The 72,089-nt window shown below is 37.7% G+C and overlaps 1 protein-coding gene and 1 pseudogene across 1 annotated transcript; both read left to right on the top strand.

The window, feature by feature from the left end:
• The first annotated feature begins 22,503 nt into the window (after nt 1–22,503).
• On the top strand, nt 22,504–53,777 carry LOC136069571 (cyclic nucleotide-gated ion channel 1-like; annotated as a pseudogene).
• A 15,386-nt stretch (nt 53,778–69,163) lies between these two features.
• On the top strand, nt 69,164–69,920 carry LOC111995961 (glutaredoxin-C1). Its single transcript, XM_024027907.2, has one exon. It carries the CDS (start codon nt 69,263–69,265, stop codon nt 69,635–69,637), a length of 375 nt encoding a protein of 124 aa, XP_023883675.1. The 5' UTR covers nt 69,164–69,262; the 3' UTR covers nt 69,638–69,920.
• The last annotated feature ends 2,169 nt before the right edge of the window (nt 69,921–72,089 follow it).

Genomic DNA, 72,089 nt, shown 5'->3' with positions numbered 1-72,089 from the left:
AAGATGTGGGTCGAAGGCCCAACGAACCCAGAACAATGAATTTGTAGAGAGTGGATCGAAGGTTTAGGCGCTCGCCGGCCTTAACGGAGCATAAACTACTTTCTTTTTATTGGAAGATACTAAGACTGATTTACAACTTAGGGATGCTCCTCGGCCATGGGCCAAGGAGGTTTTCCCTTCCCAAACTCGCATTCTCGAACCCCTCAAAAACCAAACCCCCCCCCCCCACTAACACTTAGCTCACATTTCTTATATATCCCACTCTTCCTCCTCCTGTTGATCATCTATTGGCCTCTCTTCTGACCGTCCGTCCCATCATAGGTCATATCCGTGCTCAAGTGGCTCACCCTGATCGATGTTGCCCTGTCAGGGGGTTACATCCCCATTAATGCGGCCAGGAGGGTTAGGTGAGCGTATTCAATGCCGAGGTGACAGTTTGCCCAGGGCTTGCCCCTTCTGCATACTTCCGTTGCCAACGTGTGGCATTGGGCCCTCTCCTCCTCGGACAGCAAAAGGAATCTCTTTTGATGGGGTGGCCCTTGTGTCCTCCCAAGTTCTCGGATGCCTGAGGGAGGGCACTCCTCGGATAAGTTCCTCTGGGGTCAGCTCTCGTGCTTCCATCCTCGGACCCTTCACATGTCCTCGGCGCGGGCCCTTGGGCCTGGTTCGGAGTGGGCCGGGGCTATTTGATTTTCTGGCCCCACAATATATATTGGAAATATTTAATTAAAAAAAGAAAGATGAAAACCTTGTTTTATCTTCTAAAATAAATAAAAATTCAAAATAAAATCAGAAAAACAATACTTTAAGGGTGTTTGTTTCTGATTGTTTTTGGTATAAATGTTACTTTGTTTTAGGACTAAAAATAGCACCGAGCCCTAAAACACTGAAAGGACCTCTCCCCCTATAAATAGGGGAATCATGAAAAAGGGATCCAGTTTTGGTGATCTATCGTTAAGTTATTGAGGTTGTTTGGATTTCAAGTTTTTCATCACTCATCACTCATAACTTTATTTTTCTCACTCTTCACTCAAAAATAGTGAGTCCTAGGGAGGCAATTGCTGTTTGGCTTTGTTCTCATTTTTTTTGTTTCTATCACTCACTCGTATCTTACATTTTTGAGTTATGAGCGATGAAATTTAGAAATAACTTTTTGTTGTTTTTGTGTTATAAAAACTGAGCTACGATGGCATAATTGTAAGTTTCGTCACACTATGGATCCCACGGTTAGTGTGTTGTCTCATCACCCAATTGCATCCCCAACGACTTTATTCACACTCTCTCAGACCATTACACTTCACTTTCTTTTATCATTTCATTCCCAATCCTTTACCCATCAACTATTTCTTCCATCATGCGGGTAGCTTAACTGTGAGCGGACACAGTGCTCAGTCAATGGGTCTCACATAAAAGTGTGTATTTTAAGTTTTGAGAATGAAAACTCTAAAACCCTTACTACCACTACAACCCACAAATTTTCATCATCCCACCTATATTTTCATAGCATAAAAATTTGTTAAATAACACACAAATCACTTAGAAATCCCTAAAATCCACCACACTTTGAGAGTTATTTTCTAAATAAAACAATCGGTATATATTGTCATATTCCATGGATGAAACCATTCGACCAAAATCACGTCTACTCTGCCAATTTCATAAGTTGTGTTTGTGAATTTGAAGAGAATAAGGAGCTTGATGACTGAAGGAGTCCAAAGGAAGAAGAAGGGATGGTGATTAAATTTGTGGTCAAGAGATTAGTAATGAATAATTTTGAGGATTCAGCGCTCACTTATGTATCGGACAGTGCATGCACAGGTAAAACGTTGTCCTTATTAGTTAATTAGAGTTAATCTTATTTGAATATGATTTCATTTATGTAGTTCTCAAGTATGGATATTCATAATATCTAAAAGGATATAAAAAAATAAAAATAAAATTATTTAGGTAGGAATTTCTTTTGATGATTATAACATGTCATTTGATTGATTGTCACTTTGTTTTAGAATGTTAATAGATTTGGTTTTCCATGTTATTTGAGTCATCATCATGTATTCACATACTCCTGCATTACATCAAAACAGTATTTCAAGTATTTGGATAGTAGATCTAGTAATTTTGATTTTCATGAACACATCTTGCATATTCATAGATTAGTGATAAAAGTGAAGAACTGCCTTAATTAAGTTTTTCACATAAAATAACATCTTAAGGCATCATTTACAAAAATTTCAACATGTTTTTTCATTATCTGTTTTCTCATGTGCTTATGCATTTCTCTAATCATGCTCATGCATCTTTCATCTTCGGTATATATTGCATTGCATTTTGGTTCACTTTTTGTTTAATGTACGTTTAATTAATAGGTTGACTAATTTAGTCAATATTTGAAGTAGCCCACCAGAAATAGGCCTAGTCTGATCTGGGTTACATTGGAGTTGGACTTGAATCTAAAATGGGCTTGGGTTTGTATTCATAGATGGGCATTGAATTGGACTTAACACTTAAGAGACGTTTAGGTTTATTGGACTAACTGGTTTTGGGCCTTAGGTTAGGCAATGGCAACAGGGGTTGAGGGCAGGTTTCGGTTAAGGTTCCTTAGCTCTGATTTTTGAGTGGCCCCAATCACGGATGGTCTGTGTTGGAAATCATGTTGATGGACATGCTTGATTAATTTGGGTGTGATCTAATTGGGCTAGTTTTGTGCATTGATATGTATGTGTAAGCGTGCGAATGTATATTGAAGTGTATGCTTTTGTGGGTATAGATTAAGGTTGTGTGAGCTTTTGTGTTTATGTGCGTGAAATCAATGTTGTTAGTTGTGTATGTGGTTGTGCGCTTTTTGTGTGCATCTGTGTATATATGCAGTGATGGAGATGATATGAAGAAAGGCTTTAAGGGGTTAGAGCAACTGATTGCAAAAATTTGCAAAATACAAAAAGTGCTCAATTTTGTACATTTTAATTCAAAAAAACACCCACATTAGTATTTGTAAAAATGTGCAAATATACAAAACTGCTTTGCAAATGAACAGTAACCGTGCATATATGCACGATTACTATTCATGCATGTGCAAATGATTTTTTTATTCTTTTTTTCTCTCTCCCTGTCATGTTGCTCTCTCGTCTGTCTTCTTCTCACAACAAAGAAACAAAAAGGTGGGTGGGGCCATGTGGGCAGTGGTTTGTTTGATATAATAAAAAATTAAAGAAATATTATTATTTAAATAAAATAGATTATATAATAGATAAACTGATGTGGGTATTTTGTAAAAGTGAGTGTGTAAAATAGAAAAAAGTATGTTTTTTCTTGTAAAATAGATAAGAATTTTGCATGGACTGATATGGTTGCTCTTACTTGTGGTTGTAGGGTCTGTTATTGTTGTAGTTGCGACGTTGATGCTATAGTCGATCATTGTAATTGCTGGGTGGTGGCTATTTCTTAAAGTGATTTTTCTATTATGTGGTAAAGATGATGGTGATTAATTATGAGGAGAACTAGGGTTTTAGGAGGATATGAATGTTAGGATCAAAGTCTTTTTTTTGGTAGGATTTTTCCTTCAGATTTGTACTCTTGAGGTTTTCTTTTGGGCAATGCTATGTACACAATATATATATATATATATATTTACAATTTCACAGTTGTTAAAATGTTATTGAATTTTATGTGGCTCACCACTTGTTATTGTTTTCATTTATAAGAGAAACAATCGATTTGTTAGGTCATTTGGATGATGTCACTTAGGTGATGTTAGAAATTGAAAAAAAAAAAAAAAAACCTTTAGAATATAAACATGTGGTAAAGTCTGTTAATGCCAAGTGAAAAAAAATTTGGGTTGACATGTGGCTTTGATGGGATCCTATAAGCTCCCACATGGGGAAAGCAATTAAGACATGAACTACAACATGGAACTGCTTTTTTTTGGTTGAAATCTACCCCAAGACTTGGGGGCACACCATAAGGCTTTAATAGCAATTGATTCTATCCACAAATAAAAGATGGTCACATCTCTTGTTTAGTTGATCAAGACTTAATGAAATTCCTTAAGAAAATCACGTGCATATTCCAAAATAAATTGGTGTCGCCATTTAATAATATTTAGAAAATTTTGTGGTTTAGTGTGGTAGGAAGCACTTGTAAGCTTGAGCTTGTAAGTTTGAATAATAGCAAGCTTTACTAAGTGGTGTCATGCCGTGTCAAGATCTAAGTAAGCTGGGATAATAACCATAGCCGCAACCTTATTTTTGTTATTTTAATGGGATTTATATTTTATAATCCCACAAAAAATAATATCATGCTGTCTTGATAAAAAAAAAAATTAAAAAAAAAAAAAGACAATCACTCTCTAAAGAGAAATACATCCAAGAAAACAATAAACAATAAAGAAACTAAACAACGTCTATATATAGAGACCAAGGTCTCATAATACATGCCAGCAAAATCATAAAGCAATAACATAAAAAGGTCCACAAACGGACCATCAAATAACAAAAGTTCTTGGTTTGAACCGGCTCCCATCCTTGTCAAAGCATTTGTACATTTGTTGGCTTTACAATGGCAGTGCTTCATCCTCACTTGAGGAATTTGGTTAATGAGAGTTTTGCAATCCATAATAAGGGAGGCATGATGTAAATTACTACTATCATTACTAGAGACCCAACCAAGCATAACGATAGCATCAAATTCAAACTCAAGAGCCAATAAATTTAAATTAACGCATAACATAAGTCCATCTCTCAAAGCCTAGAGCTCGGCAAAGTGATTTTATCTTCAAAACATATGAATTTATTTTTCCAAGAATGTACAACACATTTTCCAGTCAGAGACTATTTGTCATATACTGTGGGAATGCTCTTTTGCTAGAAACGTTTGGGTCCTGGTTCAAGCAAGAGTACAAAAATGTTCAAATGCGGCGCCATAATTTTTCTTATTGTTTCAGCTTATGATGAAAAAGCTGAATTTGCAGGAACTTGAGATTTGGGGCACGGAACAAATTCTATTTTTACATAGTTCAATTACACCCAAAGGCAATTTTGGCTGGAGCCACTGAGCTATTGGCAGTATACCAGAGTCTAACAGCAACACAAACAAACTCCGAAGTTTTGCTTGTTATGCAGTATTTTTCTTGTCTTGCCTTTCATGAGCTCTGCTGTTCTTTGAGCACTGTGGTGTGGTATTCTTGTCCGGACGTGCTGTGTTCAGACTTACAATTGTATACTTTAATACAATTTCTATCATTTAGCTCATAATAAAAAAGATAGCTTCTAAAATTTTAAATAATCAAATAATAGGAAATTTTGTCCTCTTTTATAAGGAATCATATTTTCTGCGATCTCACTTTTTTGGTTAGATATCCGCCAAATTAACTTGGTTAACCTCTTTCTCAAAAACAAAAAAAAACTTGGTTAACCTTGTTTAATATGGTAAAAAATGATGGGTCAAGAAACAGGTTTCATAATATACAAACTTGTGAAATTTATTCTGATATCTGATAATGAATATACAAAAACTCAGTAAAACTTCGATCAAACCTTAGTCTTTGGAACTTTTGGTAAAAATAATACCTTTTAAGTCGTCTGTATTGCATGAAATGTTTGAAAATTTTACGATAGTCTAAATTGGGTAGCAAGACCTCCTCCCCCAGAACGAACAAGAAGAAATGCTAAAAAAATAAGGACTTATCCGCGTTGCGACTCGCGATTTGTGAGGAAGGTTCTTGAGACTCATGTCATGCCCTTGTTACGGACACAGTTGGAGTTTATGTAATCGTTATATAATATTTCACGTGAAACATTCATGGTTTACCAAATTATTATAAGATAGTGTTAAAACTAGTGATTCCGTTTACTTATCAGTCACTCTTTGTTATTTCTAAAACTGCTAGTTGCTGCCACACCTCGCGGACAAACAAAATTAATCAATTTGCAAGTTGCAAAATATACCTATTATTTCTAGCTAGTAATAAAATGATCGTGCAAGGCAGTTGAACTTGGATTTGTCACATGCAATCTCAATATCATAAAGTCTTTAAAGTCAACTAGGAACCTTGAGGTTTTATTTTGTTAAGGACATATTTTATATAGTTGGCTAATCCTTTGACAAAACGCACTTTATTTGTATTTGGATAAATTTAAGATGTGTTTAATACTTCAAGAAACATGTTGTTCAAGTCTAGTATTAAAGCCATGAAGATTGGACCAAGAAACAAGTGAAGAAAAAGGTATTCAATAAAGCTGGACAGATAACTCGACACCTGTGGACAGGTAACTCGACACCTGTGGACAGATAGCTCGACAGCTTCTCGACACCTCTCGACAGTTAGCTATCTATCGAGCTTCTTAAGATTTTTCCTTATCGCAATCTCGACACCTCCTGGACACCTGGTGGATCGATCGAGAAAGTTTCTGTCTCCTCGACACCTTCTCGACACCTCCTCGATAGTTGTATCTGTCGAGCCTCATTAAACCTCGACACCTGCTATCTATCGAGGTTACAGAAATCAGAATTTTCAGATCTGATTTTTGGGTCAGGCTTTTGTACTTGTGTAGGGTTTCTTTTCTCACAACCCTAGACCTATATAAGGCATATTTTAGAGGCCGTCACATAAGAGAATACAAAGAGAACATAAGCAAAAGGTGACTGATGCCTTATTCTCTCTGAAAGAAGCTACTGCGTCTTTGCGCCTTAGAGTTTTGTAACCAAGTGCTTCTTGATCTTCATTGTTGATGAAGTGAAGAACTTTGCAGCCAACATTCTTCTTCCTCAAGTTGGTGAGTGAGTCACGTACTAGGATTCGTGCAAAGGAGTTAGTCACATATTGGGATCCGTGCAACATCAAAGGGTGGCGTTCATTTATTAAAGAGTTCAGAGGTTCTGAAGTGGTAGAAGGTTTCTACTGTGAGTTCATCTACGGGGATTGTAGAGTTTAGGGACAAAGGTTTTGTACTAGATCTGAAACTTCTTTTTACTATAGTGAATTGCTTTTCGGGAAGGTTTCCCCCCAGGTTTTTTACTGTAAAACTGGTTGGTTTCATTGTTTTTCTTGGGTCATTATATCTTATCTTATTTATTTTTCGCTGCATGATTTTGACATGATATTAATGTTTGTTTGTTTTAACAAATTTTATTCATAATAAATCTAATTGACAACTTGGATTTAAAACTTGATAATTCTATCAACTAGGGTCTAAATTTCCCAACAAGTGGTATCAGAGCGGGTTCACTCTTATTGGATTAATTTCCTGAGTGTGATCCATTGACCCCTGTTGTCATGGATAGAGGACAATCTTTATTTATACCTCATTTATTTGATGGAACTAATTATGTGTACTGGAAAGTTCGTATGAAAGTTTTTTGCAGGCTCTAGGTGAACAGGTATGGCAAGCTGTTGAAGTTGACTGGATTAAGTCAAAGGAAGCGCCAGTGGATTTGGATGATGCAACAATCATAGTGGCAAATTTCAACAGTAGGGCCTTAAATGCTTTATTTTGTGGGGTGACCAATGAGGAATTCAAGAAAATATCATCCACAAAAGTTGCCAAGGAAGCATGAACCATTCTTGAGACCACCTATGAAGGTACCAAGACAGTAAAGATTGTGAAGTTTCAATAACTCACTAGTAGTTTTAAAGAAATAAGGATGGATAAGGATGAGACCTTTGATGAGTTCTATACCAAACTCAAGGATATTGTGAATTCTGCCTTCAACCTTGGAGAATGTATTGTAGAATTTAAAATTGTTAGAAAAATCCTTAGATCTTTACCTGAAAGATTCCATGCAAGATCACTGCCATTGAAGAAGTCAAAAACATTGATCAAATTCCTTTGACTGAGTTTGTAGGGAACCTTCATACCTATGAGATGGGATTAGGCTCAATGGGAAAAGGTAGAAAGAGCAAAAACTTGGCTCTCAAGGGTATAGAGGAAGAGATTGAGGACTCTGAAGATGAAGATGAAAGTGAAGATGAGAATGAGGATCTAACTTTCATAACTGATGAGATTATCAAGCTTCTCCAGTTTAGAAAAAAGGATAAGGACAAACCTTCTAGAAAATCTAAATTCTTAAGGAATGGCAAGAATGAGAAACCCTTCATCAAATGCCATGAGTGCAAAGGTTTTGGTCATATGAGGATAGAGTGTCCAAACTATCTCATGAAGGAAAAGACCAATGAGTCAAAAGATAAAGGGTTGGTTGCTACTTGGAGTGATACTGAGGATGACTCTTCTAATGAGTTTGTGAATGAATGTCGTCAAGTTATGGACTTTGTTGTCTTAACCGATAAGGTGATTGTGGAGAGTGATAGTGATAGTGAGGATTCTTCTGATGATGAAGTACCCAAAAAGTTGACTCTTCAATAAGCCTATGATAAGCTATGCACTGAATTCATAAAATCTGAAAAGACTTCTCATCTTTGTAGAAAAGAGCTTAATGAGGTAAAAACTGAAAACGTTGATCTGTTAATCAAACTGGATGAGACTACAAGTTTAGTTGAGACTTTTATAGTGGAGAACACCTTATTAGAAAAGAAGGTCAAGAATCTTAAAGTTGAGCTTAGTCAAGCCAGAATAGAGAAGATGTCTAGTTCAAAGCTTGATGAGGTCTTGAGTGCTTAAAAGCCTAGTTCTGATAAAACTGGCTTAGGATATGCTGTTTCCTCCAGTCCCTCCTCTTCCACGACTTCTGGATCAAGGACTGTCTTTGTGCCACAATCTAAGAAAGGTAATAAAGGTATGAAATCCAAAACTGATTTGGCTAATTCTAAATCCTTTGTTAAACCTAATGTTTGTCATCATTGTGATGTTGCTGGACACATTCGTCCTAATTGCTTTAAGTTGTATCATCATAAGCAATTGTCCAAACGGTCACAGGTTTCCTCTCAAGGTCCTACACATTTGTTTGGAGAGCTATTAAAAGTTTTGAGCTTTTTAACTCAATTTCAGGAGAATTCTAATTCTTCTATGTCCTTTAGTAGACATACTAGGATACGTGCCTTTTCATCTTCACAGCCAAAGACTCGTACTGTGTGGGTGAGAAAGGAGCCTAAGACTTAATTGTCTTTTTTATTTTTCCTCTGCTTTAATCCTTTCTATCTAAAGTAGGACTCTCTTTGCTTGATTTCATTTTTGTTTTTGGAATCACACTTTCATGCATCTGCACTCTTCTATCATGTTTTCATGCATATGCATCTTTCTTTCATGCTTTCATGTTGTTTGTCTGTTTTTGTTTGGTTGTTTAGTTTTTTATTTTGTTTTATTTTCAAAATAAAAAATAAAAAGGAAAAATCAGAAAAATACAAAAACAATGTGTGTTTTGTGTACTTTGGTACTTGTGTACCTTGGATGGCCATTGAAACAAAGTTTTCTATACTTTGTATCTTTTGTAATTTAGATGAGTATCTCTATGCACAACTAAGCAAGTAAGTTTTGTGGCTCTTATTTGTGATGAGTATAAAAAATAAAAAGGAAAAAAAAAATACAAAAACAGTGTGTGTTTTGTGTACTTTGGTACTTGTGTACTTTAGATGGCCATTGAAACAAAGTTTTCTAAACTTTGTATCTTTTATAGTTTAGATGAGCATCTCTATGCACAACTAAGCAAGTGAGCTTTATGGCTCTTGTTTGTGATGAGTAAGATTAAGTTATCTCTTAAACTTAACACTCGTATCACTCTTTTTGACGGGTAAGACTAGAAAATTCTAAGAGAAAGACATAAATAACTATCTCATCACTATTACCCACCAATCATAATATGACACATGTATGCTTCGGCATAGCAAAAATGCAGTGTCAAAGACACTCGTATTCTTCGGCATAGCAAAGGTGCAGTGTTAAATGCTTAACATCTTGGGTATTTCTTTTCTCTCTCTTATATGCCTATGCATGATATGTTAAAATAAAAGAAAATATGCAAAGAAAAAATTAAAAAGCAAAAAGATAAAAAATGCTTTAAATATGGTTGCAAGCGTGTATTCTAAGAGATGTGAGAGTTATAGGATGTACCTCGAAGGTGATAGTTCCCATCAAACAGTTATGATTGTGTGTGAGTTAAAGTAATTTTCTCATATCTCAAATCGTCATAACTAGTTGACACTTATGCAATCTTGCAATATTTTTCACACACAACACGCAATATTCTTTGCTACTCTTGATACATGTGCAGGTACAATGTGATTTGGCCATCACAAGTGTTTACATGCGCTAATGTATGCTCACTAAACTGTCTTTACTCATTTTTGAAATATAAAATTGGTTAGACTTGTTTAGTGTGTGTGTTTTGAGATTTATGTGCTTAACATTTTTCTTGTTGAGAGATTTGTTTTTCACATGTTTTGCATTCATAGCATCTTATTTCATTACATTCATGCATTTTTATGGATTCTTTGTGCCTCTTTGATCATCTTTATGTTTCTCGAGTGAAACTGTCTAACTTCTTGTACCCTTTGTCAATCATGACAAAAAGGGGGAGAAATTGTGTGAGAATATGTGGTTTCTTTTTGAAGATTTGATATGTTAGGAGAAGAAATACATTCCTTTGTAAGGGGGAGATGTGTTTCATCTTGTTAGGGGGAGTGCTTACTTCCTTCTTCTTGTACATTGGGTCTTGTGACCATTGTTTACTTACATTATGCTTATCTTTTTTATATGTTGATGTATGTTTCCTTCACCTACCTTTACATGTGTTGTTTCTTTTCTATCTTCATACATATGTTTCTTATACTTGTATACAATCTATTATTTCTGTTTCATACTAAGATGCCTTAATGAATTTTGTTTAAAGTGTTTCAGAAATACAGGTTGTCAAAGTCTACTTGCCATAAACTCTCTTTTTACAAATTTTTTCAAGAGTTTGTGTTAGGATAAATTTTATTGTATTCAACAAGTGAGTATGAGTTGAGTGATTTATAACTTCTCTCACATGTTCATTTGTTTGTTCTGGTTTTGTCACGGATTGCCAAATGGGGAGATTGTTAATGACATATTTTATGTAGTTGGCTAATCTTTTAACAAAACGCACTTTACTTGTATTTGGGTAGATCTAAGATGTGTTTAATACTTCAAGAAACATGTTGTTCAAGTCCAGTATTAAAGCCATGAAGATTGGACCAAGAAACAAGTGAAGAAAAAGGTGTTCAATAAAGCTGGACAGATAGCTCGACACCTGTGGACAGATAGCTTGACAGCTTCTCGACACCTTTCGACAGCTAGCTATCTATCAAGCTTCTTAAGCTTTTTCCTTATCGCAATCTCGACATCTCCTGGACACCTGGTGGATCGATCGAGAAAGTTTCTGTCTCCTCGACACCTCCTCGGTAGCTGTATCTGTCGGGCCTCATTAAATCTCGACACCTGCTCAACACTTGCTATCTATCGAGGTTACGGAAATCAGAATTTTCAGATCTGATTTTTGGGCCAAGCTTTTGTATTTGTGTAGAGTTTCTTTTCTCACAACCTTAGACCTATATAAGGCTTATTTTAGAGGCCGTCACATAAGAGAATACAAGAAGAACATAAGCAAAAGGTGACCGATACCCTTATTCTCTCTGAAAGAAGTTACTGCATCTTTGCGCCTTATGGTTTTGTAACTAAGTGCTTTTTGATCTTCATTGTTGATGAAGTAAAGAACTTTGCAGCCAACATTCTTCTTCCTCAAGTTGGTGAGTGAGTCACGTACTAGGATTCGTACAAAAGAGTTAGTCACGTATTGGGATCCGTGCAACATCAAAGGGTGGCGTTCATATATTGAAGAGTTCAGAGGTTCTGAAGCGGTAGAAGGTTTTTGCTGTGGGTTCATTTACGGGGATTGTAGAGTCTAGGGACAAATGTTTTGTACTAGATCTGAAATTTCTCTTTACTATAGTGAATTGCTTTTCAGGAAGGTATCCCCCCAAATTTTTTACTGTGAAACTGGTTGGTTTTATTGGTTTTCCTGGGTCATCATATCTTGTCTTATTTATTTTCCGCTGCATGATTTTGACATGATATTGATGTTTGTTTGTTTTAACAAGTTTTATTCATAATAAATCTAATTAACAATTTAGATTTAAAATTTGGTAATTCTATCAACCGGGGTCTAAATTTCCCAACATATTTTATTATCTTTCATTTTTTCGTTTTCTTGAGTACCCACTTGCAATTGCGAGGTGGAGGTTGTAGTCAATTAGCAAATTGAAGAACGTGAATTTATATGACAGAAAATCGAACCTGATAAACTATAGTAGCAGGCTTATTTCAAGTCTGACTGAGCAAATTAAAGAGACTAAGCTCGATTTGGAATTTAGTAGAAAGCAAAATGTGGAGGAAATTTATAAACAAGGGCAACCCTTACTGTTCTCACTTCTCATAAATAGTTTCTAGTATTTATGGAACCACTTGCACTAACAATAGTCTATCCTATAGTCTTTCTTTAATAGTATTGTTTCGCTTACCAACCATCGAATTTATATATTGTTTGGTTTCATTACACATTTCCAGAACAACCCGACAGTTCTCTTTTTATTTTATTTATTTATATCATAACTAATAGATTATTATTATTATTTTTATTTCAAACTTATATTAAAAAGAAAATCTTTCTTATATTTTCAATGTCTTTTAAGGTTTACAACTTACAAAAGGAAAATAGTGGTTGATAAAAAAAAAAAAAAGGGGGTTTTAATCGAAAAGAGAAAAAAAGAAAAAGAAAAATATTATTACATTTCAAAATTAATTAAAAAAATATAAACAAAACTCAAAGTTTTTTAAATACTTTATTTTTTTCATTAATATATAATTTATTCTAATTTTTAATATTGGTTTTACATTAAAATTTGAGGTTTTAGTGTTTATATATAAATGATTTTTTTTAATAAAATAAAAAAGTTATTGTATTATTTTTGTATAGATTTTCTTGTAATAAAATTTCACCTAATATTTGTAATAGTTATATCTATTATTAGATTAGTCTAAGTACTTGTTTGCACTTGCCTTTATGTGCATATCACTTACAATTTTTTTGAAGTCAAATCCTAACTCCATCACTGTTTTTCAATATGCACACTCAAGAGAGGTTTCTTTTTACAGTACTTGAAAAATAGAATTTTTCTAATCTGTTTCTCACTTTTTAGTGATCAAAATTCTTACTTTGTGTTAATTAGGTGCGTGTTTATTCATAATTCAGACGTCGATTATTTTATTTTGGAAATTGCCTCATTAAGAAGCTTTAGGTATGATTTCTCACCTTGGTTAATTCTCAACTTACAATCAAATATATGCATAAGTTTTGTTATTCCATTATAACACGTTTTATTCCTTACAGTAAAGATTGTCACTCCTGTACCAATCTTTTTTTGGAAGTTAAGTTAATAGTAGTTTAGTTACTTCTAAATCGATTATCACTATAAACATGTTTTGCATTTTGTATGGTTTAGTATATGTTTGGATCCAGATAAAAAGCAGCGCGTTTTGCATTTGTGTTTTTTTTTTTTTTTTTTTGAACCATGATTTTTGACTTTTCTGTCAGTGCACTGTTCACACGAGCAAAATAAGCAGTGGACAATGCACACCAGTGGGTCCCACAACACTATTCACTTATTTAAAAATTATTTTACTACAGTGTTTTTAATTTTCAACAAAATAAGCTGTATCCAAACGGAACCTTTTATTATTATTATTATTATTATTTATTTTTTAAAGGATAACTGATGATTTTATTCATAAAAAGTAGAATACAGTCAGAATAGGTGTAAATAGTTGCACAAAATAGCCAACATTGAGCAAGCAACAACTCCTAGACCACGCTAGAAATTCAATGTCCGCTATTTTTTATTTCTCAGGATTCATGATGTTGAGAGGCAAGACGAGAGGAATGAAGCTGAAGATGGAGGTCCTCTAGTGCTAGGATCGAGCAGCTCAATGAAAATTCATGAGCCGCCTAAGTGGTTCTTCCGATCTTGGAGGATAATATTTGGAGTGTTGTGTGTGATTGCAGTAGCATTGGATCCTTTGTTCTTTTACGTTACTGTGATCAATGAAGATAAGAAGTGCATTGGGATAGACAAAAAGTTGAGAGCCATATCTCTTATTTTGCGCTCTATTACCGATATCAGGATCTAGATCCTCTCCATTTCCCTTTGAAATGGAGAGAGTCCAGTACACGGACAAGATTTCTTTGAAAATTATCAAGGGCCAAATTATCAGAGTGATAACAGAGATAATCACAAGGAAGCAAGAGCAAAGCATGATACAGTGGAGCATAATCACAGTAAAGAGCAAACTACTGCATAAATGACATCCATTTGTATTTGAATGTAGAAACGGCATGTAGCTTAGTGGCTTCGTTTCTGTTTTGAGTTGTATAAGTGTTCACATGTGGGAGAGTTAGTTTCTGTACGTGTGGGAGTTAGTTATTCTTCTGTTAAGCTTCAGTTATTCAGTTAGAGTTAGTTTTCATGCTTAGATCGATCTATAAATAGTTTTGTACTCTCATTTCTCATTTTAATGAAATACACAGAAATTTATTCATTTTCTGATATGGTATCAGAGCGAATTCCCAAATCTTTTTAGGGTTTTGTTTTCTTTCTTTTCTTCTTCAGTTTTCTTGAGAAAGGCACTCTGTTTCTGAGAAAATTTCTCTTTCTTCTTTCTTTAAAGAAAATCTTCTTTTCTTTATCATCAATGGCTTCCGCTGCCACAACCACAACTACCACTGGTTCTACAAATGGTTCTATACCTGGAAATCCATCTTCCTCTTCTTCTCAGGAGTCACCAATGGACGATCCCCTGTTCTTGCATCATGCTGAGAACCCAAGCTTAGTACTAGTTACACAGCCTTTAATTGGTGGAGAAAACTATTCTGCTTGGGCTCGAGCTGTGAGGAAGGCCTTGCTCACCAAGAATAAGCTGGGATTTATTGATGGGACCCTTACTCTCTCATCACCATTGATTTCTACTCCTTCGAATGTGCAAGCATGGATTAGATGTGACAACATGGTTGGAACTTGGCTGACCAATTCAGTCTCTTCAAAGCTTCAAGCAAGCATTATATATGAAGATACTGCTCTAGAAATATGGAATGATTTGAAGAACCGTTTTGCCCAAACTAATGGACCAAGAGTGTTCAACCTTTAAAAGGAAATTGCAGAGCTACACCAAGGTGAGATGAGCATCACTGATTTCTTTACCCAGTTAAAGGTCTTTTGGGATCAATTACAAAATCTTAGTCCGTTTCCCATTTGCACCTGTGGAAAGTGTATGTGCAATATCAACAAAAGGCTTAATGATCTACAAGGTCGAGAGTCTGTGATGAAATTCTTAATGGGAGTGAATGAGTCTTTTTCCCAGGTTAGGTCTCAGGTGTTGCTCATGGATCCTATTCCATCCCTTAGCAAGGTTTACTCTTTGATGATTCAAGAAGAAACCCAAAGATCAATCCCAAATGCACCTGTTGTTAAAGTAGACTCTACTACTTTGGTTGTTAAGGTATCCACTGATCAAGTAAATCATGTTACTAATCTTGTTAATTCTGGTGGGAAGGGCAAGGATAGGCCAGTTTGTACACACTGTGATAAGACTGGTCATACTATGGATAAATGCTATAAACTACATGGGTTTCCTCCTGGTTTTAAGTGCAAGAACAAACCTGCTATGGCACATCAAGTTTCCTCAGGATCAAGTTCAGAGTTTGTTTCTCCAATGCATCAATTTTCTTCTGCCTTCACCCCTGAGCAGTGTCAACAGCTTTTAGCTTTGTTTGGTGCATCCAGCTCTTCCCTTGCAACATCACCTCAAGCATTAGATACCCCAATGGTCAATGCAACATCCTCTTCTAATTCTGCCAATGTGGCAGCAGCAGGTATGGACTTTTCCCATAGTGTTTTTGCTGCACAAATGGTGAATAGGAGGGCTTATGGTGGTAAAACCTGGGTATTGGACACTGGTGCAACTGATCATTTTGTATGTTCAGTAGATTTGCTAACTTCAATCACAGCTATTAGGCAGTCTTTGGTTCACTTACCTAGTGGGGAATCAACTCAAGTAACCCACATTGGAACTGTTACTCTTTCCCCTTCCCTAACACTTAAGAATGTTCTTTGTGTTCCATCTTTTTCTTTTAATCTTTTGTCTATTAGTTCTTTAACTCATTCACAGCCATTTTGTTGCATTTTTCTGTCTGCTTATTGCTTTATTCAGGACCTTATTTTCTGGAAAACGATTGGGGTAGGCAAGGCACATGATGGATTGTACCTGTTGCAGTCAACCAGCCTTCAAGAACCATCTTGCTCTTCCTTTGCTACCTTCTTGTCTGCTCACAACCTTACTGATGCTTTTGGTCATTTCACTGCTGCCACTTCCATATCTGCCCCTTCTCAATCTTCATCCATCTGGCATGACAGGTTGGGGCACCCATCTGATGTCAAACTCAATAGCCTATGTCATGTAATTCCTTCTTTAAAAATTTCTTGTAATAAAAGATGTCAAATTTGTCCTATGGCAAAACTTAAGAGATTGCATTTTCCCTTTCATAATAATATCAGTTCTCATGCTTTTGATTTGATTCATATGGATGTGTGGGGTCCCTACTCAACTCCTACTTTAGATGGCTTCAAATACTTTCTAACTATTGTAGATGATGCTACAAGAGCAACATGGTTATTTTTAATGAAGTCTAAATCTGAAGTTAGGCAGCTTTTCTATTCTTTCTACATTATGGTTCATACTCAATTTGGTCTTAAAATCAAAGTAGTTAGAACTGATAATGCCAACGAATTTAACATGTCTGAGTTCTTCAATTCTCATGGAATTGTACATCAAACCAGCTGTGTTTACACTCCACAACAAAATTTTGTTGTGGAGAGGAAACATCAGCACCTCCTTTGCATAGCTAGAGCCCTACAAATTCAATCACAACTCCCTCTTCAGTTTTGGGGTGATTGTGTTTTACATGCTGCCTACCTCATCAATCGACTTCCATCTCCTTTGTTACATAATAAAACCCCTTTTGAGCTCCTTTTTCACAAAGTTCCAGACTATTCTAATCTCAAAGTTTTTGGTTGCCTATGTTTTGCATCCACCATTCCTCAACACAGATCTAAATTTTCCCCAAGAGCAAGGAAGTGTATCTTTCTTGGTTTTCCTTTCAATGTTAAAGGTTTTAAAGTTTTTGATCTTGAATCTCACATGTTTTTTGTTTCTAGAGATGTCACATTCCATGAAAGTGTGTTTCCTTTTGTTTCAAATTCAATTAAGTCTGTCCAGCAACCAGTTTCTATCCCTGTGTCTTCTATTCCTGCTGTTGATCCTCTTCTTAATCCTTTCATTCATCTTATATCTACTGCTGCTATACCTCATGATTCAATTACTCATATTCACCATTCTATTGATGATGACTTGCTTGATGAGGTTCCAGTTGAGCCCCCTGATCCTATTGTTAATCCTATACCCCTTATAAAATTATCCAGACCTGTCAAACAACCCTCCTATTTACTAGCTTACCACTGCAATCAGGTCTCATCCATCACTCCTGCCTCTCCTTCCCAATCAGGTACTTCTCATCCACTCTCTTCTTATCTTTCTTATCAACACCTCTCTCCTTCTTACAAATCCTTCTGCTGTTCCATTTCTTCCCTTGTTGAGCCTACCCATGATTATCAAGCTGCTTCTGACCCCCAATGGCAAGAAGCCATGTCTGCTGAAATAGCTGCCCTTGAAGCAAATCAAACTTGGACTTTAACCCCCCTGCCTGCTGGTAAGAAGCCTATAGGGTGTAAATGGGTGTATAAGATCAAGTATAAGGCCAATGGTTCAGTTGAAAGGTACAAGGCAAGGCTTGTTGTTAAGGGATTTACACAAAAAGAGGGTGTGGACTATTTTGAGACTTTTTCTCCTGTGGCCAAAATGGTTTCTGTCAAGGTACTCCTTGCTGTAGCTGCCATTAAGGGCTGGTACCTTAGTCAATTGGATGTAAACAATGCTTTTTTGCATGGTGATTTAGATGAAGAAGTCTACATGGCTCTTCCACAAGGGTTTCATAGCCAGGGGGAGATAGTTTGTAAACTAAATAAGTCTTTGTATGGGCTTAAACAAGCATCCAGGCAATGGTTTGCCAAATTTTCTGGCACTTTGCTTCAGCTTGGTTTTACTCAGTCCAAAGCTGACTACTCATTGTTTACTAGGAGGCAAGGTGATGTTTTCATGATGCTTTTGGTGTATGTGGATGATGTCTTGGTAGCTTGCAATGATAAGACTGAAATAGACAGATTCAAGGTTTTGTTAGATGACAGGTTCAAGCTTAAAGATTTAGGTGACTTGAAATACTTCCTTGGATTGGAAGTTGCCAGATCAGCCAAGGGAATTGCACTTTGTCAAAGAAAATACACTCTTGAAGTACTTAATGATGCTGGTATGTTGGGGTGTAAACCAGCTAGAACTCCTATGGAACAAAGTCTGAAACTAAGTCAGTTGGAAGGTGAAGAACTTAAAGACCCTAGCATCTATAGAAGGTTAATTGGGAGGTTGCTGTATTTGACCATCACAAGGCCAGACATCACTTTTGCTGTCCATAAACTTAGTCAATACATGTCCAAGCCAAGAAAGCCACATCTAGATACAGCTTACAGAATCCTACAATATCTGAAGAATGAACCAGGGAAGGGTCTCATGTTCTCTTCCAAGGCAGATTTACATTTAAAAGGTTTTGCAGATGCTGATTGGGCTTCATGCTGTAACACAATGAAGTCAGTAACAGGTTATAGCATTTTCATTGGAGATTCTCTGGTGTCTTGGAAATCAAAGAAGCAGTCCACAGTTTCCAGGTCTTCAGCAGAGGCGGAGTATAGAGCTATGGCAGTTGCAACATGTGAAATTGTGTGGATTCTATATTTTCTAAAGGACATTGGAGTTAAGCATGACAAAGAGGCATTGTTGTTCTGTGATAGTCAGGCAGCATTGCACATTGGTTCCAATCCCGTTTTTCATGAGAGGACCAAGTACATTGAAATAGACTGCCATGTGGTCAGGGATAAAGTTTTGGAAGGGGTTATCAAGCTTAATCATGTGAGGTCTCATTGCCAATTAGCAGACATGCTTACCAAGGCATTGGGGTACAGTCAATTTTCTAATCTTGTTGACAAAATGGGAATGACAAATATACATACGGCAACTGCTCTTGAGGGGGAGTATCAGAGTGATAACAGAGATAATCATAAGGAAGCAAGAGCAGAGCATGATACAGTGGAGCATAATCACAGTAAAGAGCAAAGTACTGCATAAACGACATCCATTTGTATTTGAATGTAGAAACGGCATGTAGCTTAGTGGCTTAGTTTCTGTTTTGAGTTGTATAAGTGTTCACATGTGGGAGAGTTAGTTTCTGTACGTGTCGGAGTTAGTTATTCTTCTGTTAAGCTTCAGTTATTCAGTTAGAGTTAGTTTTCAAGCTTAGATCAATCTATAAATAGTTTTGTACTCTCATTTCTCATTTTAATGAAATACACAAAAATTCATTCATTTTCTGATACAAATACCTGCCACGTCATACTGGGGTTAAACTCTTAACTCAACTAGAGCTCTTTAACTAAACTAGAGCTCTTTAACTCAACCGGAGAAACCCATCTGAATATTTCAAATTCAAACTCTCTTTCTCACCACGGTTTCTCTCTCATCATACCCACAGGTTCGACTTTCTCTCTCACCCTGCCGTCACTGTGCCACCAGCACCACCTGCGCCCCGACTTTCTCTCTCGCCCCGCCGTCACGGTGCCCCGACTTTGCTTCCTCCCAATTTTGATTTTCTTTCTTTGAAAAATTCATTTCAGCGCATGTGTCTCGAAACCTGATTTGTCCGATCCCATTGGGTAGCATGACAGGACACACAACAAGAAGATACAAGAAGTAGTTGGATAAGCGCTTGCTAGCTTTACAATGTGGGGTTTTAACTAATTTCAGATCTCAAATGTGGGGTTTTTGCTTATCGGAACTTAAACATAGATCTGTTGCAATATGCCAGAAAAGAATGCTTTTATCAAATTCTACCATAAGTTTGTCAATGCTTTCTTTGATGGTCTCTCTATCTCCATCACTGATTCCAACGGAAGATATTGCACCTTCAAGCACCTCATAACCCCTGTCATCATAAAATTTCTTGCATTCCTTGATATCTGAAACACTCCTTGATTTATTTGAAAGCTGGTCAAAGATCACTTTTTTCAGTTTTGAAGGAACTTTTTTTGAGTATTGGTACCGATGCTTTTCCAATAATGCATCAATGCATAAGACCTTGGTGAGGAATCTGCAATTGGCTGGCTTATATTCAAGGCAAGTGCTTATCAGGTTATGTTGTGCCATGGTGTTAGACCACCTTTTGCTTCTAGTACATGGAAGTGATGAAATTTCTTGATATAAGAGGCTGTGCTTCTTCAGCGATAGCATCATCCAGTCTGAGCATAGCAGTAATATTGCTGCATAAAGCTCAAGGATAATAGCTCCAGCTACCAATACATATGTGATAACCACATTCTCTCTGGAGTACTCACGTTTCTCAATGATGAAGAAGAAGAACATGGATATAGAAATAATTGAAATGAAACTGATGCATTGGAGAGTTAAGCAACAGAGACTGGAGGCGGAAGAAGCCACCAACAAAAGAATAAACCAGAACTCAGTTCCTTGCTCAGTTAAATAAATGCCCTAGTTAAGTTAAGAGTTTAACCCCAGTTAAGTGTGATGTTTACCTTTTAAATGATGTGGTAGGTATTTGGCCCTTTATCATTTTTAAAGAAATCTTGTCCGTGTACTGGACCCTCTCCATTTCAAAGGGGAATGGAAAGGATCTGGATCCCCGATATCATTGGCATTATAAATATTATTTTGCAATTTCATGATGAGTGTTAGAAATACTGAATGTAATTGTATTGTATTTCATGATAAAAGAATGTACATAGGTGCCTTTATATAGGAGACATATGTGTACAGTACAAGTAAATATGTGTGCTATACAAGTAACCTAATTTGGGCCTAAAGTCCACAACACTATATTCGTTAACAGCCCCCCTCAAACTCAAGGTGGATGTGAGACCAACTTGAGGTTGTCAACCAAAGTACGAAGGTGTCCCTTAGGATGTGACTTGGTGAAGATATCTGCAAGTTGATCTTTAGAGGAGACTGAGATCAGCTTGAGATCACCATGAACAAGATGAAAACGGATAAAATGACAATCAATCTCGATGTATTTAGTCCGTTCATGGAAGACTTCATTGTGGGCAATATGAATAGCACTCTAGTTATCACAATAAAGAGGAGTAGCAGAGGATGTAGACACACCTAAGTCTTTGAGAAGCCATCATAGCCAAAAGAGCTCAGATGTGGTATCAGCAAGGGCATGATATTCTTCTTTAGTACTGGAGCGGGCCACATGAGTTTGTTTCTTGCTTCACTAAGAAATCAGAGAAGAACCAAGAAGAAAGCAATAACTAGTGGTAGACCTGCGATCAGTGAGGTCTCCTGCCCAATCAGCATCAGAAAATGCATGAAGAGTAAGAGGAGACTGAGCAGAGTAAAAAAGACCATGGAAGAGAGTGCCTTTTAGGTATCGAAGAATGCGCAGAACAGCAGCATAGTGAGTCGATCGTGGAGTAGATAGATACTGACTCACTTGGTGAACAACATAGGAAATGTCTGGACGAGTGATAGTGAGATAAACCAAGCTGCCAACCAAGCATCTGTAAAGAGAGGGATTAGACAATGGTTTCCCCCTTGAAGGAGTCAGATGCGCATTAAGCTCAACTGGAGTGTCAACAGTCTTGCTATCAGTAAGTCCAGCGCAAGACAAGAGTTCAGAGGCATACTTGGCTTGAGTAATATAAAGTTCATCTGTAGAATGAGTGATTTCAAGACCCAAGAAGTAGCTGAGATGTCCAAGATCTTTCATTTCAAACTGCTGACTGAGAAAAGCCTTGAGTTCTTGAATGCCACTAAGATTATCACCAGTTATGATCATATCATCCACATATAAGAGAAGTAAAATAGTGCCTTGTCATGAGACGAAGAAATAAGGCAAAATCATAGTGACTGGCCATGTAACCCAAGTGAGAGATGGTACAGTTGAATTTGGCAAACCAAGCTCGTGGAGCTTGTTTAAGGCCATAAAGTGCACGTCGAAGGTGACAAACCTTGTTTGAGTTAATAGAGAGACCAGGAGGAGGTTGCATATACACTTCTTCACATAAATCCCCATTAAGGAATGCATTTTTGAAATTCATCTGAAAAAGGTCCCATTTACAGGCAACAACAATGGCTAAGAGGGCACGAACAGATGAGATACGAGCAACCAGAGTAAAGGACTCTTCATAATCAATCCCATACTCTTGTGTAAAACCTTTTGCAACAAGACGAGTTTTGTAGCGCTCAATGGGTTCATTGGTTGGACACTCTCAGTGTTAGCAACAGTAGTAGCAGAAATTGAAACAGCTGATTTGTTGCGATGATAGCAAGTCTCAATATTGTGGCCAAAACGTTTGCAAAATTTGCAAAAATGTTTGATGGATTGGCAGCGATGATTGTTGCAATAAGAAGACCTGCCCTTATTCTTCATTTAGAAGCAAAATGTGCAAAAATGGACTGCAAAAATGAAATATACGCAAAAAACTGGGTAAGGACGACCTGGACTGGAAAAAGTCAAGTTAGGAGAAAAGTCAACGGTCAAAGTCAACGGCACAGTCAAAGTCAATGCAGTCCACGGTCAGCGGTGATGACGTGATCACTTCTGAATGCTGATGTAAGCAAGCTGATGTGTTGTAGACGTAAGCATTTATGACGTCACTAGGGCTGACGTGGCGAAGATGATGACGTCAGCGGACCGAGTCTAGTGTGTGAGGCGCGTGAAGAATATTGGCGACGCGTGGAGGCACGTGCCAGTAATGCCGAGAATTATTGTGGTGCGTGGCGGCGCATGGATGGTCTGATGAAGACTATATTTCACAGAAATTTAGATCGGAGAGAATACTTTCCGATGGTGCAATCTGTGGTCTGATCAGAGTAGCGAAAGCGGTGGTGGCGGCAAGGCAGTGGTCTTTGATGTACTGAAGTCGCGGTGGTACTGCTCACAACAACGGCTACAGATGACACCCAAGAAGACAAGACTGCTTAAGAGCGGCACACCAAATGATTAGAATAGTGGCTCTGATACCATGTTAGAAATACTGAATGTAATTGTATTGTATTTCATGATAAAATAATGTACATAGGTGCCTTTATATAGGAGGCATATGTGTGCAATACAAGTAAATATGTGTGCTATACAAGTAACCTAATTTGGGCCTAAAGCCCACAATACTATACGTTAACAATGAGTATACCTATATAGACGAGACCTCGGGAAAGGTAGTTAAAGATTTTCGGAAAATGGCGAAGACATTTGTGGCCATACTTCGTAATTGACATTCTCGTTATTCTTCCCTTCCCACAAGTAAGGGAGAGCTTTATTCAGTTCAGTTCATCCGTCAAAAAAAAAAAAAAAAAAAAAAAAAAGCTTTATTCAGTTCATTGTTTTCTTCAAATTGTTGCATATTTAGATTTTATCCCTTGACTTTATACTTGTTGTAATCTGTTCAGGTCATAATTTTAATTATTTTTCGACAACTGGAAGGCTCAAAATCTTTGAATAAAAGAAAGTTGTTGACTTTCTTTGTTCTCTTCCAATATGTGCCAAGAGTTATTCAAATCTTCCAATCCTGGAAAGATCCTAAGAAGAGAGTCGACAAATCACCTGAAACCCCAAACGAGTTAAAGCGGCATTCAATTTCTTTCTCTACATCATTTCCAGTCATGTAAGTTTGATTTTGTACTAATTTTAGATTTCGAACGTACGTATTTTGCTTAAGCTTATCAAAGCATTTGCGAAAACACATGAAATATATATAAAATGTGAAATACTTCATTTATTAATTTATTATAAATGGTACCCCAATTCTCATATAAATAATAAAATAATATTATATCTACAATATTTTTAAGGTAATCTTAGGAAGCAATTTGTTATTGTTTATTGGTTTTAACATGAGCTTACCACTAATATTACTTTTAATCTACTAATAATAGCTTACCATTTAGAATTTGTTAAGAAAATGTTATAAACGTATTATTACTCAGATAGAGAAAATCTAAAAATATAACAAAATGTCATAATATTTTCACAATACTTTTGTTTTTAAGTTGTCGAGAGTCCTAGTCTAATATTTCAATTATTTATTTTGATTTATCAAAAACTGACATCTCGACTATAATAAAAATGTTGTGTCAATATGTTGTGTTTCTAGAGCAGTGAAAATGTTCTTGATTTTAGCTCAATCAAGAATACCTTTATTGTCCTAGGTCAATTATATGACCGCCAACATAGATATTATATAGAATATAAATACATTATACAATTCATGTATAAATCCTTCTCTCTGTGTACAATTTCATGAATTATTATTATGATTATTAGGAAAATATGAAGATTTTATTGATGTTCAATGTCTCGATGGTCTTTTAGGTATTGGGAACCTTTTGGTATTTTCTTTCTATTGAAAGGGAGACTGCTTGCTGGCACAGAGCCTGTGAAATTCATACAGGATGTATCCAAAGTTCTTTCAAATGTGATGACAGACTTCACGTACAGTTTAGGAAATTACACATTTCTAAGTGACGTTTGCCCAATAAATCCACCAGATAAAACGCGCTTTGATTTTGGAATATTTCTTGGAGCTCTTCAGTCTGGTGTAGTGCAGTCCAAAAATTTCTCAGAAAAATTCTTTCACTGTTTCTGGTGGGGCTTACTAAATCTAAGGTTTGCACATAATATTGACTCTGCTATTCCATATTACTAGCATTTCAGAATAACTTTTATTAATAATATATTTATGTCCATATTGCATTATTTGTAAGTTATTACGAGACTTTTTTTTTTTTTTTTTTGAGAAACTGTTCTTACGAGACCATAGTTTGCCACGCCCATTCGTGGAGCCAAAATTTTGGTTTAGGGGGACAAAGATTGCTTAATCTATTAAACAAAAAATCGATTAAAGTAAAAAATATAATGTAAATATAAGTTATAGTTTATTATTGTATACTAGATATCAATTTATTTTTTTTTATTCTAGCATTAGCCAGAATATTTCTAAAAAAAATAAAAAATAAAAACATATGCGTAAATACTATTTTCGTCTCTATATTTTCACCTGATCATTTTCACTTTATTCCCTATTTTTTAATTTTACCGCATTTAGTCCTTAAAGTAAAAAATGCGTTCTATTTTAGTCCTTAGCTACCGTCATCTCACTAATAGAAATTGTCTACATGGCAAATAGAGTGTACAAGTTGCACACTAAATGCTGACGTTAACATTAAAATAATAAGAAAAATTTTTATTTAGTATTTTAAAAATGCCATGTCATTTTTTAAAAATTAAAATATTAATTTATCAATTTTAACTAAATGAAAAACAAAGGAAAAAAACAGAAATAAAAACTAAAAATCATATGAATTGAGATCTAACTTTAGCTTGAGTAAGAACAATAAGAACACAAATCCAGAAAATTCAAAACCCAAAAACATCAGTTAGTTATCTCAAAAAAAAAAAAATCAAATCTAGGTCAACACAAAATTAAACGCAAATAAATCCAAAATAAAACCCCTCACATGACACCAAAACATCACAGGCTGATCAAAATTTTTTTTTTTTCTTTTTTCACACCACACAGCCACACTTTCAGCTCAAACTTTATCTCTCTAAGGTCTTGGTATCTTGGTTTGATGGGTTTGATATGGGTTAGAAAGAGAGAGGCTGAGCCGGTTTGATCTGGGTTAGAAAGAGATGTTGAGATCGGTTGCTGTCACGGCATGGCTAGTGGCGACATGTGGGTTCAAGATCAACCAAATGGGGAGTGATTTAAGAACTGTTGTGGTTGGGTTCTGAGTTTCAAAGTGGTTTTCGCAAATGAAGAAGTGTGGGTTTTTATTTGGATTTTTTCCCTCATCTCACATTAGATGTTTTTGGGTTTTGAATTTTCTGGGTTTTGTTCTTGTCTGTTCTTCCTCAGTCTTTCTGTCTTTCTCTTTCTTTGACACACTCTCTCTCTCTAAAAGCTCTTTGTGGGGGTGTCAATGGTGGATCTAAAGTTAACATTTTTGAAGGTATACTTGGTTATGAAATTAGAGCTCCTAGAAGACTCTGCTTTTGAGTGGACAAATGATTGTCGTCAATGGGTCGAGCTGGTTCATTTCCTTTCCATCTTATATTCCTATATTGTTTCTCATTTGCTTTCTCATCATTCAAGCTCTTCTTTTTGCTCTTTCATGTTTGATAAAGTTTCTATTTTTTTCATGGGGTTGATTATTATTTTTACTTTATAGGAAGCTGTAAGTTCAGATGTCATTCCTTACATGTTATCCACATTTTTTGCTTGAAAATAAGAAACCCCAAAAAATCAATCAATGAGAATGACTGTGTTTTCAATGGCTAGTACGAGAGATTCGGTTTAATTTATATTGTTAAAAGAGTCTTGGAAAACATTGAGATGGTAAATGGTAATATTCATGTACTAAGAATTAAGAATTGTAGATCTGATGTTAATTTTCTGGGTTTTAAATTTTCCGGGTTTGTGTTCTTGCTCAAATGTTTAATGTGTTCATGTTTAATTTATCAATTTTATTTGGGTTTGTCAAGATTGTTGGCATGAATTCTAATGCGTTCATGTTTAATCTAATGTGGATTTGAAGTTTAATTTTGTGTTCTTATTTTTTGGGTTTGTGATTTTTGGTTTTTAATTTTGTGTTCTGGATTTGTGTTCTTGTTTTTTTTGTTCAAAATAAATTAGATCTCAATTCATGTAATTTTTTATATTTAATTCTGTTTTTTTAATTTTTTTTATTTAGTTAAAATTTGATAAATTAATTTTTAAAATTTAGATGCTGATATTGACATCTTTTTAATGCTAAATAAAAATTAATATTATTATTTTAATAGTCACGTCAGCAATTAGTGTGCTAATTGTACACTTTGTTTGCCACGTAAACAATTTTTGTTAGTGAGATGACGGTAGAGACTAAAATAAAATGCGTTTTTTATTTTAGAAATTAAATGTGGTAAAATTAAAAAGTATGGACTAAAGTGAAAATGATGTGAAAATGTAGGGATGAAAATAGTATTTTTGCAAAAAACATATTAGCCAGAATCAGTATACTCACTATTATGTATGATTTATTTATTCACAATTTAAGCTGAATATATATATATATATATATTCATATAAATAAAAATATAAACAAATAAAAAATCAATATATACTATATAGTCATTATTATATGAAGTGAAAAGATTAATCTAAATAGAGGATATTCAAACAAATCATTGAATACTTAAAAGAAAAATGGCAAAGATAAATTAGCTTAAAAGTATTAACATTATGATCACATACTCAAAATATTTAAAATATTCTATGAATGAATTGATTTTGCTCTTAAAACACGCTATATGATATTTTTATTCTTGAGTTTACTCAAAAGTATGAATATTTATTCTTTCTATCTTAGAATTATTTAATGATGGGTTGATTTGCAAAAGATTGTAAAAAATATATTGAATTGTAAAAGAATTATTTTGTTAGAAAAAATATATAATTCAGTACATTGTCTAGGTGATATAGTGATAATATATCTTCTAATATTAAAATTACACATAATTTTTTTTCCTTGATTACATTAGGTGTTAAAATTTATTTCTAAAAAATCAAATTTGATTTTTTTTTGGGAAAAATAGATTTTTTTTAATATTTTTAAATATTATAAAAAATTAATTTTCAAAAGAACTTTAAAGCTTAGTTTGGTTGGGAAGATAAAAATGAGAGAGAGAGAATAAAAAATATTTTAATTTTTTATCATATATGTTTGGTACAAATGATCAACAAAAAATTAAAAAGGGTGACAACAAATATAAATTTCATTTGTTTGGTTGTGAAGAAAATTGAGACGATATATGTAAAAAATAATTTATATGAATTTACTATTATGCCAATGTTACATAGTATATAAGCAATATATCTAAACAAATTCAAATACTTGTGAGCATATTTCCTCAAATTATATAAAGAAATAAAAATAGAATATTCTCTTCGGTTTTTGTTCCATCATTTTTCAATCATTCCTAAAAATCACTCTAAACAAACAAAAAAATAAGGGGGATTTGGATGGGGTCACAGGCAATTGCCCTGGTGTCCCCCCTACCCCTACACAAACACACACATAATCTGCCATACAAAAATACTTGAGATAAATTAAAGATGTTGTATTTTTGCTGTATATAAAAAAGAAAAGAATTTTAGATGTAGAACTCCCTAGCCACCCTAGCTTCTTGTCCATGGCTTACGATTATATCCAGGAAGAGAGCTAGGATTTCGAGTGAAGGGGGTGAGATACACTCAAACCCAAATGCTTAAAAAAAAATTTATAGCCTAAACTTTCAAATTGTAGCTCTAGATTAACCCAAAGACAACCATGTTTTTATCCAAGCTTATTATATTGTAGCTCCATGTTTATTATATTGTAGCTATAGAATAATATATATATATATATGTGTGTGTGTGTGTGTGTGTGTGTGTGTGTGTTAATCCCAAGTTTATTTGGGGAACTTCATCAAACATTTAAACTATAATTATCCTATGCTAATGCTTTAAGATAAATTTCATAAATCATTTAGAAAAAAAATCAAAATTTAATGAAAATTTGAATAAAGAAAGTGTACTTTTTGTAAAAGCATGGAAGTATTGAACAAAAATGGAGCATGAAAATTCAAAACCAATCTTTATATATTTTATATTTTGCTTTTTCTCATTGGGCAGGAGGGGCCATTGCTCCCCTTGGTCTAAGCATAGCTCCTTCCCTGATTATATATGTCCCCCCGGCATTTTTGGTGCATCTCTTGGCAGTTTCTCCTCCGCAGAATACTCTTCTTCTTTCTTTTTATTTGTTATTTGTTGCAGGTTTGATTTCTAAGATTATTATATCTAACACATTATAGTTGCACCGTTTTTGCAGTTCTATTGGTCAAAACCTCGAAACAAGTAACTATATCTGGGAAAAATGCTTTGCAGTTCTCATTTCTCTCTTTGGCTTGCTATTGTTTACATATTTCATTGGAAATTTGCAGGTTAGTCTCAATTCTATTTTTTAAAAGGCTTAGGGTTCCTACTTCCTAGTTATACAATTATGAACCGAACATTATTTAGGCTAAAAACAAGGAGTGGGCATTAGATTGGTTTTTATGTTGGAAGAATGATACCCCTCACACTTGCTATGTATTAAAGTGGCCAAATTGTTGTACTGTAAGTCTATGATGTCTATTTATAATTAAAATAATTTTCTTTTTGCTATTATCCAAACTATTCTTACTATAGTAAAGTACTTTGAAGTTTAATTGACACTTCATAATATTTCCAATGAAGATATCTATAGTTCAAATCTTCTCATGATCTTGTGTTTACAATGAGGATATTTATTATTCAAATTCTCACATAGTCTCACCTCAACTCTCCATATATATATATATATGGAGAGTAATTTGAATCTTAAGTATCTTTAAACACTATCCTTTCTATTTAGGTTTTTTTATTTTATTTTATTTTTCAAATATTTGATAATCAAGAAAAGTGAAATTTGAATCTTAAGTGTCTTTATTGGAAATACCAAAAATGTCCATTGATATATATTTTTTATTAACAATTGATGTGTTTAGATTTCTCTAATATTTAATTTTCAAAGGAGATCCTATGAAGCTTATTATTGATATAATATGAAGCAATTTTGTACTAATAAATATCCAAAATATAGGTTTAAAAAATCAAGAGCTGTGTAGCTCAATACCTACTGGTATTTCTAATAAAAATATTTATAGTTCAAATCTTTCCACCTAACTATATATATTGCAAAAGTGCTTAAATTTCTGTATCAATATAAAACTAGAATGGATGCCATAATAGATTTTGAAACTTTGGATTTACTCTACAAATTTTAAACCTATAATTATTAATTAAGGATATGAAAATTAGTTAAAAGTTTGGGCTTAACTTAGTCACATTTTGGTGTTTTCAATATATTTATGGTTCAAATCCTTCCACCCTCAATATAAATAAATAAATTAAAAAAAATAAAAAATAAAACCTCAAAGTTTTTCTTTGAAAAAGAAGTATGATCACCAACGTGCATTAGATTATATATCTCAATCTTACGGCAATGAATCGGTTACAATGAATATACACTCACGTAAAATATTCCTTTTTTGTTCTTTGTCTACTTAATTAATACCATAAGATTTGACAAATTGAACTTACTAGTAGAAGTGGACAGCTATACATGCAGCTGGACTCTTCAAAATCGGAGGAAGCAAAAAAGAAGAGGGAGGAGGAGGAAAAGGAGGCAAGGAAGAAGAGGGAGGACAAGGCCGAGAAAAGAATGGAGATGGAGATGAAGGAGAAAAAACGAACAATAGAAATATGGATGTTCAAATACAGGCTTCCTGGAGAAATGAAAAGACAGATTATGCAGAACGCAATGCAGATTTTGAAAAAAAAACAAAAGCCTTGTTCATGTGGAGAACCTGTTACGTCAGCTTCCTGAAGGACTAAGCAATTCTGTAAAACGCCACATCTACTTAGATCTACTAAAAAAAGTGAGTTCGTTAATTAGCTACGATAAACTTGCTAAATAATATTTAATTTGCACCTGTGCAAGATTAGTACTATTATTGATATCACTCTGAAAAGAACGAAGAAAGAAAGAGCATTATAGTTTTAGTCAACTGATTGTTTAACCATCACTGCAGATGCAGCACTTATGCCATTTACCTATATATAAAAAGATTTTCAATATATAATTAAAATTTAACAAAAAAATTAAAAAAAAATACTTTAAGTGATGAATTAATGCACATTTTGTAGGGCTATGTTTTTATTAAAAGAATAAAGATTCTAATAAATATAAAATGATTTGAAATATATAATGAAAATTTCTTTTAAATTTGTTGATACTTAATTAATTAATTTTTTTATTTAAATAGTATTTTGATTTATTTAAATATTTAGAATAAATTGTACAACATAATTTCACTATATGATTCACTCTATGTGTGATATACACACACACATTAACATTACTAATGGTAATGTATATATTACCATTAGTAAATAGTAATGGTCCATTAGTAACATGGTCAACATAATTTGTAAAAAATGTTGTAAAATTTGTAATAATTACAATATTGAGACACATAATATAAACACGATATATACAACCTAACCTAATGAAGAGCCCCATATATGTGTAGGGTTTTTAAAAAGGAATATTTATAGAATTTTGTAGGGATAGGGGCCCAAAATTGTATATTGGGTCTTGGGCCTTATCCGAGAATGTGAGCATGTCCGAGGAGGGTAAAATAATTATGAGAGGTTCCAAGTGTAAAGTCTCATAAGTTAGGAACGAATGGAGGGTGATCCGAGGGGGAACTATTCCTCGGATATGATGAACACGATTCAAATCTGTATTCCACCAATCAAGGTGATCTTTCAAGAAGTTTCAGTGATAAGAACGTGCATCATGTATATATAAGAATGATGGAAACTCAGAAATATCTAGGGAAATGCTGCTACCATCGCATTAAATGTAATGCAGCTACTTTTCTGGCCATATTTATGTAGAGAGGATCCCTGAACAGTTCTGCCTTGGCCACGGCGACTCATAGAAAGATAGAGAAGGTGTCTGATGGGACAGACACTCAAATGAGGGCTTAAATGATCAACAAGTGTAGGATCAAGATGGAAAAAAGGGAACTATATAATGGAAGAGACCCTGCATGAGAGAAGAAAAAAAAGAGAGAGGGAAAGAATACTGTAGCAATTAAAGTTGCATTTGTAATCAGTTCTATTGATTTCTATCATAATTTGCCTCCTCGGACAATGAATTCATTCAGTCCTATATGCTTTGATTCTTGCACGATCATCTTTTGAATCCATATTAGCCATTGTTAAATTCATAGAGAGTCTAGTTCTTTGACCTGCTCTCTACAAATTTATTGTACTGGGCTCATTGGACCAACATCCCATATCTTTTGGGCTTGGGCTGTAAAACGAGACCATACAATTGGCACCGTTTGTGGGAAGAACTTATGTGATAGTGAAGACAACTGTCAATTATGGCAGAACTAGGTCCACAACAAGCAAAGTTAAGGGGATCTCAACATAGTGACCCTTTTGTTAACCTTGAGTAGAAAGGTGACCGTGAGGGGAGTGTGCATACTACACATATCTCCTATGCAAAGAGCAACAGGGGCATACAATTGGAGATTGACCAGCTAAAGAGGGAATTGTGGCATGCAAGAAGGAGGCGAGCTTCCCCAAACTATGATGTTTCTTCTGATGACGAAAGGGACTTTATTTACAAACGGAGGTCCCAAACCCCGCCTAGCGAGTCCTTCTCCTACGAAAAGGAGCACCATCATGAGCGGCGGCTTAAAAGCCCACCACATAGAGACATGGGAAACGACACTATGAGTAGGGCCCTGAACCAAATTTCCAAGTCGCCTTTCACGCGTAACATCGAAGAGGCAAGGCTTCCTCGGTTGTTTCATTATCCAACGTTCACCATCTATAATGGTCAAATAGATCTTATGGAGCACGTGAGCCATTTCAACCAAAGAATGGTTGTCCATTCCAGGGATGAAGCCTTGATGTGTAAGGTTTTCCCATACAGTCTGGGACCCGTTGCGATGAGATGGTTTCACAGCCTAAGTGCAGAGTCCATAAGTTCTTTTAAAGAGCTTACCCAGGCATTTGGCTCTTGATTTGTTACTTGCAAGAAAGTTCCTCGACCGTTGGCTTCCCTCCTATCTTTGAGCATGCGAGAGGGAGAAAATCTGAAAACAAACTCAGATAGATATTGGGAGACGTTTAACGAGATTGAAGGTAATTTTGACAATGTGGCCATCAATACTTTTAAGCTCGGCCTCCCCACCGAGCACGGTTTAAGGAAATCTTTGACTAGCAAGCCCGTTACTAGCGTTCGCCAACTCATGGATCAGATTGATAAATACAAAAGGGTAGAGGAAGACTAGCAGCAAGGGAAAGGAAAGGAAAAGGTCATCCCTCAAGAGATGAGAGATTTCAGGTCGGACCGATATAAAAACCGGCCACAAAGAGAATTTTCAAGACAGTCAGGATCCGCTAATGTTCAGGCAGTCAATGCTGTATTCCGAGAGCTAGTACAACAAGTTTTGGAGAAGATTAAGCATGAACCATTCTTCAAATGGCCAAATAAAATGGCGGGAAACCTAGCAAGATGCAATCAAAACCTTTACTACCAGTTCCACCAAGACCAAGGACACACCATTGAGGATTGTAGAAATCTGTGGGATCATCTGGATCAGCTCATCTGTGAGGGAAAATTAAAACATCTTTTGCATCATTCTAATAGCCAGGAGGGCCAGACTAATTCAGAACCCAAGAGAGATGACTCCTCGAGACCTCTCTTAGGAACGATTAATGTTATCTTCGCTGCTCCAAGAAGAACTGGCTCCTGTCCATTCAGAGTGATGTTTATGGCTCGACAACCTGCCAAGGACTCTAATTCGAAGGCCAAGAGGGCTAGAATTGAAATTCAGTCAATTTTGGAACCGGCTCCTATCCATTCAGAGTGATGTTTATGGCTTGGCAACCTGCCAAGGACTCTAATTCGAAGCCCAAGAGGGCTAGAACTGAAATTCAGTCGATTTTGGGATTCTCAGATCAAGATAAGGTTGGAACCATACAACCTCACGACGATGCTCTAGTGGTTACTCTCAGGATTGGGGGTTATGATGTGAAAAGGGTAATGGTGGATCAAGGCAGTGGCGCTGAAATCATGTACCTTGACTTATACGAGGGGCTGAACCTGTGTCTCAAGGACCTAACGGCCTACACCTCTCCTTTGGTAAGTTTTGATGGGAAAGTTGTCATCTCGAGGGGTCAAATCAGGCTACCCATACAGATTAGCTCAGAAACGGTGGAGGTGGACTTCATAGTGGTGGATGCTTATTCCCCCTACACAGCCATAATGGGCAAGCCCTGGCTTCACGCCTTAGGGGCTGTCTCTTCTACCCTTCACCAGAAGGTAAAATTTCCATCAGGGGACCAAATTGAAGAAATTGTTGAGAGTCAATCTATGGCTAGACAATGCCTGGTGGCTGCCATCCGGCATTAGCTCGAGGTTGAATCCTCAGCCCATACTGAAGGAGGCTCATAACAATTAAGGGTTTCGGCGCTGCTTGCTGATAGGTCAGTCAAGGAGGCGAAATGCGAAGATTTAGTAAAGATTGTTATTGGTGACAATTCTGAGAAGTTCTTTCAGGTTGGGTCTCAACTGCCCACTCAAGAGAAGGAAGAACTGTCGGAGTTTCTTAGAAGAAACGTGGATATGTTAGCCTGGAACACTTATGAGGCCCCAGGGGTTAACCCAAATTTCATCTGTTACCATCTAAATGTCAACCCATCTGTCACCCCTCAAGAAGCAACCACCTCGGTGCCCCTCCAAGGAACATGCTGATGCTATTAAAGAAGAGGTAACTAAACTTAAACAAGCAGGGGCTATCAAAGAGATCTTCTACCCCAAATGGCTGGCCAATACTGTGGTGGTAAGAAAGAAGAACAGGAAATGGCAAGTATGTGTGGACTTCACGGACCTGAACAAAGCTTGCCCAAAGGATCCTTTCCCAATGCCTCAGATCGATTAATTGGTTGATACAACCGTAGGCCACCCTCGGATGAGTTTTTAGGATACCTTTCAAGGATATCATCAGATACTGCTAGCCCTGGACGACTAGAAGAGGACGGCTTTTGTCACTCCCATTAAAACTACCATTACAAGGTGATGCCTTTATGTTTAAAAAATGCAGGGTTTACTTATCAGAGAATAATGACCAGAATGTTTGAGCCACAGCTGGGCAAGACTATTGAAATCTATATAGATGATATGGTGGTGAAGAGCAAGGTGGTGTCCGACCATGTAGGGGACCTCAGAGATATTTTTGAAATGTTGAGGAAACATAAATTATGCCTTAACGCTGCCAAGTGTTCATTTGGTGTGGGATCAGGCAAATTCCTAGGTTACATGGTAACTCACTAGGGAATTAAGGTTAACTCCAACCAGATCATAGCCATTAACAGCCTACAACCACTTCGGAACCCCAAAGAGGTCCAAAAGCTTACCGAAATGGCTGCTGCCCTAAACTGGTTTATTTCTTGATTAGCTGATAGATGCAGACCTTTCTTCCTCTTAATTAATAAGTGGAAGGGATTTGAGTGGACCGAGGAGTGCGCTTTAGCCTTTCAAACAGCTCAAAGAATATCTATCTCGGCCACCTATTATGTCCAATCCAGAGGCAAATGAAGTCCTATTTGCTTACATCGTTGTGGCTCCTCATGTAGTAAGCCTGGTGCTAATACGAGTTGATAGTGACATACAATGACCAGTTTATTATGTGAGTAAATCCCTATAAAAGGTCGAGGTTCATTATCTACCACTAGAGAAGGCCATTTTAGCAATGGTACATGCTACACAAAAGCTCCCCCATTATTTCTAGGCACACACGGTTATTGTCTTCACTCAGCTTCTGCTTAGGTCCATACTCCAGAGTGCTGATTACACGGGAAGGATTGCTAAGTGGGGCACCATCCTGGGAGCTTTCGACGTCAAGTACATGCCTCGTACTTCTATCAAGGGCCAAGTCCTCGCGGATCTAGTAGCTGAATTCGCTAAACCTTCGTTAGAAGAAGTAGCAGAGATACAGAACATGAATGGAAAATCAGTTGGCACCATCTCTCTACAAGCACCTTTATGTTGGAAAATGTATGTTGATAGGGTAGTGAACCAAAGGGGATCAGCAGTGGGGCTAGTTCTGATCTCACCCGAGAAGCTCCCTATTGAGAAATCATTAAGATTGGACTTCTCGGCCACTAATAATGAGGTTGAATATGAAGTCTTGTTGGAAGGAATGTCAATGGTTTATAAAATTGGAGGAAAGGTAGTAACGATGTTCTCTGACTCAAGACTGGTTGTGGGCCAGGTGAATGGTGAACTAGAAGCAAGAGATGAGAGAATGCAAGGGTATCTAAGTCAAGCCAAACATTTGCAATCAGGGTTTGAATTCTTCAGCCTGCTACATGTCCTTAGAAGTGGAAACACACACGCGGATTCCCTAGCCACGCTAGCAACGTCCTCAGCGCATGGTTTACCTCAGGTTATCCTTATAGAAGACTTGCACAAACCCATAGAGATAAAGGGAAAGATGGCTCACATTCACCAGGTTAGATTAGGGCCCTGTTGGATGGACTCTATACTGTTATTCTTAAGAGAGTACGTCTTGCCAAAGGATAAATTAGAAGTTGACAAGGTGCGGAGAAAGGCACTTCGGTTCTGGTTGTCGGAGGACCAAAAATTGCATAAGCGCTTTTTTTTTAGGGCCCTATCTACTCTGTATCCATCCTGAGGCATCAGAACTGCTCCTTGAGGAGTTACATGAAGGGATTTATGGAAGCCATACGAGAAGCAGATCTTTATCCCACAAAACCATCACTCAGGACTATTGGTGACCAAGTATGCAAAAAGAAGCACAGGAATATGTGAAGAAGTGTGATCAATGCCAAAGATTCACACTAAACATACACCAACTAGGAGGAACTCTTAATCCCCTATCCAGCCCTTGGCCATTTGCTCAATGGTCTCGGATATTGTTGATCATTTCCCTAAAGCAGTAGGGAACAAAAGATATTTGTTGGTCGGCACGGATTATTTCACCAAATGGGATAAAGCCGAGCCCTTGGCGAATATCAGGGATGTGGACGCCAAAAATTTTATCTGGAAAAACATTGTTACCCGGTTTGGGGTCCCTCATACTCTCATCTCAAAAAATGGTCTTCAGTTTGATAGCAAATCCTTTAGAAAATATTGCTACAATCTGGGAATTATGAATAGGTATTCTACCCCAGCATACCCCCTAGGGAATGGACAAGCCGAGGCCATTAACAAAGTAATAGTAAACGGGCTCAAGAAGAGGTTGGATGATGCCAAAGGGAAATGAGTGGAAAAGCTACCACATGTCCTTTGGACATATCGAACCACGCCTCGTAAGTCTATAGGGGAGACTCCCTTTTCAATGAATATGGATTAAAGGTTATCATTCCTTTAGAAATTGGGTTCCCAACGCTAAGGACCAGCTTATTCAATCCAAGCAATAACAATGAGCTGCTAGAAAAATGCCTAGACTTGATCAAGGAAAGAAGAGATAAAGTGCAATGGTTTAATTGGCATACTATCAACATAAACTCAAACAAGGTTATGATGCTAGTGTGAAGCCAAGGCCATTAGTGCTTGGTGACTTAGTACTGAGAAAGGTTCTAGGTACTGCAAAAAACCCATCATGGGGAAAGCTAAGACCCAATTGGGAAAGACCATATCGCATCACCTTGGTGGCTGTTATAGGAGCATACTTTCTGGAAAACTTAGACGAGCATGTAATACCACGCCATTGGAATGTAAACAACCTGAAATGGTATTATTATTAATGAAAATTCCCTTTGTCAATATATTCTTTTGTTATTTAAAGGCATTGTACTTCTCACTAGTTAATCTTTATAAGTGTTAAACAGATCCTAGGTAATGTCAGGTCTCACAAACAACATACTTGGGGTGAAATTAACACTCTATGACATCTTTATAAGTGTTAAATAGATCCTAAGTAATGTCAGGTCTCTCGGACCACATACTTGGGTAAAATTAACACTCTGTGGCATCTTTATAAGTGTTGAACAGAGCCTGAGCTATGTTAGGTCTCTCGAGCCACATACTTGGGTTAAATTAATACCCAATGGCATCTTTATAAGTGTTTAAACAAAATCCTAGTTGTGTATGATTCCTTGGACCATATACTTGTTTTGACAATAGCTAAGGAATGTCATAATATCTATTTGTTTCCTACTAAATGTCAAAATAGCTAAGGAATGTCTTCATTCGTTGATCCTCAAGGGTTGATTGTTTTGAAAAATTATTTTAACAGTACCATCAAGATATTTGTGAGATCTTGCTTATCAAAAACAAGTTTAGCAACAAGGGATTCTTGTTCCAACAACCATTTAGTGGGAAGCTTAACATCTTGCCATTGAATCATTTTTGGAACTTGAACTTTAGCATCAGGAGTTGAACATGTGATTAACATTGTTTTACCAGAAGGTTCTCTATGATTCTTAGCACCAGGATTTAAAGTAAAAGGTTTACTACCTTCTTCCATGTGATAACCAGATGAAGCAATATTCAAAGTCAAAGCTTTAATGATATTAGGATCATCCAAAGTAAGAGTAATATCAGGATAACAGTTGAAATAAACAGAACCATCATACAAAAAAGCAGTAATCATACAAAGAATGCTATCTTTAAAGTGCTTAAATCTAGCATCTCTTAAACACATGAGAATAAAAGCATTTATTCCCGTGCGCACTGAAAGCGAGACCATTGGATTAGGCTGAGGCTCACTTGGGCTGACAACTTATTTGTGTGGTGGGCTTGGGTTTCCTACATGGGGTAGTTCTCAATATTAAGACCCAATGAGGTCACTTTTCTCTCTTGTCCTGCCAGAAACACTCCCCTCTTTTTACTGCTTCTCTTATTCTCTCTCTCTCTCTCTTTCTCTACTTGGCTCCCTTTTCTCCACCTTCAACAACCTCTTCTCGTTCCTTTGTCCATTCTATTTATAGCTCATACTGTGTGGAGTGGCTATGATTACTTTCGGGTTTAGTGACCCAAGCGGTCCAATGCTATCGTTCATAAGTGGGTGGTTAGGTGGTAGTGGGAGGCGGTGCAAGTGACCTTGGAACTTGTTCTTCCTCATCTGCATGTGTCCTTGGTAGAGGTGCTGTCTGAACAGCCGAACATGCAACGGTCAGGCAATTGTCAGTGGTCCATATATGCTCGGGGAACGGGACAGACGACTTGCCGAGAAACTCTGAAGTGGTATATTATGGGCCTGCGACCTGTGTGGCTGCAGGACATGATCCTCGGCAGAAAAAGGGTCGCGGCCCATGGGCCATTCACCCATACTGGGTCCCCAAGCCCAAATGGGCTCTGGTGTAGGGTGCCGTACATTAGCCCCCCCTTGATTCGTCCTCGCTCTCGGGGAGAATCAAGGATCAGAAGGGGTAGCATTCCTCCCGGGAAAACGAAGAGTCTGCTTTTGTCAACTAAGGAACGTGTTAATGCGCCTCTCAAAAGACGCGTCCAAACCTGACTCATTGTATAGCCGTCATTATTGTCTGACGGTTCGTGAACCGAGGTGTCACGCGTGTGGCAATTAAGACGGCGATTCGCGTGGTTCCCCGTCAGCGATCATTTAATGCATCTCGCCTTGCTCCTTCATCCCTATAAATAACCACTCCTGTCTTTTTCATTCACTTTTGCATCTCTCACTATTCATCCTTCTTCTCTGCCAAGCAATACTCCTTTGAGGTTCATCTTCCAGCCCAGAACATACCTCCTCCTTAGAGCCCAGTAAGTTCCTCTCCCTCTTCCTCTTCTTCCTGCTTGTTCTATTTCATTTCGTTCTTCAATACTCTATTTCTTTTCTTCCTAGCATCTTTGCTTGTAGAATGGGTTACTCCCACCTCCTTTCCTCTGCCAATGCTTTGGCTAGTTTTAGGGATGCCTTCAATGTCCCTAGGGACGTTGACATTGCCTATTGTAAAATGGGCGATATTGACATTCAAAGGCGCCGTGGTGTAAATACGGTGTTCTTTCCCTTGATGGCTATTTTAGAGGGCGGACTTAGGTTCCCGGTTGACCCCCTGATCCTTAGTACCCTTAGGTTTTATGGCCTTTGCCCCGACCAACTCCCTCCCAACTTTTACCGAGTAGTGAGTTGCGTGAGTAGGTTGAACCAGTTGTACGGGTTACAACTAAATCACCATGACGTTAATTTCATGTATAGTTTATGTGGCAATATTGAATCGGATTATTACCTAAAAACAAGAGACATAAGGGTACGGCTCATTTCATGCCTACTGGACTCAAATAGAAACTTGGCTAGAGACTTTGTTCGGGTGAGCGGCAACTGGTTTGCCGAGGAACTCCCATACGCATTTTCACCGCGCGATGTTGGTCGATACCATGCATTATTCATTTTATCTCTTGATTTTGGTCTGTGTATAACTGCCGTCTAACTCTTATTTCCTGTGCAGAGAGTAAAAGATTCAAGCCAAATCTCAGGGTGGTACATGTTCGGGACCTGAATTTTATTCTCAGGTCGAAAATTTTTGTTCACATCGACTGGCAACTCCGGGCATCTCACCTTATCCTCGGCGTAGATCCTATTTACTCGACTTGGCAGGGGTTTAGCCAAGCCTTGCTAGTGGACAGCCCTCTCCTTTCATACATAGACGTACGGCACGCAAACTTCCTCCCTCCCAAGTTTACCGTTGGTGAAGCACGTGCTCTCGGTCCCAGGTTTATTTGTTCGGACGAACGACCGCCCATTCGTGACGAATCGGCCGAACGCGTGACGCGAGCGCGTCGAGAGAGAGCTCATAAGCAAGTTCAGCAGGAAAATCCCCCACCACTCGAGGACCCTATAGAACTCAGGGCTCCCACTCAGGAGGTTAAAGGTGCAGCTGCAAAATCAATAAGCTCATCCAAAACAGAATCTGACCAGGGCAACGCCATGGTGGTCAGGAAAAGAATGACGATCAACCACTTCATCCTGAGTGCCCAACCCGCGCAGCAGCAACAGCAATCCCTTGGCCCAGATCCCACTCCTCCCCCTGCCCCCGTGGGCCGTGCCCGAAAGAAGCAGCGCACGACCGAGCAAACTCAGACAAGCTCGGGTGATGCGCCTTCCAGGCCACCTCTCCGGCCGTCATCTGGCATCGTAATTCGAGAGCAGACAGCACCCACCTCGGCAAACTTGGCATCTTCGTCCCGGGCCTCGGCAGAATGGCAGCCCCCTTTCCATCTAGATGGCAAGCCCCTTCCTGCGACAACCTCCGTTCGCATGTAGGAAAAAGGTCATGGGGGTCGCGTTGCTCAGAGCCTGGTGTGCGACCTTCTTTTGCCCGAGGACTTGCACGCCTTCTCGAAAGGAACAAATGAGTCTTTAGGAAGGCGATTACAGTGGCACACCATAGCGGTAACTGTCCCGTCCTTTTTATCGTTCCTTGTTTACTACTCATCCTTGTACTTTTTCTTTCCCCTTATAAATATCGTTATTGTGGGCAGGCCACGCAATTGTCATATATTGTGGACAGGCGGATAAAAGAGCTTGCTGAAGATTGCGAGGGGGAAAAGCTTTGAAAGATGTTGCCGAGGCCACGACCAAGGAGAAGATGAAACTTTCTGAGGACGTAGAGGAAAAAGTTGCTGCTGTAGAAAAGGCCCAGGCTCTAGCCGAAGGGCGGTCCACGAAGCTTGAAGTGCAGTTGGGAGGGACCAAGCTTAAGTTGGCCGAAGCCCAGACGTCATGCTGGAGGGACAACTAGATGATTCGAAGGTGGCGTTGGAAGCTTGCGAAAGCAAGTGGTACAATGAAGGGTTCGCCGATGCGAAGAACTCGGTAGAGCCAGTCATTCGCCAGGCTCATCTGCTCGGTTTTGAAGAGGGCTGGTTCGCTGTCCTCCAAGCCATGGGAGTTCCTGAGGATTCTTCCTTCAGGGATCGCGGCAAAATCCCCTTCCCGAACCCCTCAGCTGCCACGCAGAACGCCTCTTTGGTGATTGATGAGAAAGAGACGACCAGCATAAGGGAACTGGTGAACGCCATCGATTCTCACGCGGAGCCAGTTGAGATAGAGGCGACTAGCCATCCTCAGGTTGGAGGGGATGCCCAATTGCAAGCATCTTCAGCTCCCGAGGATCCATCTTTTGTTCAAGCAGCAGATCTATGATGTGGACAACCGTACTGGGTTTCTTCCATTTTATTTTCTTTTTCCTTTACCGTTTTTAAGTGAACTGAATTGCCTATGTCACCAAGCTGTGGTGACGGAACAATTTATTTCCTTTACGCTTTTATTTTCTTCTGAGTCGCCCGGTTTTTGGCAACTAGACATCAGTTTAATCTTTAAATATTGTCTTATGTTATGTTTATGAATGCTTTATTATCAGATGTTTTCATTTCGGCCGAGCGACCTATCTTCGCCGGTCGTTTCTTTATTGTTCGGTGATAGGAATTGAGCCGAGAACTTACCTTAGAAATAATATAGGTTTCCACCTGCTTGATTATGAGATCAAACCGAGGGTCAGGCTTTTGTCTTTGGAAATAATTTAGGTTTCCACCTGCTCGGTGGGGAGATCGAACCGAGAGTCAAGCTTCTGTCTTTGGAAGTAATTTAGGTTTCCACCTGCTCGGTGATGAGATCGAACCGAGAGTCAGACTTCTGTCCTTGTAAATAATTTAGGTTTCCACCTGCTCGGTGATGAGATCGAACCGAGAGTCAGGCTTCTGTCCTTGGAAATAATTTAGGTTTCCACCTGCTCAGTGATGAGATCGAACCGAGAGTCAGGCTTCTGCCCTTGGAAATAATTTAGGTTTCCACCTGCTCGGTGATGAGATCGAACCGAGAGTCAGGCTTCTGTCCTTGGAAATAATTTAGGTTTCCACCTGCTCGGTGATGAGATCGAACCAAGAGTCAGGCTTCTGTCCTTGGAAGTAATTTAGGTTCAACCTACTCGGTGATGAGATCGAACTGAGAGTTTAATGCAGAATAATGCCAATATGCATGGACAAACATCGTTTTCTTTTATTAACAAAGCACATACACACAAGAGACCACACCTTCAGTGATAGTACTTTTTCAGGTTATAAACATTCCATGGTCGGGGCAATGGTCTCTTGTCTAGGTCTTCTAAGTAGTAGGCCCCGGCGCCGGCCACTGCGGTTACCCTGTAGGGCCCCTCCCATGTCTGCGCCAGTTTCCCGGCGTTAGCATCTCGCATGCTCCCCACGGCTCTTCTGAGAACCAGATCCCCGGCTACGAATTCCCTTGTTCTTACATCTCGGTTGTATCTCTAGGCAAGCTTCTGTTGATATTCAGCGAGCCGTATGGTCACCATCTCGCGGCATTCCTCTAACTTGTCCAGGCATCCCACCATCATCTCGTCGTTTCGGGCAGGGTCGAACCCTGTGACTCGTGCACTGCACAGGCTTACCTCAGTTGGTATAACGGCTTCAACTCCTTACGCGAGAGAAAAAAAAGTCTCCCCGGTGGACCTTCTGGGAGTTGTCCGGTAAGCCCACAAGACTTTGGGCAGCTCCTTGGCCCAGTTCCCTTTAGCACCCACCAACCTCTTCTTCAGCCCATCCACAATCACTTTATTTACTGCCTCAGCCTGACTGTTACTCTGGGGATAAGCTGGAGTCGAGTACCTATTTTTTATACCAAGTTCACGGCAGAACCCTCGGAATGCCCGACTGTCGAATTGTAGCCCGTTGTCTGATATGAGGGAGTTCGGCACCCAAAACCTTGTTACTATATTCTTCCACACGAACTTCTTCACATCGACGTCCCGTATGTTGGCCAAAGCTTCCGGCTCTGCCCATTTGGTGAAATAGTCGATGGCTACAAGCACGAATCTCCGATTTCCCGCCGCTCGGGGGAACGGGCCGATGATATCCAGCCCCCACTGTGCAAAAGGCCAGGGACTGCTGATCGGGTTCAAATGACTGGCGGGTTGATGGATCAAAGGTACATGCTTCTGACACTGTTTGCACTTAAGTACGTACTCGGCAGAGTCCTTCTGCATTTGAGGCCACCAAAACCCTTGAGTCATTGCCCGGTGCGCCAATGAACGTCCCCCTACATGGCTGCCGCACACCCCATCATGTAGATCCGCCAGAAGCTCGCCCACCTTCTCGAGGTGTAAACACAATGGGTATGGTCCTCCGTATGATCTTCGGTATAAAATTAGTCCTCAGACAGCCAATATCGGGGAGCCATTCTACGTACCTTGCAGCCCTCCTTTTCATCATCTGGGGGCCAGTCTTCTGCAAGGAAGTCAATGATGGGGTCCATCTAGCACGGCCCAAGGGTTGTGACTGTCGAGACATCGATTCTTGCAATTACCGAACTATTCACCACCTTGACGCTCGGCTCACAAACAAGCTCGACCTTAACTAGTCGGGATATCTCTTCGGCCACAGATGATGCAATCGTGGCAAGTGAGTCAACGTGTCAGTTTTCCGTCCGAGCTATTTGGGATACCTTTACTGTGCTGAAGCTGGCTATGGCCTGTTTCACTTGTTCAAGGTATGCTTTCATCCGGGGATCGCAGGCTTCAAAACTGCCTTGCACCTGATTGACCACCAGATGCGAATCTGAGTACACCTTTACATCCCGTGCACCCAAGCTCGAAAGTGTCCTTAGCCCTGCCAAAAAGGCTTCGTATTCTGCCTCGTTGTTGGACGCCTTAAAACACAATCTAAATGAGTGTTCTAGCCGTATTCCTTCTGGGGTGATCACTACGACCCCTGCACCAGCCCCCATGCTGTTTGATGCACCGTCCATGAACACCTTCCATGGGCGAACTTCCAGCTGGCATACTATCTCCCCATTTCCCTTTGGCGAAAACTCGACGATGAAATCCGTAAGGACCTGGCCCTTCACCGAGCTCCGTGGTCTGTACCGTATGTCGAACGAACCAAGCTTAGTCCCCCATTTTGCTATTCGGCCCGTGAAGTCTAATCTTTTCAATAATGACTGTAAGGGATACTCGGTCAAGACGTATACTGTACAAGCTTTTCCAAGGGTAAATACCTCGTCTCCGCATCGACTAGAGTCTTGCTGATGTAGTACACGGGTTGTTGTATTCCTTTATCCCTCAGTAACACGACGCTTACGGCGTGCTCGGATACTGCCAGATATATGAACAAATCCTCACCGCTCTGGTGCCGTAAGCACGGGTGCCCTCACCAAATAGTCCTTAAGGTCTATAAAGGTTTTGTCGCACTCTTCACTCCAGCGAAATCCGGTCCATTTCTTCAAAAGTTGGTAAAATGGTCGGTAGCGGTCCGCGAACTTGGAGATGAATTGGTTCAGGGCGGCTAGCATCCCGGTTAACACCTGCACTTCCTTTGGGCTGCTCGGTGGCTTCAATCTTCTTACTACTTCGATCTAGTCGGGGTTGACCTCAATTCCTCGGCTAGTGATTAGATACCCTAAGAACTTTCCCGCCCCTACACCAAATGCGCACTTCTCGACATTGAGACGCAACTTGTGCCGCCGAAGAACCCCGAATACTTCTCGAAGATCCTCCACATGCCGAGCTACCTGCATACTCTTTACCACCATGTCGTCAACATATACTTCAACTATCCGCCCTATCATGTCCCGGAACATTCTTGTCATCATTCGTTGATATGTGGCCCCGGCATTCTTTAGTCCGAAGGGCATCCTCGTATAATGGTAATTGGCCTCTGGGGAGATGAATGCCGTTTTCTCTTGATCCTCGGGATCTAAGGCAATTTGGTGATACCCTTGAAAAGCGTCCAGAAAGCTCATCCTCAGATGCCCATACGTGGCGTCCACCAGCTGATCAATTTTTGGCATAGGGAAAGGATCTTTTGGACATGCCCGGTTCAGGTCGATGAAGTCCATGCAAACCCTCCACTTGCTGTTCTTCTTTTTCACCACCACAGTGTTAGCCAACCAATCCGGGAAAAAGATTTCCCTTATTACCCCAGCATCCTTCAGCCTTCGGACTTCCTCATTCACTGCTTGTACGTGCTCCCAGGATGACCTTCTTGGCCTCTGCTTCTTAGGAATGAACAAGGGATCGACCCCAAGTCTATGGACTATGAACTCGGGGTCTACTCCCAGTACTTCGTACGGGCTCCATGCAAACACATCCACATTCTGTATTAGGACCAACAGTATTTCTACCTTTTCCCGATCATCCATGCTTTCCCCAATGCGGAAGTACTTGTCTCCATCTGGCAATATCTTCACCTTGAGCATCTCCTCGGCACATGCCTCCTCCCTCTCCCGTGAATTCTGTAATTGCTATAAGGGCTCTCCCGCCAAAGGGCCGCTACTCTCGGCCTCCTTTTGGTTGGTCTGTTCTTTCTTGCAATTGACTACGGCGACTAAGCATTGCCTGGCTGCCTATTGGCTTCCTCGCACCACAGTGATACCATGATCGGTAGGAAACTTCACTTTCATGTGTAAAGTGGACAGGACGACCCCCATCGCGTGAATCCACGGCCTTTCCAGTATCGCCGTGTATGGAGAGAACGAAGCAACCACTATAAACTTCACCACCACCTCCTTGCCTTCCATATTGACGGGCAGGGATATCTGCCCCTCAGGAACCACCACTTTACCGTCGAACCCGACCAACGGCGTGCTATACTTCGAGAGATCTTCATTCTTTAACCCGAGCCCCCTGAATAGGTCCGGGTACATAACCTCATCACCACTTCCCTGGTCTATCATTATTCTCTTCACAACGAACCCTCCTACGCAGGCCGTGACCACCAATGCGTCGTTGTGCGGCTGAATCGTACCTTCCAAATTGCTATTGTCGAAAGCGATCAGCTCTTGGGTCAGTTTTATCCTCTTAGCGGGAGGCGCGACTGAGCTTCCTCCTATGGAGGCCACGGTCAACATCCCCTTTCCTCCAGTTGCAGTGAGGCCCCTAGGGGCAATGTGGATGACCTCAATTATCCCAAGAGGAGGTGGAAGGAGATTGCCTCTTTGTGGGGCGCCCTGCCCTGCTTCTCGGTCTCCTCCGTCCGTTACGAACTCCTTTAAGTGTCCAGCCTTGACCAGCTGTCTGAGATGGTCCCTCAACACTCGACATTGCTCGGTGGTGTGGCCCTTATCCTTATGGTAAGTGCAATACAAACTCTGATTCCTCCTAGACGGGTCTCCTCCCATCTTGTTCGGCCACCTGAAGTACGGTTCGTGCTTAATCTTGTCAACGATCCTATACACTGGTTCTTTAAACGTTAGATTTACCTCCTCTACTTGTGCTTCCAGTTCTTGTATCCTCAAGTTTCCTCAAATTCTGGGCGGATAGACATTCTGACGAGGGCGATTCAACACGGGCGCTTTTCCCTTGCTTTGAAGCTGGTCGTCCTCCAGTCGTTTGTATTCTTCGATGCGCCTCATCAGTTGTCTCATATCTTCGGGGGGTTTCTTGGTCAGTGATTCCCAAAGACCGGAGTCCTCGGGCAGGCCCATCCTGAAAGTGCTTGCGGCAATCTTTTCGTTCCCTCCGCCAATCTCATTATAAAGCTCCCAATACCGAGCGGCATAGCTACGGAGGGTCTCTCCTACCCTCATCTTCATAGACAATAACGCATCTACCGGTTGTGGGACTTGGCTGCAAGTCACAAACCGTATCCCGAACTCTTGTATCAACTCGACGAAGTTGTGAATAGATCCCTTTCGTAAACCGTTGAACCACCTCAGTGCGGTAGGGCCGAGGCTCGAAGGAAAAACCTTACACATCAGTGCGTCATTGTGGGTATGCAAGGACATCATCCGGATATAGTGGCTAACGTGTTCAACGGGGTCAGTTTTACCGTCATATGAGTTGAACGGGGGTCGCACGAACCTGTCCGGTATTGGTGCCCGTTCGATGCCAGCCAAAAATGGTGACCTCGCAGCTTTCCGTAGCACACGACTCATCATATCCATGGCCACATTACGGGGACGTCGCTCTTCAGGGGAATCCGAGCCTCGGTCCGTATACCCCCTCGACCGCGAACGATCTCGATGGCTATGGGATTCCCGCGAATGTGAACGCTCTCTTTGCCGTCGAGATTCTTGTGAATGGGACCTCTCGCGGCGGCGGTTGGATCTAGACTGATTGGACCCTGCCCCTTGATTATTTTCCTCGGCATCGGACCTTCTTCCTTGGTCATCCCGGGCCCTTCTGCGGTGCATATTCTCTGCTTCCAACTCCAAATCCCTCACCAACTTGTGCAACCGTTCAAGCTCTTCGTCTCTATCATCACGCAGTCTGTGCCCTGATGCTACTGACGCCGTTCACTGTGTTTGGAAAGATCCCTCACCGAGACCGGACCTTTCTTCCTCCCGTTCGTGGTTTCTATCTTCTAGCTGCTTCTGCCTTCGTTCTCGCCAGGAAGATCCCCGAGTAGATCCTGTCGAACCACTTTCCGCACCACTTATGGAATGTCTCCCGGCCATTTCCTCGCACGAGTCTCGTTGGAACTACGGCTTTGTAGGAGATCCCTACAGACGGCGCCAATTGTGCGCACCGAAAGCGAGACCACTGGATTAGGCTGAGGCTCACTTGGGCTGACAACTTATTTGTGTGGTGGGCTTGGGTTTCTTACATGGGGTAGTTCTCAATACTAAGACCCAATGAGGTCACTTTTCTCTCTTGTCCTGCTAGAAACACTCCCTTCTTTTTACTGCTTCTCCTATTCTCTCTCTCTCTCTCTCTCTTTCTCTACTTGGCTCCCTTTTCTCCACCTTCAACAACCTCTTCTCGTTCCTTTGTCCATTCTATTTATAGCTCATACTGTGTGGAGTGGCTATGATTACTTTCGGGTTTAGTGCCCCAAGTGGTCCAATGCTATCGTTCATAAGTGGGTGGTTAGGTGGTAGTGGGAGGCGGTGCAAGTGACTGGGAACTTGTTCTTCCCTATCTGCATGTGTCCTCGGCGGAGGTGCTGTTTGAACAGCCGAACATGCAAAGGTCGAGCAAATGTCGGTGGTCCATATATGCTCAGGGAACAGGACAGACGACTTGCCGAGAAACTCTGAATTGGTATATTATAGGCCTGCAACCTGTGTGGCTACAGAACATGATCCTCGGCAGAAAAAGGGTCGCAGCCCATGGGCCATTCACCCATACTGGGTCCCCAGGCCCAAATGGGCTCTGGTGTAGGGTGTCGTACAATTCCTTTTCTAATAAGTGGTTTAACAGCAACTTGAACTATGCCAATATGCAAATAACTGAGTTTTTTAGTAAGGAAATCATTAATATTTCTTTTAGAAAACAAGCAACATTTTTCATGAGTTTTTGAAATGGAAAATATTTGTTCAACAGTTCTAACTTTGTAAATGGGATGAAAAGTACTTTCAACAAAACTAGTCTTATAAATAGTTTTAGTATCAACTTTGGGAATGTTCCATTTCTGGAAATCAGGAAACTCATTATCTTCAATAGTGTGATCTTCTTCATTTACAATATCAAGAGGACAACCGGTCCTGGAGCTGACAGAGAGTTGGATCTCCATAACTTATCCATACTATCATGTTTAACACTCAATTATTATGTTTTTCTCACAGCTGTTGCATTTCGTAACACATACCCTAAGCAACCCTATACCTCTCACATGCCCTACACGCCCTTTCTTGGCTCAAATAGGCCTTACAGTCAGGTTCTGTGAATTCACTTTACGTCTAGAGTGGCGCCAACAATGGTAAGAAGGGAACACAACAACGAAGCACCAAAGTTTCAAGTAAGCACAGACAAGAGATAAAGACACAACAACACTATCACCTGCCAGAAAAGAATGGCTCTGATACCAAAATGGGGGAAGGGGACGCACAGCTGAAGAAATGGAAGCACAGTATAATATATGTTGAAAGTAAAGTATTGAAAGTAAAGAAAGCAAAGTAAAACCAGCCAAGAATGCAGTATTGCTGTTATAATAAAAGTGCAAGTAATTTAAAACAATAATAAGGTGGTAGAACCAGCCAAGCAGTATATATCGAAATAAATGAAAGCAATTTAGAACCATCCAAGATGGCAGTAGCAACAAGTAGTATATTAAACAGAAATCTGAAAATACTTGTTATTGAAAGTAGAATAAACACTTACAGTAGTAGTGAATACAAGATCTCAATAGTAGATGTTAATAGTTACAAAGGTTGAATTAGTCCTAATTATAAGGTTTGTAGGAAAAGTAATGGTAGGAACAAGGTAGTAGGAATTCTCTAATGAAAGCCTCTAAGGAAAGAAGGTTTTCTAAGGAGAGAATTCTGAGAACAATTCTATCAAAAATTCTATCCTAAGCTTAAGGGACAACCCCCCTTAAATACGCAAAAATTCGGAGTGAACGATGTCATGAACAGTAAAAGTGAACAGTGTCAGTGAACAGTAATCCGTGAATAATAAAAGCGAACATTGTTTTTCTCACTTTTGACTTAAAAATCAACTGAAAATTTTTGTCCTTATCTTCAACCCATAATGATCAAAGTTTGTCGAAAGAAGCATGGCAAGACCAAAGTGTGAAAACAACCAAAGTTTGAGATTTTCTTTTTCTTTTCAAGAATCCCATCATGAACCTTAAGGAATATCTTTATTCCTAAGGGCTTGTCAAACGCATGGGATTACACAGGGACATCATAGCAGGTGCATGGGCTTGTCAAATGCATGGGATTACACAGGGTCTTCATCATAGCATTTTTTGAATATTGCAACATTTTTAGCCATTGTGTAGGCTAAACAAATAGAGAAATCAACCATCAGTCAACTGCAATATCAGGAGTAGCATGGGAGAGTAACTTTATCAGTGAGAACAAGAATTTCAAAACAGTAGTGCTTTAACAGTAACAGTAACCCGAGGGAGCCACACATTTAATCAGTAGAAGAAGCATCGGATGGATAACCATCAAATGGATCAAAAGGACCTTGTGGAGAATCATAATCATGTTCATGGTAAATAGCATATTGATTATAGAATCCACAATATAAAATTGGATTAAACACTGGAGTTCTTCCCGGGATGAGAAGACTTCTTAGATTACGATGATCAGCTATCCGCAATTGAGCAATGGCATCAGCATATGGTCTTTGACCAAAAACAAAAATTCTATCTGTGCTTCCTAAGAAATGATAATCTTTCCATAGATTCTAAGCAACCTCAATAATTTCGTTATTAAAATAATTTCTCTAACATTCTACAAGAGCATAAGGATCATTAAAGGACAATTGAGAATTTCCTTCAAGCCATGGTCCTTGGTGAGTATGACCATTGATGAGAATGAGATGCTTTAAGGGTTGGACATTCATCCAGTTATCTCTTTCCCATTTTGGCAGAGTGCTCCAGCATCTGATGGTAACAAAAGGACATTTAAATCCTTTAATAGCATCCTGAATTATTTGTGGAAGCTGGCTAGCTTGAAAATGGCTTGTTAATCTTATGAACTTGATAAAGCCATATTCAAACGTTTGGAAAAGTTAGTTGGGATCTTTATCATCATATATATATATATATATGAGATGAGTTCAAGTTACACCTGGTGTAACTCCACAAGAGTTACACCTTTTTTAAGTTATAGATTTCCCAAAGATCAAACGATTAAAAAAAAAAAGACATATTTATCTATTATATCATTAAATACTTACCTAATTAATAGTTTCCACATTATCTCTCTCCTCATTAAATATTTTTCTTGTCTCTCTTTCTCTCTTTATTAATTCTTTCTTTCCATTTTCTTTGATTTTTTTTTTTTTTTTTTGAGAAACTTTTTCTTTACAATTCCTCATACGTTTCTACTTAATTTGAAAGTTAGTGCGACTACCTGATGCTATGGAGAATATATATATATATATATATTTTTTTTTTTTTGGGAGAAAGTGCTATGGAGAATTTAGTTTCAAGTAGGTGTCCATTTTTTTTTTTTTTTCTCCTACAAGTTAACATTAGAACTTAGAAGTGGTTTCATTGTTTCGGATCAACTTCTTTACAATGGTGTGGCTATTATGAGTTCTTGTTTATTACTGTTTAGCGTCTTGGTTAGTTGTTAACTGAGAGCATGCTCGTTTGGATAAAGCAAATTAATGAAAAGAAAAAAGAAAAAAATTTTAAAGGAGCAAGTACTATTTAGTATCTGAATTCCTAACAATTTCTCAAAAAAAAAAAAAAAAAAAAAGGTTCAGGGATAGCCATGATTAGATCATTTGAATTTCTTGCAAATAGATATGTACTGAAGTTTTTGCCCACTCCAAAATTATATAGTGCTCTTTAACGGTTGGAAAGAAAAAAAAATGATATTATGCTCTATAAACAGGAAAAAAAAAGTATGGAAAGAATTTAATAAGGAGAGAGAGAAAAGAATTATAGTATTAATTAAGTATTGAGGGGAAAATGAAAGCATTTAATGATTTTTTTTTCAACCATTAGATCTTTTAAAAATCTACGGTGTAAAAAATTTGTAACTCTCTCTCTCTCTCTCTCTCTCTCTCTCTCTCTCTCTCTCTCTCTCTCTCTCTCTCTCTCTCTCTCTCTATATATATATATATATATATAGGCATACTCATTTTTTGGATGGTCAAGAAACAACTATTTAACAAAGGACAAAGATTTCCTATAAACAAGACTGCAGCAGTTGCTGCATACAGGGATAGATGTCAAACTAAAAGAGAGACACATGTGCAAGGTCTTGCGCAACGCACATGACCAATTCTAAGAGAAAACTTCTGTCAACTCTAACGTTAATAGGTTCTCTCTCTCTAGTGTCTCTCCCTTAAGTACACGGCAACAATTAAATCACTCTCTCTTCAAAATCATCAATGCCTCTTTCCTCTCTCTTTCTCATCCTCCTTTTCCTTTGGGTCGGATTTTGACATGATAATTAGGCGACGAAGAGCTGAATCTGAGGACGAGTATGACGGACTTATGGGCGAGGGTGAGGGCCACGAGCCAACCCTCCTTCCCGGCCCATCCAAGCCCAGCTCCTCCCACGCAATGCAACCCAGATTTGTAATATTGGTGCTCTAGTTCCGCCGCCTCAATATTTCAGTTTCATTTTCCCCTTTTCTAGATTCTAGACTATATAAACTTATCAATCCTCCTTTAAAACTTGTTAGAGATGTATATTAACAAAACTAAAACTATATCCCACACATTAATTGGATCAGTAATATTGCTAAGAAGAAAATGGGGAAAGTAAAGAACACTGTTTCAATGCTTTTTCTTCTAGTTGAAATAATCAATACTCTCCTTTTCAAGTTCTGAGACAATTTTTCATTTTATGGGAAAGGTACACTTCACCTGCTTTACTATGGGTTTTTTTTTTTTTTTTGGGAGATTGAAGCTGAGAATTTTATCTAGAGAAGGTCTTCATATTGGCTGAGGGGAGGGACTAGTGGAGACATGGTTAGTGGGATCGGCCACCTAAGCATGTGGTAGTGGTTTTTTGGCTGGAGTTTCTAATAAGAACGAAGGTCGAGGATGACAGAGAGAGGCGTGGAAGGTGTTTTGATGAGAGAGAGAGTGATTTGTTACCGTGTACTTGAGAGAGATCATTAACGTTGAGAGTTGACAGAAGTTTTCTCATGTGCGTTGTACATGACCTTGCACACTTGTCTCTCTTTTGGTTTGACATCTGTCCCTGTATGCAGCAACTGCTGCAATCTTGTGTGTAGGAAATCCTTGTCCTTTAACAAATAATCTTATTAAATTGTAAGATCAAAATGACTTCTAGGGTTAAATATGCAACTCAATACATGTACATGATCGTATGGGTGCACCAAACTATTTAATTATGATTCTCATACATATTGTTAGGTGTTAGAATATTAAAGATTAAACTATTAATTAGATTGATAATTTTCTATCAATTTAAAATTTTGAGAAAAATAATATTTTATCAGTAGTACTGTTTGACAATCTGAACTTGTTATATAACAGACATACATGCAATTAGAAACTAAAAAATTGGAGGAGAATATACAAAGATCGGAGGAGATTATACAAAATGTGAAATCTAAAGAACGAGATGTAGAAGTCTAGGGGTGGCAAATGGGTGGGTTTGGGTGGGCATAATTGGGTTGGGTTTATAAAACTCATTTACCTATTAAAACCCATTTAACTAATTGTTTCTAACCCAAATCCAACCCAACCCAATTATTATGGGTAAACCCCAACCCACTCAGTTATCAAAATTACCAAAATGCCACTAAAGTGAAAATGACCAAAGTACTCTATTATTCCCGATTCACTGTTTTTTTTTTTTTTTTTTTTTTCAGTTTTTGCTAAGTGAGATAAAGCAATCAAATTTCTATTAAAAATGAAATAATTACTAATTACTAAACCAATTAAGCAATAAATCGAAACAATTTGTCAATTCTCATTCACCATTACCATTAATTAAATACACTTCATAACACACTATTATACCTAATTAGCTATTTTTTTTCCAGTTTTAGCTAAGTAATCAATAATCACTAAACCAAATTAAGCATTAAATCGAAACAAAATTAAAAGAGAGAGAGAAAGAGTTAATGGCTGGAGGAGAAGATGGAGGGAACTCCGGAGAGAATCTGGCACCTGTTTCAACGCCAGAATCACCGACCTCCGCCGGATTCAACACCGATCAGATCCCTCGCACTTCATAGAACTTCACAAACGATGACGACATCGACATCGACGACAAGGCCGCCTTGGATCCCGAAATCATCTGAGACGAGCCAGAAGAGGTCGAGGAAGAGGAAAACGGAAAGGATCTTTTCCACGACACTTTCTTGGAGTAAGTACTCTTTCGGCATGTTTTACATCGATCTTATACTTAGCGGTGACTTCGAAGATGTTACCGAAAATATTGTACTGAATAAACCTCCCTCCATGACTCAACATCGCCAATATGTTCTCCGTCGTCGTCGCCATTGTCGACATCGGCATCATCGAGTTCTGAGAAAATAAGGGAAAATGAAATCCCTCGTGAAAGCCTTAAACGTCTAAGGGTTGAGTTTCTTTTTTTTCTTTTTTTTCTTTTTTTGGTAGGACTGGGTTAAATTTGGGTATATTGTTTTTGGGTTAAATGGGGTTCAATGGGTTTCTAATTAAAACCCAATAATTACTGGGTCTAATTGGGTTGATGCCCATTTAACCCAACTAATAATTTTGTGGGTTTGGGTTTAATTAGAGTGGGTGGGTTTGGGCGGATAAATGGGTTTGGGCTTACTTTACCAGTAGAACTGTGGATTCATAGGAATGAGCTCCCACTTGATATAAAAAAGGAGATCAAGTCCAACATGACACACATGTTGCAAGGAAATAAAGAGTTTGATGTGGAGAAGCTGCTTCTTCATCTTTCCATAGAACATAGAACGAAAATTAAGCTTCATCTTTGCAAGCCCCTTCTAAGGAAAGTGAGTCTTATTCTTCTTCTTCTTCCTCACTTTTATTTTTTTTTATTTTTTTTATTTTTTTATATATAGATATGGTTAAAACTTAAAAAGTAGTTTGATTGAAGTTTTTAACTATTATCCTTTGGAAGATTTGTGAAAAATATTGAATTGTAAATATCTGGAATACTATACAAAGGGATAGGCAATATGATCGTAGTTAATTAGTGTGGGGCCAGAAAATCAGGTAGCCTCGGCCCACTTCAAGCCAGGCCCAAAGGGCCCACGCCGAGGATACGTGAGGGGTCCGAGGATGAAAGCGCGAGGACCGACTCCCGAGGAACATATCCGAGGAGGACCCACCCTCGGGCGTCCGAGACCTCGGGAGAACACAAGGATCACCTCACCAAAGGAGACTCCTTGGCTGTCCGAGGAGGAGATTACCGAGTGCCACGCGTCGGCGACAGAAGCATGGCGAGGGGGGCAAGCCCTGGGTGAACTGTCACCTCTGCATTGAATACACTCACCTAACCCTCCTAGCCGCATTAATGGGGATGTAACCCCTTGACAGTGCAACATCGATCAGGGTGAGCCATTTGAGTACAGATATGACCTTTGATGGGACGGACGGTCAGAAGAGAGGCCAGTAGATGATCAACAGAAGGAAGAAGGAAGGAGGGGAGAGAGATATATAAGAAAAGTGAACAAAGTGTAAAGGGGGAGGGCTCCAGGGAAATAGGAATTTGGGAGAGGAAAAACCTCCTCGGCCGTGGGCCGAGGAACATCTCTAAGTTGTAAATTAGGCTTAGTATCCTTCAAGAAAAGGAAAATAGCTTGTGCTCCGTTAAGGTCGGCGAGCACCTAAACCTTTGATCCACTCTCTACAAATGTATTGCTGGGGAACTTGTGCTACAAAAATAAACCCTACAATTGGCGCCGTCTGTGGGAAGAATTAATGCGCTGGCCGGCGCAACAAGCGATCGTTCTAAGTAGTCGTTCTATGGAAGGTTGGTGGTGACGCATCAAACAAAAAAAAAAAACAAACAAACAAACAAACATTGCAGAAAAGTAAAGGATCCGAAATAGAAGATTCAACAGAAACGGAAAGAAACTGCATATTACTTTATTAAACAAAAAGGTACAATGTACAAACAGAGGCTCAGGCAAGTGTGTTTTAAAACTACTTTTACAAGCCAATTCTACAAACAGAGGCCCAGGTGGGCCTGTTCTAAAACTAGCTAGAGGGAATGGGGCTGAGGCCAGCATGCTCCAGTGCCACCAACAACTCCTTTCCTGGTGTGGTGGAGCTGGAACAAAGAGAGGAGCAGACGCAGGGGCACCGGGACACCCCCCCTCATGATGTTCCCTTGATTCTCTCCAATCCTCACGAGCGTTGGCCGTTGGAGGCGGCGACGCTCGGGCACCAGCCATGATGTGATCTTGCGCGTCTCCTCCGGCGGGGGTGCGCTCCGAGGAGGAACGTTAGATACTTCAGCGACATCCCTCCTGGCCGCCACATGGGGAACAATTGGGGTTACGCCTAAACTCTGCCGCGCCGGAAACCTAGTGGGGGCTGCAGTCACAACGACTTTTGGCCCGGATGTCCTCACACCCGCCCAAAGCCACCCCATATCTTCCAACTCTGGTCACAATCCTAGTGGGGTTATTAAAGGGGCGTGGGGAGCTAAGAGGGCGTATTTCTGGTTGTGTTGGGAAGTTCATGGAATGCGGAAAAGCGTTTCCCCCGAAAAGCCTTATATAAAGAGGCTGAAGACTGGTGGGAATTAATCCACATAGAGTTCGAAAAGAGAACTATCAGCAGTACTAATCACGAGGGTGCCAAGTCCCAAGGAGATCAAGGAGATCACAGACCGCGTGATTTGTAGCAATTCACGAGGGTATTTATGAAGGCGTGTCTCGGGCTTCGAAGCGTCAGGTACGGAGCGCGAACGGTCAAGGGGCGCCTCGTAAACGAGGAAGATGGGAACTCAAAGTGAAGGCGAGATCAATGCCACACGTAAGACCAGAGTCCGAACGATCCCTGCCCCAAAGCGCCGCAGGGTTGACTGTTCGACCCGAGGAAGAACCGTCCCCAGTGTAACGGGCCGAGGACAAACCCCTCCTTACAGAGAAATGGAAGTGTTAGACAGAACCAAGGCATTGCATGGTCCTCGGACTCAAGCCTATGGGGAAACTAATCACTCAACTATACCTGGGTACTAGACAGAACCAAGGTATTGTATGGTCCTCAGACTCAAACCTATGGGGAAACTAGATACTTACAGAAGAATGGAAGTGTTAGATAGAACCAAGGCATTGCATGGCCCTCGGACTCAAACCTATGGGGAAACTAATCACTCAACTATACCTGGGTACTAGACAGAACCAAGGTATTGCATGGTCCTCGGACTCAAACCTATGGGGAAACTAGATACTTACAGAAGAATGGAAGTGTTAGACAGAACCAAGGCATTGCATGGTCCTCGGACNTATAAACTACCTAATAAAATAATAAAAAATATTATTCTCTCTCTTTTTTTCTCTTCACACACAATCACAAATTTTTTTTTTTTTTTTACAATCTATAAATAGTATATGCAACCTTACTATTTATAGTTTGCATATTTTTTAAGCATACAAGCTCAGATAGAATGAGTTTTTGTTATCTTGAATCGTAAAATAGTAACTGAAGTATTTACACCGTCAAGTGGTCTTCTAGTTTTACCTATTGATAATAACACACGTTTTTTTCAACCAAAAAATAAATAATAAGAATAGATGCTTTTGAGATTTGAAGTCTCAGGGGCTGAGACATGGGGACAGGCTTTTTACAGCAGAAGTTTTTAATAGACGGCTGTGTCCGTCCTTGATGTCGGGCCTAACGACCAAACACCATAGCTTCTGACGTGACCATTACGCGCATGTTCTCTGTCTCTGCCTCTTTGCATTTGGATTCTCAACGGGCGGGGCATGCATGAAATGATCAATGGGGATTGGGGGATTTGATCAGTGTGTCCCTTCTCTCCTTGGGTTTGTCACTTTGACCTTCACCCATCCCATGAAAAAGTGTTATAAGGCGTGATGTTTTTGTGGAAAAGAACATCGATGGGTTTTGAATTGCTTTAAGTATGATTATCCTTTATTTGCACACACACACACCATCCTTGTTGTTAACTTGGAATTCTGTAGTTTCACACAAAGTTGCAATTTGCTTTAACCATGTTGAAATAAGCATATAGTTATTACTTCTAAGCACCTAGCATTTGAGGATGCAAAAAAATGTTTATTTTGCATCCTGAACATTTATTTTATTTATTTTATCGTCTTATTTTACAATTTACATAATATTGTAGTTTTTATTTTTATATAAAACTTATTAAAATAATATAAATTAAACCAATAAGTAATATAAAAATATTCAATTTCTTTATCTTCTCTTTCCTCTCTACCTTTTTTCTCTCTTTTCTCGTTAATATATATATTTGTTTACATCTTTGTTAACAATTGGTTCTCAGAAGTGAGAACCAACTGTTCGCAGTTGGTATAAAAAAGTAAAAACTCCCACATTCAAAATAAACTCCCACATTACATAGGCAACAAAATATAATCTATAAAACAAAACACACTATGGCTTATTCCATGAACAATAAATCTAGATATATGAATATTTTCATAATTTTTTTATTTTTCAATCGTTGAGATGACAAATTGTGAACAATAGATTATAAATTAACATCTATGATGAGTAAATATTAGAATATATAAATAATTTATCCTTTGATGTTCTATGAAAAAATTGTGAAAAATATTTATGATTGCATCTATTCTAATTTTATTTTTGGAAAAGTGTCAATTACAAGGTTTTACAGTTTTGGAGTTCATTGAAAATTGTGTCTGGTTAATATATGCTTTTAGGATATATATTAATCATTTATTTTAGAAATTTTTTTTATAAAAAGTTGAAAAAATTATCATAAAACCCTTGAAAATTTTATAAAATATTACTAATGTCCCATGTTTGTAGTTAATGTGTTCTCTTTATGTTGACATGTGGTTGTGGTTGAGGTTGAGGTAGGCCACTACTCGCAGGCCGTGTGGTGTTTCATGTTTGAAATAAGACTACTATAGTACAATACTTCCTGTTAAAATTATGCATGACGTCACATATATAAACACTGACCTTGCCAGAATGATGTCATGTCAGTATATATTGCTGTCATGTTATGAAAATTATTGCATCTAAACGTCAAGGCCTCATGGCCAAGGGATTTTTCAATTTGAAGATGTAGGCAATTATGATGAAACTATAATGGTGTTCTACTTATTGCATTTCCCAATCTACGTCTGAAAAAGTATACGGCACGCAATTTAGCATAGACTATACGGTTTCAACAAATTTTTAAACTTTGTCGCATTCGAAAAACAATAGGTATTCACAAATCAGATCAGATCGGATCATAAACTTATAATAAATACAACGCGGTTTGTTCCTCATCTTTTATGACCAACAAGACCTATACAATCTCTACTCATGAGTCATGACCATGCATTTCGGATTATTTTTAAGAATCATATTTAAGTAAAACTTTTTTGTGCAAATATAAAATATTTGAAGGTGGAAGCGATCATAAAACTTTAAATTTATAGGGTTTTTTTATTTGTTCCAAAGTTTATCTAAATAAGAAATATTTTGAGAAAATGTTATTATAGAAAAATGAGTTTTGTTAACGAGTACACTACTACACTTAGAGCCATGGCATCCTCAAATTTTGAAATTTTTCTTAACCCCGGCCCTTCAAATATTTGAATTAGTCCAATGATTCTTTTAAAAAAATAATTGGTTTAATGTAATCTATAAAACAAAACACTATGGACTATTCCATAAAAACTAAATCTAAACAAACAGATATTTTCATAATTTTTTTTTTTTAATTTCACAATCATTAAGATGAAAAATTGTGAATAATAAATTATAAATTAGTGTCAGTGGTGACTAAATGTTAGAATCAATAATTTATCCTCTAACCTATGAAAAGAAATTGTGAAAAATGTTTAGGTTTGCAGTTATTCTAGCTTTATTTTTGGAAAAATAATGGTGTCAAAGTGTCAATTACAACGTTTTACCATCTTGGAGTTAATTGAAAATTTTACAAAAGATTAATAATGTCCCATCTTTGTAGTTAATGTGTTTTCTTTATGTTGACATATGGTTGAGGTTGTGGTGTTTGAATTGAAATAAAAATAGTACAATATTCCTTTGTTACCCGGTATGGGTAGGGTATACTCATACCCGACCAAATTAATTTTGCAACTTTTAATCTCAACCCTTCATTGCTATTGCATTAGGTGCAATAAATCTTAGGTATTGCACTTGATCTCGATCCATAAACATTGACCATACCAGTATGATGTCATGTCAATATATATTGCCGTCATTTTATGAAAATTATTGCATTTAAACCTCAAGGCCTCAAGGGATTTTCCAATTTGAAGATGTAGGCAATTATGAAGAAACTATCATAGTGTGCACCTTAGCAATTCCCAATCTATGTCTGAAAAAGTATACGGCAATCAATTTAGCATAGCCTATAACTATAAGGTTTCAACAAATTTAAAACTTTGTCGCATTTGAAAAACAATAGGTATTCACCAATCGGATTGGATCAGAAACTCATAAATACAACGCGGTTTGCTCCTCATCTTTTATGACAAACAAGACCTATACTCACTACTTATCATGAGTCATGACCATGCATTCCGTATTCTTTTTAAGAAGCATATATTAATTTTAGGAAAATTTTCTTGTGTGTAAGTATAAAACATATGACAATGGAAGTGGATTCAGTGATCATCAAACTTTAAATTTAGAGGTTTCTTTATTTGTTCCAAAGTTTAACCGGATAAGAAATCTTTTAAAAAAATAATGTTATATAGAAAAATGAGTCTTATTAACAAGTACACTTAGGGCATTTATTAATTGATTATTTTAATAAATTTTAATATAATTTTTATGAAAAATATAAAAAGTTATCATAAAATAATTAATTTTTTCTTTTCCTATAAAAATTTCTTTAAAAATTTACTAAAGTCCCTTAAAGCATCCGTTAACCTTTTCCTAACTAATTTCATTCAACTAAGCCTAACTCTTTTAATTATTATTATTTTTATAGGTAAATAGTGGAGGAAGGGGTGGGGGGGGGGGGGGGGTGGGGTTTGCACTATAGGCATGAGTCATGAAACACCACAAGAGATGCCATTTGCATTGAGCTATCATTTAAGGGACTTTAGTAAATTTTTAAAGAAATTTTTATAGGAAAAGAAAAAATTAATTATTTTATGATAACTTTTTATATTTTTCATAAAAATTATATTAAAATTTATTAAAATAATCAATTAATAAATGCCCTAAGTGTACTTGTTAATAAGACTCATTTTTCTATATAACATTATTTTTTTAAAAGATTTCTTATCCGGTTAAACTTTGGAACAAATAAAGAAACCTCTAAATTTAAAGTTTGATGATCACTGAATCCACTTCCATTGTCATATGTTTTATACTTACACACAAGAAAATTTTACTAAAATTAATATATGCTTCTTAAAAAGAATACGGAATGCATGGTCATGACTCATGATAAGTAGTGAGTATAGGTCTTGTTTGTCATAAAAGATGAGGAGCAAACCGCGTTGTATTTATGAGTTTCTGATCCAATCCGATTGGTGAATACCTATTGTTTTTCAAATGCGACAAAGTTTTAAATTTGTTGAAACCTTATAGTTATAGGCTATGCTAAATTGATTGCCGTATACTTTTTCAGACATAGATTGGGAATTGCTAAGGTGCACACTATGATAGTTTCTTCATAATTGCCTACATCTTCAAATTGGAAAATCCCTTGAGGCCTTGAGGTTTAAATGCAATAATTTTCATAAAATGACGGCAATATATATTGACATGACATCATACTGGTATGGTCAATGTTTATGGATCGAGATCAAGTGCAATACCTAAGATTTATTGCACCTAATGCAATAGCAATGAAGGGTTGAGATTAAAAGTTGCAAAATTAATTTGGTCGGGTATGAGTATACCCTACCCATACCGGGTAACAAAGGAATATTGTACTATTTTTATTTCAATTCAAACACCACAACCTCAACCATATGTCAACATAAAGAAAACACATTAACTACAAAGATGGGACATTATTAATCTTTTGTAAAATTTTCAATTAACTCCAAGATGGTAAAACGTTGTAATTGACACTTTGACACCATTATTTTTCCAAAAATAAAGCTAGAATAACTGCAAACCTAAACATTTTTCACAATTTCTTTTCATAGGTTAGAGGATAAATTATTGATTCTAACATTTAGTCACCACTGACACTAATTTATAATTTATTATTCACAATTTTTCATCTTAATGATTGTGAAATTAAAAAAAAAAAATTATGAAAATATCTGTTTGTTTAGATTTAGTTTTTATGGAATAGTCCATAGTGTTTTGTTTTATAGATTACATTAAACCAATTATTTTTTTAAAAGAATCATTGGACTAATTCAAATATTTGAAGGGCCGGGGTTAAGAAAAATTTCAAAATTTGAGGATGCCATGGCTCTAAGTGTAGTAGTGTACTCGTTAACAAAACTCATTTTTCTATAATAACATTTTCTCAAAATATTTCTTATTTAGATAAACTTTGGAACAAATAAAAAAACCCTATAAATTTAAAGTTTTATGATCGCTTCCACCTTCAAATATTTTATATTTGCACAAAAAAGTTTTACTTAAATATGATTCTTAAAAATAATCCGAAATGCATGGTCATGACTCATGAGTAGAGATTGTATAGGTCTTGTTGGTCATAAAAGATGAGGAACAAACCGCGTTGTATTTATTATAAGTTTATGATCCGATCTGATCTGATTTGTGAATACCTATTGTTTTTCGAATGCGACAAAGTTTAAAAATTTGTTGAAACCGTATAGTCTATGCTAAATTGCGTGCCGTATACTTTTTCAGACGTAGATTGGGAAATGCAATAAGTAGAACACCATTATAGTTTCATCATAATTGCCTACATCTTCAAATTGAAAAATCCCTTGGCCATGAGGCCTTGACGTTTAGATGCAATAATTTTCATAACATGACAGCAATATATACTGACATGACATCATTCTGGCAAGGTCAGTGTTTATATATGTGACGTCATGCATAATTTTAACAGGAAGTATTGTACTATAGTAGTCTTATTTCAAACATGAAACACCACACGGCCTGCGAGTAGTGGCCTACCTCAACCTCAACCACAACCACATGTCAACATAAAGAGAACACATTAACTACAAACATGGGACATTAGTAATATTTTATAAAATTTTCAAGGGTTTTATGATAATTTTTTCAACTTTTTATAAAAAAAATTTCTAAAATAAATGATTAATATATATCCTAAAAGCATATATTAACCAGACACAATTTTCAATGAACTCCAAAACTGTAAAACCTTGTAATTGACACTTTTCCAAAAATAAAATTAGAATAGATGCAATCATAAATATTTTTCACAATTTTTTCATAGAACATCAAAGGATAAATTATTTATATATTCTAATATTTACTCATCATAGATGTTAATTTATAATCTATTGTTCACAATTTGTCATCTCAACGATTGAAAAATAAAAAAATTATGAAAATATTCATATATCTAGATTTATTGTTCATGGAATAAGCCATAGTGTGTTTTGTTTTATAGATTATATTTTGTTGCCTATGTAATGTGGGAGTTTATTTTGAATGTGGGAGTTTTTACTTTTTTATACCAACTGCGAACAGTTGGTTCTCACTTCTGAGAACCAATTGTTAACAAAGATGTAAACAAATATATATATTAACGAGAAAAGAGAGAAAAAAGGTAGAGAGGAAAGAGAAGATAAAGAAATTGAATATTTTTATATTACTTATTGGTTTAATTTATATTATTTTAATAAGTTTTATATAAAAATAAAAACTACAATATTATGTAAATTGTAAAATAAGACGATAAAATAAATAAAATAAATGTTCAGGATGCAAAATAAACATTTTTTTGCATCCTCAAATGCTAGGTGCTTAGAAGTAATAACTATATGCTTATTTCAACATGGTTAAAGCAAATTGCAACTTTGTGTGAAACTACAGAATTCCAAGTTAACAACAAGGATGGTGTGTGTGTGTGCAAATAAAGGATAATCATACTTAAAGCAATTCAAAACCCATCGATGTTCTTTTCCACAAAAACATCACGCCTTATAACACTTTTTCATGGGATGGGTGAAGGTCAAAGTGACAAACCCAAGGAGAGAAGGGACACACTGATCAAATCCCCCAATCCCCATTGATCATTTCATGCATGCCCCGCCCGTTGAGAATCCAAATGCAAAGAGGCAGAGACAGAGAACATGCGCGTAATGGTCACGTCAGAAGCTATGGTGTTTGGTCGTTAGGCCCGACATCAAGGACGGACACAGCCGTCTATTAAAAACTTCTGCTGTAAAAAGCCTGTCCCCATGTCTCAGCCCCTGAGACTTCAAATCTCAAAAGCATCTATTCTTATTATTTATTTTTTGGTTGAAAAAAACGTGTGTTATTATCAATAGGTAAAACTAGAAGACCACTTGACGGTGTAAATACTTCAGTTACTATTTTACGATTCAAGATAACAAAAACTCATTCTATCTGAGCTTGTATGCTTAAAAAATATGCAAACTATAAATAGTAAGGTTGCATATACTATTTATAGATTGTAAAAAAAAAAAAAAAATTTGTGATTGTGTGTGAAGAGAAAAAAAGAGAGAGAATAATATTTTTTATTATTTTATTAGGTAGTTTATATTATTTTATTGGATTGTATGTAAAAATAAAAACTAAGATGTAGGGTGAGTTGTAAAATAAGCTGGTAAAATAGATAAAGTAATGTTTAAGAATGCAATATGTATATATATATATATATATTTGTGTCGAATGCTAGTGTTCTAAGGGTCTTGGTAATAATTAAAAAATTTTAAGAGGGTTTTTACACTACTTTCATGAATAATAAAATATTGTAAAAAAAAAAATAGTTGATTTTTTCTTATTTTATAAAAAAGTTTAAAAAATATTTTCTAAATATGTGCCCTGGGAGCACAAGTTAAAGAATAATAAATACTCAATTATAAGTTAAAATACACTTTTTTTGAAAAAAAAAATACATGTGTTAATAATTCGTTGGTTGTAAGGAATAAATTCATTGTGGCTGTTTGTTTTTTTTTTTTTTTTTTGGTGTGAATATTTGTGCATAGTTTGACTTTAATTTTTAAAATGAGTTTAAATTTGATAAGGATATATTGCAAAACCCATGGATCACAACCTCCAATCATAGTATGCCACATCAACATTTCACAAATCAAGGAATAAGACATGCCATAGACAATCATTTCCTTTTAATTGCCAATTTCATAAAATCAATACCCAAAAACTCAATCTCCATGACTGATACTAGAGACACCTCCAAAAGAAGCCACTCGTGTTTCCAATTGCAGTTAGGAATGGCAATGGGTCGGGTTCGGGCCGGGTTTTTCCATACCCGGACCCGACCCGCGGGTCAGGACCCGTGGCCCAAACCCGGCCCGTTTATTAAACGGATTTTTTTGCCGGGGCCCAGACTCGCCCCGCCGGGCCCCGCGGGCCCCACGGGCCCCGTCCAGCCAGGCCACTTCAGGGCCCAATCTTCAGCCCCTAACAGTGGCCCAATCCGTGGCCCAATCAATTAGTTTTTTTTTTTTTTTTTGTTTTCCTGAGAAAAAAAATCACAGCAGTGCAGCACAAACAACCAATCCAAATGAATCTCAAATCAAATCCACCATAACCATTCAAATTTCCTATTCACAGAAACAAAATACATTTGAAATCAAACTATTCACAGAAACCAAATCAAATCTCAACAACAAAATCTAAATCCCCAAACCCACAGGTTAAACAAAAGAATCTTAAATCCCCAAACCCACTAATCAAATAAAGAAAAAAATGGAATAAGAACATCAAAAACCATTGCCGTATATCACCATGGTTGTTCGTCTTCGTCTTCGTCTTCGTGGGTGAGATCGCAGAGGCTTTACAGCGAGAATCTTAGATTTTCGTCTTCGTCTTCTTTGGCAAAGAGAGTGAGACCGAGAGGCTGAGAGCATGAGAGAGGCGCGGCTGACAGTTGGTGGCTGACGGCATGAGACATGAGAGGAGAGTGAGTGGGAGTGAGGGCGTGTGAGGGAGGCGTGACTGAGGGAGTGAGGGCTGTGAGGTTGAGGACTGAGTGAGGGAGGCGTGAGTTCTGTGTTGAAGAATGAGGGATTGGATTTAGGGTTAGCTTATAGGTATATATAAAGAGGGGGTATTTTTGTAATTTCTGTGTACCGGGTTTTTATCCGGGCCGGGTTTCGGGTCGGGTCTCGGATTTTTTGATAAAACCCGGACCCGACCCGGACCCGCTTCGGGTTTTTTTTAAAAAACCCATACCCGACCCTATTTCTAATCGGACCGGGTAAAACCCGGTCCATTAGGGTCGGGTCGAACCGGGTACCCGCGGGTCGGGCAAAAATTGCCATCCCTAATTGCAGTCCCACCCCTAACTTTGAGAAACAAACACTCCTACTACTAGTAGTAGAAGTGGTAGTTAGAAACTTAGATACTCAAAAACTAATAACTTTCTCCAAAAAATTTACAACTGAAGAGGAAAAAAAAAATGAAAGTTAAAAAAACACCGAAGAAGAAAAATAATACTTCTAGTAGCACGAAAGGCAACCCAGAAAACTCAAAACTTAAATGCAAAATGCAAATCAAGATATTAACAGCAAAACCCATACCAAAATATTTCACTTTTGTACATCCACTTGATGCGGTTGTTGTAGTGAAGACTAAAAGTATAGACTAACAACAAAACCCTTAACAAATCAGGTGAAAAACATGAGAAACAAAATTGATGTAAAAGGTAGCTCCAATGCATTTATCCATACTCCGACAACATATTCGACACAATGGTGTCTCTGGTGGCTTCGTGGCTCAGGCATTCTTCATAAGAATGATGGGTTTGAGTTTTTTGATTAATTTTGTGGATTCATGAGAGTTGATTGTGTGTGGTAGCCTCTATTCAATACTTTGTAATATTATGATGTGGCAAGTTGGTATTGGAGGGTGCAAAAGTGGGGTTTATCATCAACTCCTTATAGAGTTGAAACTAGGTGTGTGTAAGCACCAAATCACACTAGAATCGATTAAGCCACATTGCTCCATAGGCTGACCGACTAAATCAAAGTAGGCAATCAGAGAAGGTGGATAATTTAGATGCCAGTGCGGTATGCCCATTGGAGCTAGTAGTGTATTTCAATGCTAAACAAACCACATCGATATATATATATATATATATTAACAAACATGTAGAGAGAGAGAGTGAGTTCTGTAACTTCGAGTTGAGCTGTGAGAGAGATAGGAATGAAATATGAGAGAGGCTGTGGACTATGAAGGCTAGGGTTTGGAAATTATGGGTTGGTTTGCTACTATTATATGGGTTTTATTTTTTGGACTAGGTAGGGCTTACGCTTGGCCATATTACCGAATTGCAAAAGAATTTCTCTACTTGATTTGGGATGGGCTTGGGCTTTGGCCTTTGGGGTCACTAGTTCACAAATATAGAGACTAGATCTGATGTCTTTGTCAAACATGTCAACAATCTCTCTCTCTCTCTCTCTCTCTCTCTCTCTCTCTCTCTCTCGCACAAACGAAATGACAACCCCCCTCTTATAAAAAAATCTCTTTCTCACAAACCCTAACCTAGCTACTACTACACCATCTCTTTGTCATCAAAATCTAGTTGCCATCTCCAAGCTCCTTGAATAAGCTATTTTTCCTTGTGGGTAATTGGGTGTTGATCAGATTGTTAAGGTACTATCTAGTTCTTACTCTCCTCCTTTGTTGTTTTGAACTTTTGATTTTGTCTTTGTGGGAATTTGATCTTTCGTTATGAATGTGTAGGTTTCGATCAATGTTTGTGAACATGTGAGTTACGATCTATGGGTATGTGGGTTAGATAAACCAACTGAACCAAGCCTATGATGCCCTAAAACCACAATGATGGAGGTTGGAGAACCAACCTCCAGAATTGTGAGTGGAGGTGGAGAAGGGAAAAACGATCCCTATGGTGCGATGGCAATTTTTCCCAATAATTGCACCAACAGAACCGTGCAAACCCCTAATTAAAACTCTTTTAAAAAATATTACTTAATAGAGCATTAATTACACTTTAGCTTGTACCCTTAAAACATTCGTTAACAAAATTCAATTATAAATTGTATACTATAATTTGGATGAAAATTCAATTAACTAATTTCGTTTCATTTTGGTTCAATTAAGTTCTTCAACTTTTAATTTTATTCAATTTAGGTATGTGTTTAATTTTATTCAATTTAGGGACTCTCTAAAGTATGAAATTGTTAGAACAAAATGTTGTTATTTATAGGGTCCCTTATGGAGGTTTTTTAACGAAAACTAAGAGAAGATTGAAATTGAATAAACTTAAAAAAGTAAAAGGACTTATTTGAATAATGTGAAGTTTAAGTTTTGAATTGAATTTTGATAAAAAAACAGAGGGTGTAATTCATAATTTATCTTTATTAATATACTTATTATTATTATTATTATTATAATATATGCTCCCAAATAGAGTTTCTACGGTCTGTCTACAGTCTAGCGTGGACAAATACCCTCCATAGCCGCCTTCTATAACTGACACCTAACACCTTTGCTTCCTCACTTTATATCTTTTACTGTTTAGAGTATGTATATTGTCCTCGTCTACTTCTTTCAGTACAGACAGCAATCCTTTTAAAGCAAATACCACGAGATCTTCTACGCACGCGCTGCGACAGCAACGGACAAACTCCTCTTATTTACATGTTTTACCCTCACTCTCTCTCTCCCTCTCTCTTCACACATTTTCTATATATAAAACCCCCTCACCATCACACATACTTGGACAGTGGACAATAGCAAATAGCAATACTCATCCTTGACCAATTCACTTCCTTTGTTTTTGCTTTCTTTGCTTTCTTTGTTTGCTTTCTAAGGCAAATTAGACAATGCATTATCATCAGGCTGAGTCATGGGGTTACTACATGCCAGTGAGGAGCATGGGTGACCCGTTAGAGCGAGTGGTGAGGCTGGCTTCTGAGAGTGCAGTGGTGATATTCAGCATCAGTAGCTGTTGCATGTGCCACGCAGTGAAGAGGCTTTTCTGTGGGATGGGTGTGAACCCAACAGTGTATGAGCTGGACCAAGACCCAAGAGGGAAAGAGATTGAGAGGGCATTGATGAGGTTGCTTGGAAACTCACCCAGTGTGCCTGTGGTTTTCATTGGAGGGAAGCTAATTGGTGCTATGGACCGAGTCATGGCCTCCCACATTAATGGATCCCTGGTACCACTTCTCAAGGAAGCTGGAGCTCTGTGGCTGTGATGTGAGTTTCACAACACAAAGTTCGATGCAATGCTATGCATGCCCAGAATGTGGAATTTTACTACATACAAAATGGAAAGAAGAGAAGGAGTACTTTGTTTTAATCTTAAGCATATCCAATGTTAAATACATTAGTGGTGTTAATTTTTAATTTTCCTTCTCTAAACTTTTTATATAAGAGTTGACGTCTTGAGGCTTCTAACTTTGTGTAATGGAAGTTGAAATGGAGTAATGTATTTGAAATGAATCTCTCCTTTGTATAGAGATTAATGGAAGGTGAAAACTAAGCTTGGCTTAACTTGTTTTTAACAACCATATATATCGAAATCAAAGCAAAACAAATTCTAACGCGAGAGAGAGAGAGAGAGAGAGAGAGAGAGAGAGTGTGTGTGTGTAATTTGCGCCAGGAAACTCGTCGTCATGATTCTTGGGAATGTTAAGGAGGGGTCCTTTCCGGAAAAATTTAGTGGTAGCCGTACGCATGTGTCTCTTCAAGTATTTGATTCTATGTCTTTGGTATAATAATCAAGTATTCGATTCATTGCGACATTTACTTTCTAGGGCCACGTTTATGGAGCTATGATGATTGATGACACGGGCGGTGACCTGACCTTCAGCCCCAATAGTTTGTTTGCCATGTTTGATTTTGTAGGAACAGAGGTTTGTACTGATCTCCATTTTTCTTTCTTTCCTTCATCCCCAATAGTTTGTTTGCCATGTTTGATTTTGCAGGAACAGAGGTTTGCACTGATCTCCATTTTTCTTTCTTCCCTTTTTCGCACAGATTAATACTCGTCCAAAACATAGTTACATTAATTCCTTATAATTGGATGAAAATGATAGTAAGAACAATGCCATCTCTCAAGAACAACTAAATTTTACTATAGTTTATTTATACTGTCGAATGTAATTGCATAACTAAGTCACAACACTAAAAAAAAAAAACTACATTTTGTATTTTATCCAATTCTGAAATAGATAAAGTCACAGACACATCTGACTGAGCTTTTCAGGACTTGGACCATACAAATGCTTGAAAGTTGAAAGTAACGATGACAAACTGTGCTTTGACCATTAGGCTCTTATAAAAAAAAATTTGAAAAGAACAATCCATCCTTGCATTATTTCTATATCAATTGAAAATCAGGCAATAGAAATCAATTCTACTGATTGAGTACATTGGCTATTTTGTAGAACTGACATCTGAGAGCCTCTTCATCTTTTGATATAGACAGAAAAGACTTGGCCAAACATATCATTTTTCGGTTATTAGGTATACAAACATAACATTTTTCATATCATCATGACTTATGATTAATACATAACAAAGAGTAGTCAATGATATTGATACATGTGAAAATTAAATGTTTAGTATTACTAAAAAATGTTTGTGTAAAGTGTTTGTTGTTGGAATGAAAACATTTCAAGGAAAAAATTTTCTATTCTAATGTTTGGTTGTTTTTTGAATTTGCATCATACAAAAAATCACAATTGTTTTTCAATATTTCCTATTGATGTTAAATGAAGAATTCAATTCAACACATCAAAACATTAACACAAAACAACTAAAATCAACCTAAAAGTTTAGCATAATCAAAATAAAATTATTGAAAATTACACAAATAAGCACAATAAAAAAAGTGCATGCAAAAAAATTAATAATAACAAAAATTATCAGCTAAATTTATAAATTCACATATATAATTACAAATACTTAAAATTTCAAAAAGAAATTCTCGAAGTGTTGAGACATATCGGGATAGGGGTCATGTTTGAAGTTTCAAGATATACGTTTATTGTTTAGATGGTTTTGGGCTGAGAGGAGTGTGTTTTGGGGGGGGAGGGGTTGTGTTGTGGGGGTTGCAGGATTTTGTCAATTTGGTGGTTTTGTGGGTCTTTTAGGGGGCAATTATGCCATTTTACAGATTTAACGGTATTTTCGTAAGTTTTATGGGTTTTTTTGAGATTTTTTTAAAATTTATTTTTGTTATTTTGAATATTTCAATGGCATTATCTAGATTTTTGGGTAATTTGGCCAATTCAAAGGTTTTAAAAATATTTTTTTTTTTATCATTTTGGAGGTCGCTATTCTCTTGAGGTTGTAAATTTTAATCGTATCTTTCCAAGGTAAAAGAAAATAATTTCAGTTTGATCAAGCTTTTTAGTGGCCTCTAACACTAAAAAATGAGGAAAGCATTCACCAAGAACATTTACACTAAAATAAACGAGACTTTAAGTCATAAGGAACTTTCACAATTTTTCAAGTTTGAATTTAGTTAAGGCTAATGTCTCTTATGCACATACTTAGGCACATCTGTACACACACACAGACACCTTTTGAACTAAAATTGTGACTTAAAATTATGATTTCTGTGCAAAAGTGGCTTGTGTGTACAATTGTGTGTGTAATAAATAGCACCTGTAGTTAATTAGTCTTAATTACCCGAGAAAG

The sequence above is a fragment of the Quercus suber genome, unplaced genomic scaffold, assembly GCF_002906115.3.
Source record: "Quercus suber isolate HL8 unplaced genomic scaffold, Cork oak 2.0 scaffold_177, whole genome shotgun sequence".
Lineage (NCBI taxonomy): Eukaryota > Viridiplantae > Streptophyta > Magnoliopsida > Fagales > Fagaceae > Quercus > Quercus suber.
This window is presented reverse-complemented; position numbering and strand designations above follow the sequence as displayed.

Coding starts and splice junctions, on each gene's coding strand:
- LOC111995961 (XM_024027907.2), top strand. CDS start 69,263: ATGCATTATCATCAGGCTGAGTCATGGGGTTACTACATGCCAGTGAGG.